The sequence below is a fragment of the Hydra viridissima genome, unplaced genomic scaffold (genome assembly GCF_058129835.1).
Source record: "Hydra viridissima isolate aposymbiotic clone 2 unplaced genomic scaffold, HvirCarnegie_v1 scaffold_4, whole genome shotgun sequence".
Taxonomy (NCBI): Eukaryota; Metazoa; Cnidaria; class Hydrozoa; order Anthoathecata; family Hydridae; genus Hydra; species Hydra viridissima.
Genome location: NW_028324303.1, coordinates 14491492 through 14545979, shown reverse-complemented (window position 1 = coordinate 14545979; position 54488 = coordinate 14491492). Strand labels below are relative to the sequence as shown.

Here is a 54488-nt window from a genome sequence, read left to right as displayed (position 1 = left end):
ATTTTATATCAAAAATACACTATTACATGATTACAAAAGTTAAAGTTTTAAACCACCTTCCCTCCCCCTTCCCCCCTCTCCATCCCTTTTTATTGGTTCTTTAAATTCAAAATTGGATTATCCACTTTCTTTTTAAATCAGTTTAAAAATCTGTTTTAAACAGTTAACAATTCATTTTGTATTTCGCATCCAACATTCAAAAACACTTGACGCAGTAAAAATCATGACGATTGTTGCACAACAGTGTTGCACAACAACTTTTGTGCTTGCAATAATATAAATTTATGATTGAAGGAGTACAAAAACTTGTAATTAGGAATACGGATTTCAAAAAATGAAAATTTCTAAAAGGAGTTTGTGACAACAGCTAAAGTTACTCAAAAACTTGACCTAGGTGGCCAAAAATTTTTATTGCCTGCATTGTTCAATTTCACATCTAAACGAAGCCACACACTTGAAGTTTTTTTGAACTCTGAGCACTAAAGCTGAATAAAAAGCATCTATAATAATAATAATAATAATAATAATAATAATAATAATAATAATAATAATAATAATAATAATAATAATAATAATAATAATAATAATAATAATAATAATAATAATAATAATAATAATAATAATAATAATAATAATAATAATAATAATAATAATAATAATAATAATAATAATAATAATAGTAATAGTAATAATAATAATAATAATAATAATAATAATAATAATAGTAATAGTAATAATAATAATAATAATAATAATAATAATAATAGTAACAATAATAATAATAATAATAATAATAATAATAATAATAATAATAATAATAATAATAATAATAATAACAATAATAATAATAAGAGTAACAATAATAATAATAATAATAATAATAATAATAATAATAATAATAATAATAATAATAATAATAATAATAATAGTAATAATAATAATAATAATAATAATAATAATAATAATAATAATAATAGTAATAATAATAATAATAATAATAATAATAATAAGAGTAACAATAATGATAATAATAATAATAATAATAATAATAATAATAATAATAATAATAATAATAATAATAATAATAATAATAGTAATAATAATAATAATAATAATAATAATAATAATAATAGTAATAATAATAATAATAATAATAATAATAATAATAATAATAATAATAATAATAGTAATAATAATAATAATAATAATAATAATAATAATAATAGTAATAATAATAATAATAATAATAATAATAATAATAGTAATAATGATAATGATAATATAAATGATAATAATAATAATAATAATAATAATAATAATAATAATAATAACAATAATAATAATAATAATAATAATAATAATAATAATAATAATAATAATAATAATAATAATAATAATAATAATAATAATAATAATAATAATAATGTACACTGTGACAATCGATAAAATCAATAGTGGAGCACGACAACAGAAGATGTTGTGCTATAATAGCTATAAATGTTTTAAACATAGCATTATTTACTTTTCAGTATATATAAATATTATTTAGTATTTAATAAATAATTTTTGCAATAATCTAATTTATCATGTTTATTTTTGAATTGGTCAATTGTTATTGATTCGACAATATGTGGTGGTAAACCATTCTAAGCATTTACGACTCTACACGAGAAGAAGTTATATCTAGCATTACTCTTACAGTATGCCTCTGTTAACTTTTGGTTATGACTACAAAAGTTGTAAGGTTTTAATTGAACTTTATATATTGAGTCGTTTATCCAATTTATTTCCTCATAACCGTTCTGTATTTTATATTGAAAAATAAGATCTCCTCTTAAACGACGCTCTTCTAGAGTTGTTAATTGCAATAACTGTAGCCTTTTTTCATATGACATTTTTTTAAAAACTGGTACGAGTTTTGTTACCCATCTCTGTACTTTTTCTAACTTTATGATAAGGACACCATACTTGGATTTCAAACTCAAGATGGGGTCTTACAAAAGTCGTGTATAATTTTTTTGCCATATTCGAGTCAAAATATTTAAAAGTTCGTTTAATAAGAGCAAGCATTTGATTTGATTTTCCGACAGCTTTATTAAAATCTCCTGAAATAATTAAAATCTCCTGAAATAATTAAAATCTCCTGAAATAATTAAAATCTCCTGAAATAGTTAAAATCTCCTGAAATAGTTAAAATCTCCTGAAATAATTAAAATCTCCTGAAATAATTAAAATCTCCTGAAATAATTAAAATCTCCTGAAATAGTTAAAATCTCCTGAAATAGTTAAAATCTCCTGAAATAATTAAAATCTCCTGAAATAATTAAAATCTCCTGAAATAATTAAAATCTCCTGAAATAGTTAAAATCTCCTGAAATAGTTAAAATCTCCTGAAATAATTAAAATCTCCTGAAATAGTTAAAATCTCCTGAAATAATTAAAATCTCCTGAAATAGTTAAAATCTCCTGAAATAGTTAAAATTTCCTGAAATAAGAAAACCAGAGTACCTATTATGATCAATTTTATTTTTAGCTGCTTCTATTATTTTACAGATATAGTTATTTATTTCTTAAGATGCATCAGGTGGCTGATAAATACAACCAAGTAAAATTTGTTCATTTTTTATACTTAAAATACACCAAGTATGTTCAATGTTGTTGTTTTTAGTAAAACTATCATTGGGTGAGTAAACTACAAAACTTTCTTTTACATAGATAGCAACACCACCTTCACGTGTTTTAACTGAACGACTTTTTGATCTATTATTATGGATTATTTGATAACCATTTACATGTGTAACTGAGTTTTCATTAAACCAAGTTTCTGTGATCATATAGATATCAGGTTTAAAGGATGTAATATCTGATAGAAACAAGTCAAGTTTATTGTTTAATGATGTAGCATTTGTGTATCTACAACTTAGACAATTTTTATTTATATTTTTAATTTTTATTTCGGAATTAATTACATCACGAGTCTGAGATTTTTTAACATATTTAGTCAATGTGTTAGTTGCAATGTTTTTTTTTATTGAATTTATTATTAGACAAAATTGGTTTGAATGAAATAATATTTAAACTCATTGATTGCTAATTTTGTGTACGTTTTAATTTCACTATTTTGTAATCTCTAATACCATAATATATCGACGATGCATTAGTAATTGAAGCATTTAGTTCTTTAGTTTGATTTATTAGTTGATACATAAAGTACCTTTCTGCTTCAGTCATATCAATGTTAAAATAAATACCATTAATTTTGTCCTTGTTATTGTATGCATTTTTCAACATTAAATTTCTACAGGCTTTACTTTCTAATTCAAGAATTATTGGTGCTGATTTACCTTCTATTTTAGATCTTAAACGTGTCAATTTTTTTCTCTTTATATCTTCTGTGTTAATTTTAGACATAATTGTGTTTATTTCGTTTTGGTCAAACTTTTTTTTCTCTATAACATCATCATTATTACATTGGGTTATTCCATAATTTAGTATGTTATTTTCTTTTTTCATTCGTTCTGCTGTTTCATTTGCAATCGTATTGATGATGTTAATTTGCTCTTTAGTCTTCTAAATGTTCTTTCCAGCTGCGATGTTCCATGCTTTTTCGCTTTCAACAACAACATTATCTAAAGTTTGTACATTTTTGTTCTGTCTTTCTAAAAGTTTTAAATGTTCAATTCGATATATTAGGTTTTTAATGATTTCGTCTTTTTCATCTAGCTTATTTTCTAGAACCTTTACTTTTTCAGTGAAACCTTTTACTGCTGCCATCGCCATGCTCTATTTTCTTTTAATATATTTTTTCTATTTTATCATCATCATCATCATTTTTATTTTCTTGGGCTCTGTTTTCTTGATACAATAACAAAAGATTTAAAGACAAATAAAAAGAACCAAAAGATGCTCATCATTAACTTCAATACCTCCATTCCCACAATAAATTGAAAAAACAAAAGTTCAAAGTGTTTTACAATTATTGGTCTGAGTCATTTCTGTACAGCTGGGAAAAGGCATCAAAACTTGCTAGCATTGGTTTCAAATGATCTAGTTGGAGCTGAACAGATTTTTTATTGCCTGTAAGCATGGATGATCTCATGATTCCTCAGCTAAGCAACTGGTAGCATACTATTTCCAGTAACTCCTGGTAGCATGTCTTTTCGTTAAGTGAAAAACGGCCTTTAGACTGTTTATGTAATGATCAATCAGTATGAATATAAGATTATATTAGTAAGATTTTTCCAAAAGGCATTTATCTAAATATTATTTTAAAAAATATAAAAATTGGAATTAAGTCAATCACATGATAAAAATGTAACGTTTTTCTCTTAAAAGCCTGATATTTTTATATAAAAATATCAGGCTTTTAAGAGAAAAACGTAAATATGCATTTACATTTCAATATTAGGTGTATTACAGGAAATTCAAGATAATGAGTTAATTACAGGAAATTCAAGAAATTTATATGAATGTAAAACAGAAAAACATGTTGACGATGATTAGATAATTATTAGAAATATAATTTATGTCGAGAATACAACAAAGTTCATTAAATTTATGAAGAAAGAAGTATAAATAATCTTAACGAATTTATGAGAATATCATTAGATGATAATCAAAGATTTTTGTTAATATTTTTTATCCAAAATCTCATTCTTCATCTAAAGCATGAAGATTTTGGTGTGAAATAATTTTACATTCTTGCCATCGTAGAAATGGTCTCGGAGGATAACAGCGATCTCCAAATGTTATTTGCACCTCATAAACTCAAAGAAGTGAATTTTAGTCTGGCATTTCATCTAAAGCGTGCAAACAGTGTTTTTAAAATTTCAAGTCCCTCTAAAAATTACGCCTGTCTGTATTGTAAAAGAGAATGCTCCTTCAAAGCAGGGAAACTAAGAATGTTTGGCTTATGTTATGATTAACAATTGTGAAAAAAAAAAAAAGGCTTAAAAATTCAGGAATAAAAAAATATAACAAATCCTTGTTAAATTACTGAACAATTTGTTCAAGAAAAGTTTCTTGATTAGACCAAAAAACTTTTCTTGAACAAATTGTTCCTCCTTTTGGGCTCCTCACTTTGATACGAGTTGTGGATAAACTTTGTAATTTGCTTTTATGTTTTTATCTAGCTCTTCAAAACTAGTTGAAAACACTTTATATACTAATGAGAAGGTATCATGGTGTAGGTTTAGAGTGAAACAATCTTAACAGATTTATGACACTGTGAAGATGTTTTGTAGAGGGATGTTACCTTAAGAGCAACAGCCGATATTTTACCAATAATTTTTGGTGTAAGTTTTCATTAGTGAAATCAGCAGTGTTCAGTTTGGAACTGGGTGCAGTTATTTCTGTTAAACTGAAGACTTCAAAAGTTCATTTTCTAGTCTTCAACTTCATACAAAAGATATTTTTGGCTATGGTATGACAGTTTCATAAAAAATATCATATTTTAGTATGTCACATTCTTCCCTTTGCAAAGCACAATAATGTTATGGTAACTATGCAGGGCAACGTGGTGAAGCAGTTCATCACAAATTTAAAAAAACTTTGCAGAATTATATAAGCTAAAATCTGCTGTGGTGAACTTTGATTTAAACAAACAACAGGGTTAATATGATTTGTGTTATAAATGTATTTATATAATGTTTTTTTATAAATGAAATAAACAAATTTAAATAATTTATTTTGACTATCATGGGGGCTGACTATTAAAATTTTGGAATAAGAAAAATTTGTGCGATTTAATTATTTTTTTGACAATAAATTGTGTTTATTAATATATATAAATTAAATGTAAAAAAATTTTGAGTAAGAATAGTTTTAATCCTGCTGTCAAACTAGAAAGTTTTGACAAGTAGACCACGGTATCTGTTACCACGGTATCTGTGTTCGTTCAAGTTTTTCCTGTCTTTTCTGAATAGTTTACTTTATATCCCATTCTTTAAAAGACCGAAGATACAGTGGTGGAAAAAATAATAAATACACTATCTAAACATTTAGAAAAATGCTTTTTATTCACAGCAATTAATGTTAACTGATATTAATTTTTATGTTTTTATAAACTTTATTGTTAAAAATCATATTTTTAGAAAAATTATGAAGTTTTTTTCAATTTTTCTAATGTTACTAACAATTTTGTTTAAAGTAGGCGGAAATTTGCTAGAAAAAATGATAAATACAGTAATGATTAATCTTTTTGTTTTCTTTAATTTTCAACTGTTATTACTTTTCAAATATGTGTTTGACTCCGGTTATTATTAATACCTCGTGGGAAGAGGATTTGGAGGGGGTAATAGCCTCTTTCCCCATATCTATTTAAGAATAGGGTCACTTCCCTCACCCTTCCCCTTCAAATCTCCAACCCTGGCAGTTTTAGTCACTCCCCTTCAAACTGATATGACTTCCTACACTACTGAATAATATTTTACTTTATATTTTGAAACATAGCATGTTTAATAAGTTTTTTATGTATGTTCAGTTAATTATTTACAGTTTACTTATATATTATATTAATATCATTTCAGTTAATTAATTACAATTAGAGTAAAAAATATTGCTTAAGTTGAAGGTATTGCCTCTTACTTTTAATCTGTAAGTAATTTCAATATTTAAAAATATGATATGGTAGTATTAGTATGTAATACTAGTAATTAATTCATACAACAGCTTTAACTTATATTATGGGTAGAAAGTCACATAGCACCTCAGCTGAGCTCTTAGTAATTCAACGGCTTAAAAGCTTTGGAAAGTCTTATAGAGAGATTTCAAAAATAACTAAGCGTTCTGTTGGAATGGTTCAAAACGCTCTTAAACCAAAAATACATGTGGAAACTAGAGGTCGCAAAAGAAAAACAAATTACAGAGAAGATAAATTAATTATTCGTGAAGCTAAAAAAGATCCATTTATCTCCAGCAACACCATTAAAAAAACTTAGAGTTAAATGTAACAGCACGAACAATTAGAGGACGTTTAGTTGAAGCTAATTTGTTTTCAAGATCACCTAGAAGTGTGCCTTTATTGAAAAAACGACATATAAAAGCCAGAAAAGAGTTTTGTCATAAATATTCTGCATGGACAAATAAGAAATGGGGCACAGTTTTGTGGATAGATGAATCTAAATTTAATATCTTTGGATCAGATGGTAAGCAGTTTGTCCGCAGGCCACCAAATAAAGAGTTTGACCCAGATTACACTAAAAAAACACTTAAATTTGGTGGTGGAAGCATTATGGTGTGGGGATGTTTCTCGTCATCTGGTATTGGCCCTATCTATTTAATAACAGACACTATGACAGTTGATATTTATACTAATATACTTGAAGAAATAATGCTTCCTTATGCTGAGTTAAATACTTGTTTTATAAACATTGAATTTTCTTGATTTTTTCAAACATACGATCAAATGAACCATTTCTGTATTTATTATTTTTTCTAGCAAATTTCCGCCTACTTTAAACAAAATTTTTAGTAACATTAGAAAAATTGAAAAAAACTTCATAATTTTTTTAAAAAAATATGATTTTTAACAATGAAGTTTATAAAAACATAAAAATTAATATCAGTTAACATTAATTGCTGTGAATAAAAAGTATTTTTCTAAATGTTTAGATAGTGTATTTATTATTTTTTCCACCACTGTATATAACTTAACCGTCTTATTTGATACAATTGCGTAAAAAAAATTTATAACGATCATAAATTTAATAAACCATTAAACTTTAAATATTTTTTTCATGAGTTCCATCTTTTGCGTACCCCCAAGATTTAGGATGGCTAAACTAGTGAAGAGAAGTAAGATTGTTTTGTCTATCCTTGTAGAAGGTCAACCAGTATTCTGTATCAAATAGCAGAACTAATCGTTACATTAGCACCTCAAATCCACAAGGTGTTTAAGAGTCCATTAGGTTCAAGTTCAGGACGATAAATCTTGCTTCTAGGATGACATTTGGAGTTGTTGCCTTCAATGACCTGAAAATATCTCCAGCTTTTCTTGATTCAGGGGTCAAAGGCAATATGCATATGTGTGATTTAATTCTTGGAAGACTAAATCCGGCCATGGACAACCTTTAATTTGACCCAAACTACCACCAGAAAGACCCAGGAGTGGCTTTAAAAAAATATGCCTGATTTTTGGGAGAAATGTTTGTGGCCAACAAGCTTCCCAGATTTAAACGCTCTAAACTACAGGATATGGTTTTATATCGAGTCAAAGGCCAATGGATTTCCCGTTAACAGATTGCAGTTCTGAAGGCCTCTGCCATCAAGAAGTGTTATGTTATGCCCAAGGAGTAAAAAATGTAAGAAGTAAAAAAGTCCTGAAAAAATGTAAGAAGTTCAAGCTCAAAATCGAGGCTGTGATCAACGCCAACTGTTCACACGTTGACTAATTTATTTGAAATTTATGGGAAAATGACATCAAAATAATTTTTTTGCAAAAAGTATATTCTTGTTTACTTGTTTTTACGTCCTATCATTTTCAAAAATTAGTGCAGATTTTAAGTGCGCATACTGTAAAAGAAAAAGTTTCAGCGTTACTTATACAATATATTTGTAAAGGTAAATATCTTAAAAAATAATTTTTTCTTTTCTGAAAGCACATGGTTTTATGCATCTATGTATATACAGTGTTGGACAAAACATTTGCAACCAACATCGAACAATGCTAAAAAGTGTTCCTAATTTTACATGTCTTAAAAACGAACTATACTACCACAGCAAACAGTTCAGGAGTATGGAGTCATAGCATGCCATGACATGAGCAATCAGCTGACAGGTGACAGCACACAGGCAGAATTTCGTTGACAAGTGCCATTTTGCAGCGGACAAAACAAGTGCAACTTTTTTGGTTTGTTTCATTTTCTTAAGTCTGGTCCGTGTCAACGTCACGGAAGTTTTTTAATAATTAAAGGAAGTATCCAGAAGTTTCCAGAAGCATGCAGAAGCTTCCAGAAGTTTCCAGAAGTTTCCAGAAGAAGCATCTGGAAGCATCCAGTAGCATCCAGAAATATTTATTATCTTTAGGACTTCAAGTGCAAAAATGGCTCCCAACAGTCTTGGATTGGAACTAAGAAAGAAAATTATTGGCGATTACGTAAGTGGAATGTCATCAGTCGAGATACAAAAGCAATTAGAGCTGCCTGTATCGGATCGAACAATCAGACGACGTGTTGTTGAAGCCGGATTGTTTTCTCAACGCCCAGCAAAGAAACCGCTGATTTCACTAAAAAACCAGAAGAAAAGACTCCTGTTTGCCACATCTCATATTGACTGGAATGTGCAGAAATGGCGAACTGTCCTGTTTAGTGATGAATCGAAGTTCAGCATCATTGGGAGCGATGGCATTTGCCGTGTAAGTCGACCGGCCGGAAAACGCCTCGATTTACGTTACTGCCATAAGACCGTGAAGCATGGTGGAGGTAATGTAATGGTCTGGGGGTGTTTTTCTGCTAACGGTCTAGGTCCAATACATCGAAACGATGGAATAATGGACCGAATAAAACTTGAAGAACTTTGTCTCTAAACAGTTACATAGTTATTTATCTCAATTGAAAAAATGCAGCACTTTTATATAAAGAAACTAAATTAGCATTATTTGGTTGCAAATGTTTTGTCCAATACTGTATATATTTAAAAAAAAAAAAAAAAAGAAAGTCTTCAACGAGCTTTACGTGCCATTTTACTGTGGCTTGTCGATCAGAGGAGCCTCTTTAAGTTAGGAGTTATTCAAATGTTCGCAATACCGTTTCGGATATTTCAAATCTTTGAAATATCCGAAACCGCATTGCGAACATTTGAATAGCTGCATTGCGAGCAAGGTTATCAAGCAGGAAGACGAAATTTGTTCCGGTCGCAGACTGCAATTTTCAGTTCAGAGTTGCATTCAAATGTTGTTTGCACTTGAATGCACTGCAGGATTATGTCCATTCGCAATGAAGAGAAAAATTTCCCAGATACAAGTCATTGCAAATAGGTATTGCTTATAGAGAAGCCTGGCTGAACGCGTGGAGCTGGGTTTGAAATTGTAACAGTTTTGGCAACATGTAATGCATCCGGAAGAGTTTTGACAAACGCATTATTTACGAAGTGAATTTTGATATAACCGAAAGAAAAAACAGACATAATGAACATATATAATTAAATATATTTACTAGAACCTTGCCACATCACTTAAAAATATTTACAAATGTTCAATTTGAATGTTCAATTTGAATGTCGCAACATCATTTTTGGGCTACCTAAATCTATCGATATATGAGAGCATACTCTCTCTGTTTTTTATATAAAAAACTGAAACAGCGTAGAAAACAAACGTAATGCAGAACCAAAAAAAGAAAAAAACAAAAAAACAAAAAAAACAAAAAAACAAAAAAGAAAAGTAATGATAATAATAAGATTATTTAAAGAAAAATAAGATTGAAAGAACTTTGCCATCAATTTATTTAGGACTTCATCAATATTTATAGTTCAGCATTTTTGTTTTCAACGTCACAAACATTTTTCTAAATTTAGCGAACCACAAACGATAGCTCTGTTTGTAAGCCATTTGTCATTATTAACTTTGATAGGACTATGCATCATCATCACCTTCATGTTTTCTCTTAGTTCCACGTGTTCCATGTTCTTCTTCAGCAGCTTCCTCATCTATTTCTTCATCATCATCGTCATCGTCTTCTCCTTCTCCAGGAGCAAAATCTCCATCTTCATCTTCATCCTGAAATTTTAGTAAATAAACTTTCACATGCTATCAAGAACTTAATCATGAGAAAAAGATTATTAAAAGCAACTTACGCTGAAGTCATCTTTGTTGAGATAATCAAGACCAGGTTCATTATCTTCATCTTCATCATCTAATTCATCCTCTTCTTCCTCATCAACATCTCCTAAATTTTTAAAGAAAAAAAAAAAGGTTAAAAATTAATTTAAACATAATACAATACAACATTTTTGGTAAATATTCAAAATATAAAAGAAAAGAAATTAAAAATATTTAGACCTTGCAATGGATTTTGTTCATCTTCTTCATCACTCTCTCCCTCTTCCTCATCATCAACATCTGCACCACCTTCAAGGTTTGGTTCATCCTCATCTTCAACATCATCTTCTACATCTTCATCTGCTTCTTCCTTCTCTTTCCCCCTTGTACCTTCATTTTGTAAATCATCAGGGTCATCTAAGTTAAAGTAAATTATACTATAATTTAAACGCATGTGCAAACACAAATACAATTAAATCTAAAATAGAATATACAGAATGAATTAAAATTATCTCAAAACTAACCTTCGTCATCTTCTTCATCAACTTCTAAAAAATGTAAATTATAAAGTAATACTCAGAGTTTCATTTTATTTGAGATTCCATTTAGTTTTTATACAGTTTATTATTTATCTTATATCAAGAGGATCAGAACTATAAGATTACTCTTCCAGTAACAATATTTACCTTCATCATCTCCTTCTTCCTCAGTGTCTTCTAGTTCTTCTTGATCTCTGAATAAAAAAAAATTAAATGTTATAGTTTAATTTTATAAAACGATTTGTAAAGAATAAAACCTGCTATTGAATTCTTAAAATTATTTTGTTTAATTTACAATAGAATGTTTTCTCGCTTAAAGCATTCATAATTGTAATACTCAATTGTAAAAAGAGATTTGGGTATCTTTCTGCTACAAAAATCTAGACGATTAAATGAAAAAGATTTGTTAAAAGCATACATAACAAACTTTGATAAAACATTTAACTGTTCAAGTTTCTCAGATTTAAAATTTGTTTAACAAGGTCTACTTATGATCCTGTAAAAAACAAAATCTAATTTAAATGCAGAATAACTGAACAAGATATTGCTACAAACCGATCTGTTCCATCCAAGAATTTTAGTTGAGGTATAAGCTCAAATACTTTGTTTCTGTAATCTTTTTCAGTAGTCACATCACAATTAAACAAATCTAAACTTTTTAAAGATGACAGCTTTGCCTAGTAGAAATATAATAACATTTTTAGATATTAAAAAACGAAAGAAATCTTGAAAGCTGTAAATAAAATCCTATTAAGGCAACAAAACAATTCATTTACAGATGAATAAATAATTAAAAAGTAAACAAAAATTCAACTCTTTTATAAATTAAAAAGGATAACAAACACTTACCAATGGGGCTAGACTGGCAATATCTTTTATTTTATTTCCACTGAGACTTAGATGTGTGAGTTGAGGTGTTTTTAGTAGATACTCAAGGCCTGAAGTTATCCTATTGTCACTTAATTCGAGCTAGAAATTTAGTAACAAAGCATAGACATTAAAATTCAAAAAAAACTCAAAAAAATATATATACATATCTATTCTATAGACTATCCATTACCTTTCTAAGTTTTGGAAGTGATGGCAATCCTTTTAAAGAGGTTAGACCAACATTAATCATAGAAAGTTTTTCTAATTGACAAAATTCATCTGTCAATCCTATAATTGATGTTGAACGACAATTGTCAAGAACAAGATCCACCACCTAAAAAAATGAAACCTTTGCTTTTATAAAAAAAAGCTATGTTTTTCATTTTTTAAAAATTATTTTAAATATTAAAAAACAGATATTTACAGCAACTACCCATAATTTTTAAACAAATCAAAATGTTCCCAAAAAAAATACAACTGCTAAACTAATAGACACAAGTGCACTTTTGCAATTCTCTTTTGAATTGCAAAAATATAAAAGATCTATGTATAAAATAAAGAAAACTGGAATCCAACTGAACAGACTTTTATTGCTTTAAATTCAAAATTTTATTTTCTATCCAAATTTTATACCATATCATTATGTTTTTTAAATGCACTTAATAAGTTAGAAAATATTTATTAACAAGGTTAGAAAACTTTTTCCAAAGTAATTTTAAAATGATATCTCAGTTATACTTCATAGGTTTAATATACTTTGTTACCCAAACCAATGTCTTTTCTTCACTAAAAAATGTGTTTTCCACAGAAAATTCTAGTCCATATCCTGATTCTGCAGATTCTATAACCTTTCCTCAGAAACTGATGATAACAGCAACATAAGTGATGACTATTATGTTAAAACTCTTGAAGTCAGCTTGATTGAAACATTGATAATATATATTTAAACAAAGTAAACAGAAACAAGAAAAACCTACATCCCTATTTAATACTATAACAAGGTCCACTTCCTGTATGATATGGGAATATTTTTGAAAAATGTATCAGTTACACTTTATAGGAAGTTCTATTTCTAAAAATCCCTATATATTGCTTTACAGCCATTTATCCAGATTATATTTCTATAGCTAATAGTTGCCAATATTAGCTGTATATTTTATAAATTACCTCGCTTTTGTTTACTCCACGTCTTTCTAATTCAATTCTGTTTTCCATTTTGCAACGGTGTATGTCTCCTTTAAGACCACGCAATTGGATTAACAAGTTATATACTCAATAGCGACTTCAGCCTGCAACATGGAGAAAATACAACTTTGGTTCACTTTGGGAATAAACCAAATTGGCTTTAAAACAATAAGAAAACTAGAGAAGCCTGAAGAGAAAGAAAGAATGCTTTAATTAGATAAAAACTTAGTAAATAAAATGTGTTTATATTTTTAGACACTTTTACACAGAATATTCTATAATAAAAATAATGGATAAAAGCCAGAAATCAATTATAAAAGTGACAAAAATACGAAACATCGTTTTATTGCCAACTAAAAACAGACCATTGGCGGGCACGAGTGAGTAGAGAAAGCGAGGTTTCAATTTGAATATTTCGAATAAATTATCTAACACCACGTGATTATATACATAAAAATACACGTGATAACTTTAATTATGCAAACGTACTGCTTGAATGGAAATATTTTTTTTAAATGGCACAGTTGCAGAAAATTATAAAAAATAAAACAAAGATTTCCGAAATCAAAAGGTCTACATTCGGAAATTTTCAATACCCGTTCTTGTACAAATTATTCTTGCCACGATGGTATGAATTCTTAAACAAAAACTAGATGCTACATCGACTCAGTCTGTTTTTCTTTATTTAAAAACACTCTTATTAACGCTGCTCTTGATTAGCTACAACAATTTTTGTAGCCTTCAGACATTTTTCTAAATATTTGTTTACAAGAGATTGCCAATATCCGTTCTCTTCATCCTCAAATTCAACTAATGTAAGTTTTACTGTGCACTTAAAGAAAAAAGTTTAGTAAAACCATGATGCTTTCAGCTACGACATTCCTTCATCTCGTAACTCAAGATGGCGTCTATCAAAAAATGCTTTATGAAAGCACTCAGCCTCGTTCTCAGTTTCTACGGTCAGTTTCCTCAAAAGAACAAAAACAAATGATTTTTTTGGGGTAGTGGATCGTTATAAGCAGAAATTTGTAAATAGCTGGGACCATTAGTGGGCTATCCAACATAATTTTCATTTTGAGAAAAGTCGCTCTGAAGTTGATTGTGTCACAAATAATGGATGTTAGTTCACAACCTAAAGAGCATCACAATTTTCTTGTATTTATAGGATTGCGATATTTAGTCGCTTATTCATTAATCTTTTTAATTTTCATTTTGGATTCGGCCAAAATGGTTTAATAGCATTAGCAAATTAACTTTTTATGGCTAATGCTCTTTTTTCAGTCGATAGAGTACATCAGAATTATAAAACTAAACGATCTTAAGATCTGCTAAATAACACAATTCAAGAATAACGGGGAGTGGCATTTAGAAGATTTATGAATTACTTACCTTAACCTTATAGCCACGTGCTCAGTTCATAAAAGAAAGGGTCATTACACGAATAACCGTTTTTATACCTTTAATAAGTGGGTTCTAGATATTTCCATAAATTGGAAGAATGGGGGAAATTTTGTGAGCGAAAAATGAGTACAACCACATACAGGTCAAAATAATTTTGCTTTTTTCAAAAACAGAAAAACAAAACTGGTTTTCTTTTTGAAAAAAGTTAAAAATGTATAAACATAAAAAACTAAAATATATAAAAATATGACGGAGAAGAATAAACTACAATACTTAGATATGTAATTTATTCTCCTCAACCATATTTCAATAGTAAATAATTCAAAACACGTGATTATTGTCAGTTGCTATTTCAAAATTTCAAACAATTAATGTTCGTTTGGATGTTAAGTTTTCGCACTTTAATCGACATTCACAACCTGAAACTAGTCATTTGATCAATACAAACAATGGCTGACTTAGTAGAAAATCCTTTGCTGACTAACATACCAAGAAAATAAATAAATAATTAAAAGTAATCTGAGACAAAAAAAAAAAAAAAAACTCATCAAACATCAGTTTGGAATGTCATTGCGATAGATTGAAGTGTTTTCAAATGGCCACCGAGCAGAAGAGACTGCATCTAGTGACCAAAAATCAAATGCGCTGCCAGAAAAAATGCATAGGATTTATTTCACTTATTTTAGTGTCAGTGTCAGTTACCAATTAGTTAAAACGCCAACGGGTCGAAAAAGGTCAACTGAATGACAACAACTACTGATGCTGTGTTTCCATAAAAATAACCGAAATAATAATGTGGACCTCAGTATCTTTAAAACTTTACTATCGTTCTTCGGTATCACCAAAAGATGCGTCCGAAAGATCAAGAGTGCTCTAAACACCACACGTTGGTTGTCCGATAAATTTTCATAAATACTAATACTTAATGTTAATTTGCAATTATAAAACTTAAAACGCTTCATAAATTGATACTAAAGTTAATGCTTAAATGATTGTATTTTCCGTGTATTTTTCCGTGTATTGTATTTTTCCATGTATTGTATTTTCCGTGTGTTTTTCGTATTGAATTGTTGATTATTACTTTAGCAGGGGTGATGTTGTATATTTATCATTATTTTTAGCACATGTTAACAATAAAAATCTAAACTTTTATTTCAAGTTTATCTCCTATAGATAGAGGAAACCATATTGAGGAAATCATAACAACAGACTCGCAGAAGATAAATTTAACTTCATAAAAAAAAGCACTTCTCGTCTTTTCGTGTTCTTTTGACGTATTGCTGTGAGACTCCAGAAGAAAAAACGCGAAAACTTTGTTAAGATGAGGACTGAAAATCAACAAAAAGCTCTTCATTTATCAAATGAAGCAAATATGAGCTAAGTATAACCGAAAAATACTTAACAGTGATTTCAGCATCTTATTTGGATGTCCACGCACCGATATTTTGCTCTAAATACGATGTGTTCTTCTAAATTGTTTTTGTAGTCAAAAATTTTTCTTTTAGGCAAACATCGTTAAAAATGGCTCTAACAAAAGAAACGACACTGGAAGAACAAGCATCATTAAGCTAATTCAAGGTAATAAGAGGGATCGCAAATTGCTAAAATTGTTTCCGAACTCAACAATTGATTCATCAAACACTTTAATACAAAAATAGCTCTGCAAAGTTCAACATATGCAGGATAAGAAACTCCGCATCTCAAGGAGTAAAAATAAACGCACAGAAAAAATGGATCAGTGTGAATCAAATTTTGTTTTCCAGTATAACTCCAAGTATAACACACAAAATGATTCGCAACGCTTGTCAGAGAACATCAAAGAAGATCTGAAATGGCCAACTCAATCTCTAGATCATAACTCTATTGACTACCTGTGAAATCATTAGGATCGAAAAATACGAGATGAAAACCTAAATGACCTCTAACCCATCATTGGAATATTTCAACTTGAAGATACCGAGAATGCTTATTGTGCATCTTATTGCCGAATCGCGGATGTCAGTTTTACATTTTGCCAACAATTAGATTTTAAAGAAAACATTTAAGAATTGACGAGGAAAAAAGCAGAAAATGATGCGAAGTGGCCGAAGACTTTTTTTACTGACTGTACATTTATGCATTTCTTACTTTTTTGTAGATAAATTGGTTTAATGAATTGTTTTATTTTTTTATTTTTTTTTTGCAAATAAGACAATCAAACAAGCGGCGTTGAGATTAAAAAACATTTCCAACCAAATTAATTTTGAAAAAATCAGTCAGGAAGTGTGGTTTGTGTTAAACAGAATTTTTAAGATCAAATCTAAATTTTAAGAAAGTAAACATCCTCTGGGAAAATTGTTGACTATAATAAGAGCAAAATGCTAAAGTAACCTTTTTAAAATGTTTGCAGATCATTCTATTTCAACCTTCGTGTCACGCTACACAATTACAATTAAAGTGAAAACACGAGAAGAAAATATTTAGGATTTATAATTTAAACAAAAAATCGTAAAATAACAATCGACAGTTGCCAATATTTTCTTGAAACAATTCGCGAATTAAAATTATACACACCTACAGCGGAATGACAGTGGATTATCAGAATTCCTTTAAGATTAAAAGTGGAAGAAATTCCATTGAGTTATTAAAATTAAAAAAAAAAACAACTAAAAACTAAAAAAAACACACAAAAAAAACAAACAAAAAACAAAAAAAAAACAACTAAAAAAACAACAAAATTGCCCTAATTTTGATGTTGCGAAAGCCTGCGTTTTTTCTCCTTAAAAAATACAACAAAACAAATATATAAAAATGTTAATGCGTCATATAACCCGATTTAATGATGTTCTTCGAACAAATTTGAACTTGATATTTAGAAAAACAGCATATTCACGCCTATCTATAACCGTAAAAAAAAAAAAGTTTTTTCTAGATGACTGGATGCCGACTTCATCAGTCTCATTTGTAAAATTTAGTTTCTAGTTCACTCCTAATTTTTGGGTATAGGTTATTGGAAACGTTGAAAGACAAATTAAAGCATGATTTGCGAACAAAAAAGTGAAATACTCCGATAAATAACTCCCAATGCTATTGACGACATAAGTATAGAAAAAACTTGCGCAAAAAAAAAAAAAAAAGCAAAAAACAAAGTTTGTTGCAGTATTTTAGAGTTTTCTGAATGTTCAGAAATGGGGATCAGGAAAATCGCGTGTCTAATTGAAAATTATTCCCTTTATAACAATTAAACGCGTGCATATTAAATAAAATATCACAATTCAAGAGTATTCCACAATAAACAACATTCCCTTCTGATGATACGCGAAGATTTCTGGTGCTTACATTTTTTTTCCAATAACACAAGAAGTCAAGACAAGTTGGTCGTAACCGATACTTCTTGTTTATTTGTAATTTTAGAATGCTACGCTATAGTCGTCCGACAATTTTCATTACACAAGGTTATATTCTTTAAGATTTAATTGCAAGATGGTATCCCTAACTGCAGCGAATACAAATCGAATATTCTCAGTGTCCGTAGCGCACGTAAAATGCGAATAAATTATCTTATCTGTGTCTGGATTCAAATCGACAAACATTTTTAGTATAAATTCTTTTGCTGCCTTCGCATCCCCTTTTGCACCTTAAAATGAGTATTATCAGTATAATTTTGACAAAAACAATATTAATATCAATATGGTATTAACAAAAAATACTTTTAAATCTGTAAAAGTAGAAAAACTAAAAATACTGATTTAAAAAAAAAAAAAAAAAAAACTACCATCATATTCAGGGAAATATGTCTGAAGATCCGATTTCTGAATCTTTTCTTCCAATAAATCTGTTTTGTTTAAAAAGAGAATTATAGAAGATTGAATGAACCATGGATAGGTGATAATAGTTTTGAATAATGCTTTACTTTCATCCATTCGATTCTAAAACGACATTAGGGAACATACTGAAACGATATTTTAAAACATACTGAATGTCAATGTATGTAGATGAACTTAAAAAAATATATATCATTGACAACTTCCTTTTTTTACATTTTTGTAGTTCTTTTTTTCTTCTACATTTTTCTAGTTGAAATGTAATACAAGAAATTAATGCTTTCATGCATTTGTGTCAATTTTTTCAAGAAAGAAATATGTTCAAAGAATTTTCGGTGTTTTTACTAGAATTTATTAAGAAACTGGAAAAACATTCTCCGCAGAATTATAGTTATTTTTAGCAAAAACTATTAACTTATTTTTAATAGCGATTCTACAAACTTCCATAAAACAAAATTTCAAGTGAACAATTTTTGAGTGGTCAAAAAATTAGCAGCACTATATACATATGCATGTTCTTGTAAATTAAAAATGATGTATTTTGATTTTTATTGATACTGGCAATTTTTAAATAGCTCTGGTAAATAAAAATATTTCTCTGAAAGTATTGAATTTAATTTTATAATGAACATTAGAAATGATTGCACTGAGCAAAATGCCTATTGATGAGAAACTCCCATGTTTATGGTAGAAACTTAGGACTTATAAACTCCTTACATATTTCCAAAAAAAATCTCAAGAACTTTCCAAAAAAAAAAAAAAAGAACAATAACATTGTTGATTGTTCACCTAAAATGGTTCCCATGAAATTGAAGCTTCCAAAGAGGAAGAAAGAAAATTACAACTGCTAAACAAAATATTATACATTTAGCCTTACTAAAATCAAAAAATTACACCTGTCAATATCAAACATGCTTTGGATGTCTACTAATAATGTGACCGTAAGAAGACATTTGATAAAACCAAACCTGAAACCCTTAAGAGTTTCATATCTGAATAAAAAAAACAATGCAATATCTTTTAGTTTGATAAAAGCTAAATTGACCTTTTCAGTTCTAATGGTACTCATCAATATCAGAATATCACAACAAATAGCAAACAACATGCTGTATGCTTTACAGACTGTGAAGCATGGTGGAGAAAAAAATCAATATTTGGGGCAGTTTCTCAAACAATGAAGTCCAACCTATACTTTGGATTAAAGGTTTTGTAGATCATTACAGAAATATTCCTTAAAATACCTTATTCCCCAATGCTGAGTAAAAAATGCCTTTAAAAATAGTATTTATGCAAGACAATGACTCAAAGAACATGAGCAAATCTCTGAAATATGGTTTTCAATCAAATAAGATTAGATTACAGATTGGCCTGCCCAGTTAACAGATCTAAGTCCTACAAAAAGAGAGAAAAAAAAAAAAAAAAAAAAAGGGAAAACCTATGGACTCATATCAACAACTGAAATGTAGTTTGTGAAAATGGTATGGTACGCCATCTGAAGGGTGTGCACAACTTTCAAATGAAATGGCATACTATACAATTGACTCAATGCAGAATTTTTATTCAACAATTAAAATGAAGGTAATGTTTTAAATACGAACATGTCTATTTACTACAATCTCTATTTTTCATTAGTATTGTTTAGAAATTTTTAAAACTAGAGAAAAATTTACTGATTATTTTGTGAACAATCAACATTAATGAAATTTAAAATGTTACATCTCAGAAATATTTCATTAATGTGGAGATAGTTAAATAACTTTTTCTTTGATGCTTAATCAATTGATCTCAAATTATTAAAAATATATTTTCTGCATAATTAAAATATTGTACTTACTTCACTCTGTGACTCAAATAATACTTGGTCATATTCACTAAGAGCTACCAGAAACATGATTGATGTAACATTTTCAAAACAATGAATCCATTTTCGTCTTTCAGATCTCTGACCTCCAACATCTACCATTCTACATTAAAAACGAAATTGACTGCATATTCTGAATTATTTATAAAACAATTCATTACCTATTCTTAAACAAACGAAAACTTTGAAAACTTGCCTAAAAATTATAGTATCCAAATCAAAAGGATATTCAATAATGCCAGTTGTAGGAGCTCTTGCACGCAATACATCTTGCATTGTAGGCACAAAATTAGGAGCACATATACGCTTTAAATCACTAAGATAACTAAATATGAAATAATCTATTTTAAAATCTGTCAGCTGTGTCTATATATGAAAACATAAACTTAAAATCAATATATATATATATATATAAAGTTAAACTTACTACTTAGCAGAATCAGAAAGCTGAAATTCCCTCCTTCTGTCATATACTTCTTGAATTCCTTCATCTTGCCAAAGACTATCTATTGCATTTGCATACTGTGTGCTTAATGTGATTGTTGCTCGAGCTTTATCCTCAGATAAATCAACATCTAGAATCAACCTGGCATTTTCCTATACAAAGTAAAAAGTTTTCAAAATCTATTTATTTGAATAGCTATTTATGCAATCTAACCATTTAAAAAGTCATTTTTAACATCAAAAAATCTTTTTAAAAATGACACAGTGATTTACACTAGGCTTAATACTTAAGAAAAGGAATTCCATGAAATCAAAACCTGAAAACTATGTTTATATTATTCACATTTTCATTTTCAAATGACAATTTTTAAATTTAAAAATTACTGATTTAATTTCATGATGTAATAACAGTTTTTCGTCATTTTAATTTGATGAATTTCTTTTCTTCAGTGTTAAACCAATTCAACATTTTCACTGGAAAATCTATATAATTGCACAGAATTATCAAAACTAAGTTAAAAATTTTTTAACTTTAATTTTATTACTAGTTTTTCTTTTCTGTCTTTTTTTTTTTTTTTTTTTTTGCATATATAATTTAAGTTTTTATTTAATTAGATATAATATTAAAATTATCTTAAAATCTTTTAATAAAAAATAAAAAAAATTTTTAAAAAATAATTTATGAACAGAAATCTGTTTAGATAAACTTTATGTGTAATAAGATTTTTGAAATATCATTGGCTTATAAAACCCCTCAGTTGAGCACATTTACTCATTAGACAATAAAAAAAAAAAAAAAAAACCTCATTAGCAGGATTTTTGTAACTAATCTTTAGATTTCTCATTGCTCTTGTTAATGCTTGCATAGCTTGATATATATTTAAAAAAACAAGGTTGGTATATCCACGTCGATCATCTTCAGTATAACCTTGTCCATGAATAATTCTCATCTGTTTAATAAATGTGCTTTTCCCAGACTCTCCAGTTCCTTTTAAAGAAATAATTTTGATTAAAACTAAAGGTTTTTACAAAATATTTTAAAAATTTGTTAGCCACAACAATATTTACTTTATCCCTAAATATTACTAGGTAGATAGAGTACTAGTGTTTTATGAATGACATCATTTTCTCAAACTAAAAGCTATAATTTCATCAAGTTGTATTTCTTCCAGCACTTTTGTTTTGATTTAGATAAGAATAACCATGCAGAAAATAATTTTAGAGCCAAAAGTTTAAAAAGTGTGATTAGCAATCTTTTAGAACACTCTAATGAGCTAGACTCTACTTAAAAATGAGTGACACCTAAAAGAACAACTTTTTTTCCTTTTTAAATGCGTGTGTGTTTTTTTTTCTTGTTTTTCTTTTTTTAGAATTGTTAAGTTTATAAAAGTAAACTATATTATTATACTTATCCAATATTAATAAACTTTCAATATATTTGCAAATCTTTATTCAATCAAATTAGGGTTTTTAATGATTAATTAAAAGCCTTAATTTGATTGAAAGGAGTGAAAATCTTTTCAAACAACACCAGTGTATTTTTATTATTTAGGTTTATCGTTAAATGATAAAAATACATTGGTTTATAAACTGATAAATATTAACTCAAAGTAACATGCAAAAGATTTCTTTTAACATGTCACAAAAAATATTCAAACTCTTATTAGTAATGTAACAATCAAATCCATTACAGAATAATGCTAATTTCTAAAAACATAAGTTCTGATTAAAGAATGCATCACACTTAATCATGTGCAGTGATAATACCATCTTGTTTACATTGCATTTACAATGACTTTGAGATTTATCAAGAATTTTTGAGGATTTTTAGGAAATTTTTGCCTAAAACTTCTTCCAATTAAGAGATTAAGCAAATGAACAATTTAATGAATTAAATAAGATAAAAAGTTAATAGATAAATTAACAAATTACAGCTTTTAAAAAATTTCACAAAAAAACTCCATCATAAGTTAACTTGTACAATACATCCATATTTGACTTTCCTAATCCATTAAACCATTCTTGTCCAGCATTCTAATTAGCACTCTGAGTAATAATATAAAGAGTAGCTTTTACATACTGTTGGCTTACAAGTTTACAAAGTTTTTTAGGAGACAACTACTACATTTTAAAGCTTCAAAATCTTTGCTCCCCCAAAAAATTCTTATTTTTGACATTAGGGACATATTTTAATTGGTAAATTGTTAGAAGCTTTGTAATGTAATGTATAAAATTATATTGTTCATTTAACTGCATTCAAAATACTTACGAAATCAGACTTATAAGGTTTTACAAGTGAGCCAAAAATATTCTTACCGTATTTATCATAATAAATTTAATATACTTCAAATACATATTTTGACTTTCAAAGCATATAACCTGTTGCAGCCAAATAAATACTTTCACTTTCAAAGCATATAACCTGTTATAGTATCAAAATTCTTTGTCTTGCACAAGGGAATAGAACCTTAAGAAAATCTAACAAGTAAAAACCAGCAAATTCCCAATATACAATTTTTTCTAAACAATTTATGATGAAATGTTGGATTCCCTGTTTTTTTTATCACATGCATTTTAATTCAGAAATATTTGACTGTTAATATTATCTTAAAATGAAATACTAAAATTGCAGTAGGAAAAACATTTTTCAAATTGATTATTATTATTTTTTATATATATAATTAAGTTAGGATAACTTTATAAGGTGCAAAAATATAAATAAGAAATCCATAACTACTTAAAAAATTTATATACTAAAAAAAAATTTTTTTTTTAGTGCTTCTAGTGCAACATGTAAAACTTTACAAGCTTAATCTTTGAAGCAAGTGGCATATTTCATACTTTTGTAGGAAATCTTAAAATCCAACAAAAGGATTGGGCCACAATTTAGAATACAGAGAAGGATTAGAAAATCAATTTAACAATCAAAGAATAAACATTGTAACTTCACACTGCTTTGTTGTTTTAATTAGCAAATTAGTACCCTAAGAAATTAGTATAAACATAAAGTATAGTTTACAATTAACTTAGTGAATGATTATTATTGAATTGCATAAAGCTAACAGTGTAAATACTTTTCAAAAAGATTTTACATGTTGATCTTGTTTTGCTTTCATGACCTTAATACTCAAACTTAACAAACAAATGACTATTCTCATTTGTTCAGATATATACTTGTTTCATGTTTTTAGATGCAACATTATTAGTATAATTATAAGATAAGTATGAAGATCAGGTAAAAAATGTTTGAGACGAATGATGAGTGAACATTGCAGCAAAAAAAGTATAACTTTAAATTATTTAAATATGATAATTCCTGAGTGCAGTAGTATATTATCTCTTAATTAAAGAGAAAACTTAAAAAGTAAAATCACATTAAAAAATATTCCTAATATTTAATAAGTCTTAGGTAAAAAAAAACCAAGCAAATGATGTTATAGTTTTACTAAAACATTTCTTAAAATTTTTTTTTTTTATAATTTATTAATAAAACAATTAAAACATTGTTTTTTTTTAAATCTTTTTATATTTTTTCAGATGCCCTAATTTTAAGTACAAAAATATAAAGTTGTCAAAAAACATAATTGAAGTATTTTTGGCAAACTATGTGCTACTCAATTATAAAATAGATTTTAAGGATGATTCGAGATTCTTTTATCTTAAATTTTATTGTTGATGAAAAGAAGATAGAAAAGAAAATAGTGGATTTTCTCACAAAAAAAAGTAATCACTGTTTGTCTTTAGAAAAGATTCTTACTCAATTTTTGAACTTGTTATAAAGCAAAGAAAACATCATGAGTGAAAAGGATGCATTAATATCTTCAATAATTGAGAAAGTTATATATATATAAAACTAAACAATTGTTTAAATTCATGTTACATGACTTTTTATAAGTTTTACAAAACTTATGGACAAAAAATCTGCTCCTTATAAAAAGATTACTTTTGGCTGTCAAATTTTTCAATAATCAAATACTTATACAAATAAGTAAACAAATAAAAAGTTTTAAATGAGCATTTAGTATAAGGAATGAACACTGCTAAGATTCTACACTTTAACAGGAGCATCATAATTCTTGCAATACAGTTTTTAAACTTTAATCTTAAAGAGTAAAGGCTTTTAAGAACTTGTTGAAAAATGATATGTTATATTCTTGAAATGATGAGATTATGCCATTGAATTGTTATGAAAAGTAATTAATCACTTGTAATAAATATTATGTCATCACTCTGCTTGTCAATATTTACAGATTAAGGTCTTTTGTCATCATTAGAAAACATTCTGAACAAAGTATTCATCTGTTTTAAAATTGACTTAAAAAAACCTGAGCCTAAATGCTTTCTCTTAAATCTCAAAAATAGGATTTTAAATGTGTATTTATGACTCTGACCTTAAATTCTACTTTTTTTTTTTTTAACATACCTACATATAACTTTTATGAGACTTAAATTAAATATTGGTGAAAGCATTTAAGATAAAAAGCCTTTTTTTTTTTTTTTTGAAAATTAAAAAAATAGTTGTAATTTTTTTCAGAAAACAAGGGGAAATAGTGCCTTAACAGAATTTTGTTGACTACTATCTTTTTCATTAAATACAAAGTTTAACACTAGATTAAACCTATTGTAACAACAACAACAAAAATATTTAAATAAAGACTAAGGTATTACAAGCATTACCAGATAATTGTTAAAAGGAAAAAACAAATATTTAAAAATAAAAGCTCATTAATATCATTGTTAATCTTTACTAACTTAGTCCTAAAACCACAAAATTCGTTTATTATTCAATTTAACATTTAACCAAAGAACACAATACTTCTCAGTTTTAACTACTTTAACTGAATAATTTCGAACTATAGCTATAATAATGAACCAATATTCATATATTAAAAGGTCAAAACATCAAAAAGTTACTTATTTTGATTGAATTGATTATTTTAGAATGTTAATTCTAATTAGAAATTTTTGCACTTTTGATTTTAGGATATTTTAAAGCTGTTTATCTTATAGAATTTCAATAAAGCCAATTTTTTATCTCAATAAATATGAAACTATACTTCATTAATTTTATCTTCAATATTTTTCTTTTACTGACTAAAAACAAAACAACAACAAAAACAACAACAACAACATTATGGTAATTATGTATATTTTTTACTTTGAGACGGAAATATTTTAGAATAAAATCAGTTCTATAGTTACAACAATACTACAGTTAACTTGCTTTTGCTTCCTTATTATGCACTAAAGAAGACTGTTTGAATATTTAAACCTTTATAGAAGATTTAGAATTTTTTTAACACTAACCTAGTAATAGTAGTTTTAATTCCCTTCTAGAATCACGTTTGTGTTTCTTTAACTGTCTTTCAATCTCATCATTTATTCTCTTTTGCTCCTTGGCCTCTTCTGTCAGGCAGCAGTTTTCAAACATAGTGCTAAAATTCTAAAACTTCTTTTAAACCACAAATTTAATACAACGCTGCTAGTTTATAAAACTCTCAAAATCCAACAATGCTGCACCTTTTTTTGGTTGTTTAGCTATACGAAACTATCCAGATACAAAGGTCTTAGGAAAAATATTTTACTACATGAACATAGTATGTAATTGTCAAAACGTTGTCGAAAAGAAATAAAAAGGCGTAACCAATACAACAGCTTTTAATGTGATTTTTGGAAAGCCATTTCGGAAAATTTACTTGCTTTCGGTGCAATACAATCGTGCGACAGGAGTTCCCAGCAAAATAAATTAAATTCCATTATTGCTGAGTTTTCGGATTACATATGTTTCTTAACACATGATCTTGTTTATGAAACTATTCAGTAAATTACAATTTTTATCACGTGTTTATAAATTATATAAAGTACACCTTATATGCAAAGCATAACGTCATACGCTCATACTCAGTCTTCAAATCCTTAAATTGATATCGGTTAACGGTATACGATAATATACAATTCCCATTACGCTAAAAATTTACTGACCAGGCCAAAAACATAAGTAAAATAATTTGTAAACTGACCAAATTAATCAGCAAAATCTGTGAATCATTAAGAAGTTTTATCGTTTCCAATTCAAAGTTTTCCAAGTTAAAAATAAGAACTTGCGAATAGCGTTTAACTACTTTTTCATTAAAGAAAACAGAGTTTTCGTTGATTTCAACCCGTGGTGCGTAATGTGAAGTCAAAATAACGAAGCAGTTGATTTGTCCATTAAAAAGGGTTTCACAAGACTGAAATATTGCAAGAATTGGCCATCGCTTAGCAGATTGCCGAAAAAGTTTTATAGATTGTTATAAAAAAAAAAAAAAAAAAAAAAAAAAAAGCATTTAATAGTACATAAAACTTTTAAATTGGGTAGTCAGGAAATTGGGTAGTCAGGAAATGCAGTCAGTCACATAAAGTGTTTAAAATAAAGATATAAAATATAAAGCCTTAGCGTTTCCAGAAACTCCTGGCATGGTCTTACTACCTAAGAGCATAATACGTTTTGTAAACGATGCTTTAAAACTGTATTTTGTTAATCTTTACTTAAAAGTAAACTGTTTGACCACGAGTCGCAACCCATAATCTAATTTTTTAGGAGCATTACGTGATTTTTATTTTGTAATGTGAGTTTAATGCGTTTTGAAATTAGTCATATTAATAAATATTTTTTATTGCAAAATCGTATACTTTTTATGATTCTGCGGATAAAGTAGAGGTGATTAGCTTTAAAATACGAAATTTTCCGATAGAACTAAAAACATGTATAGTTTTCTTTTTTTAAAATAAACGCTTTCATTCATATCTAATGTTATAAAAACTGAACTTTGCTATTATGAAATCCAATTAATTTAAAAAGAATTTTATATTAAGAAAAATCGAATTATTTAATTCATTTATTTCCAATGTAAAAAGCATGTCTTCACCTGTTCAACTGCAGCCATGCAATATTTCTCCCGATTAAAAATTTTTATCTGCCAAATCAAATTGTCATGAAGCATATAAATTCAAAGACTTGCCCATCTATTTCAAAGTTGTTTCTATTATGACCAACTTATTTTAATTACACCCGTTTCAAATTATTTTGAAAAAGTTCATAGATCAGTGCAAAATCTTTATTATATTGCTACATAATAACCACGCATATCGTTTTTGTAGATGAAGATGTCGTAAAGACTAGAATAAAGGATTTAACAAAAACGTCTAAAAACAATAGAATGCAATAAACAAAATAGGATTACTAGTGCCTGAGTATCGAAAATTGCTTAGAACAGACATTTGTAATATAACTTTGGAGCACCACCCCTGTCAATTCACCCAGATATTATTTCTTACTTTAACAATTATTAGATGCTGGAAAATCATTTTTCCTCAAAAAAAAAAAAAAAATTGAAACTGTACTGCTGTTGGGAACAAGGTGAACACATTTTCGCTTTTTAATTATTCCACGACAGATTAAATTGAGCAACAAATATACTTTTTACATGCAATCAAATGTAGATTATTCATAATAATTATACTCAGGAGAGTACTTTTCATACACTTGATAAATTGTTCATTTTAAATTTCACAAAAAAAGTGTATGACGCAATCACTTTTGTTGTATATATTCTTTTGTGATTTCTAAGTTGTTCCACATCGTTCCGCACGTTACTTAGGTGCAAACGTCACGATTGTCTTTATTTACTTTGTTTTTATTTTATGCAGTTACGCCATGTCTAGCTAAGTTCACTTGATTAGAAGAGGGTGGCGCTCTTATTAGGCGCATAAAAAACGGTCTTTTTGAAAACTCTTTCAAAAGTAATGGACCGTCAGTATTGAACATAAAATATCAGTAATGTTTCTACTGTGAAGAATTCTGTAAGCATGCACGGTATTTCTGATTATCAACTAAATAAATACACACACGCACGTAAGCTTAACTATGTAAATATGGATATTTTAAAGTCAAAGTAACTAAATAAGTTAAAAAAAGTTGCAGTAGGCATTTGAAAATACAGAATAATAATAGAGAAGTTTATTTTCATCAGCTCCTACTAAATCTTTACCATACAGCAACTCTTTTATTAGATTTAACTATTTCATCAAATTCTGCCTTAGTTATATATATATATATATATATATATATATATATATATATATATATATATATATATATATATATATATATATATATATATATATATATCTTTGAAACACAAAAATTTACATTTAAGTTGTTCAGAAATCATCGCTTTTGTATAAGTTATTTTTAAATCTAAGCAACTGAATTTGGTCGGATATTGTAAAAATATGGTCAGATAATTAAAAAAAGAACAATTAAGAATAATTTCTTAATACTAACTTGGCAAGCTACTTGATCCAATAATATATTTTTTGATAAATTTGATTTATAAGTATATTAAATAAGTATGAATTTTGTGTAGAACAATATTTTCTATAAAGTATATAACAAAAACATTTATAAGATGCTATAAAACTTTTGTTGGTGGCAACTTTAACTCAACTCTGCCTTTTGGTATAAATTCTTAGCATGTTTTTATGTAATTTTTTATAGGCCGCGTTAACATATTTCAGCCTTTTGATCCTCGATTTTATTTTATTTATTTATTTTTTTGATCCACAATGGCATTTTTTCGCCTTTACAAGAAAAAAAAAAGCGTTAGATAACTTTTTCAAAAAATTGTTTCAAAATAAATTTTTTACATTTAAAAATTAATTAAGTTTTTGATTTTTTAAAAACTTTAAATAGTTTTAATAAGTTTTTCAAATCTTTTAAAATAAATATGTGTAAGCAAAGTGCAGTTAACTAAATAAAAAATATTTGATCTTAATAAAGATTTAGTATTTTTAGTTCGCTGACATCATTTTTTAAACAAATAATGAGATCAAATTTACCTTTGATACTTAACAAAATGCCCTTAACTCAAACGTGGTTTGACGCACAACCGTATATATATATATATATATATATATATATATATATATATATATATATATATATATATAATGATAATAGTACGAGTCGGTGGGTGGGGACTCAATACAAGACATTTTTGGAAAACGTTCGATTCTGAAACTTTGTTACGACGAATCAAAAGCCAGAATGAGAACAAAATGATGAAGTAGTTGGTCAATAAAAACATCATCAACTTTAGTTTTTTCATGGGAATTTATAGTGTCAGAATTTTCTAAAATTTTCAGAAAATTTAAATAACCTTCTTGAACTCTGTAAAACTGTCTTGCAGTATATGGACACTGAGGATACTTCATAGAGAAAGGTAAAAAGGTATCGGTGCTATAAACAAACAATTTTGCGTAATTATTGGTGAGAAATATTGTGAGCGGTTGCAAGGAAAATCAATTAGATGGCATCAAGAAGTTGCTTGCACTCAACAGATGTATTTTGCTACTTCAGTGAACAATTTATCATATGAAGAGTAAAAAATACTCTGTGAAACCATCTATCATTATGTGCGAAGCTTATATAACATGTCTGTCAGGGAATAATATAAGTCCTGAGCACCTCAATTTACGTGTGAAATTTACGTGTGGAAAAATTGGAAAGTGAAGTTTTAAAGGTTTTATCAATAAAATAATTTGCTCTCCTTCGATGGCAGTATTTTTTTTATTTTTTTTTGTAGTAGTATAATATATTTATGTTCTGTTAAAATATTGCACAATATTAGTTAATATATAAAATTTATAATACTTAATTCAGTTTTTACTGCTTATAGGCAGATACGGAGGATAAAAGAGGGCCATAAAATTTATATTCCCAAGAAATTGGTGTGTGTGCCGATTGACCACTCTAGCAATTGATACTTCTGCATGCTAGACCCTTTAAAAAGTCAAAGTAGAAAGAGTGCACGTTCTATCGTAAATTAAGCCATTCCCTCATCCACTATCCTGGTACACAGAAGACCGTATTATCTGTAGGGAAGAACGATGTCAAATGAGAAGAATGAAATGGACTCTCAGAGGAAACTTTTATCTTTAGTTTATTTATTTATTTTTTCATTTACATTTTTGTGGGTTTGAAATGACGTTGTATATCATATCTACATAGTGATTTGAATAAATTGATTAACTTTTATAGCTGAGTTTTTACTTTTCTTTGCTATTTTTTAAATCTATTAATTAAAGTCATTGTGTAGATGCTAGAGAAATATTTTGTTTTAGGCGCTAAATGTTAGGTGAGGGGGGGGGGATCATTTTAGAGAAAGGGGTTTTATTAACATAAAAGAACATTTGAGTTTTCAATCTAAGATTATCTATGTGTTCGCCGTCTAGCATTACTTGATTTACATTTATGATAAGACACTACCGAATGAACCGATTTTTGAAGGTTATACGGTGTACTAGAATATAAACAGTCATCTTAAAATATTTTCACACAAAAAAAACTCAATTACAATTTTTAATGCATAGTTATACTGTTTTTATTAACATTAAATTAACGTATTATGTTGCTCTGAACAAATAAAAATATCATTTTACAAATTGAAATAGAATACTAATCCATATTTTAGAGACTTTAAATCCCGCTGGAGTTAATTTATTGAACCATTTACGCGGCAGGATTTTGTCTTGATTAGATCGAAGTCTCAACATATTCATGAAAGTTCTTCAAAATTTGTACTTTTTAAAGTTCAAAATCGCAATATATATAAATTTCATTAATAGCGCAATAATATCTAGATAAATACATTTACAATATTAAATTTAAAAACAATTAATTTGTTCGTTTGACGATATTACTTTAACAAGGCTTTATTTATATTCATAGTGTGGCGGATAAACTGGGTCCTGCATCACCATTCCGGGTTGTTGAATGATTACACCAGTTGGTTGATGTTTCTAGAAAATTAATTACATAAATGGTTTTTGTTAAAATTCAACTTTATTAACAACATGTTAATTTCATGGAAACTTTATCATAATTATAGATATAATATTTTTTTTTTTTTTTTTTTTTTTTTTGAGTATGAACATATTTAGTAAAACTCTTTAACCTCTCACGTTTGCACAAAGCTAAAATTTCACTTTTTCATTATGTCACCATACAAAACTTTGTTCCTAAATTACTAAATTCTTTTTTACCATGTTGTTAGCACAAAATATCATGAATATTGTTAAACTATTTTTTAAATATAATACTTTTACATATGACTTCCGTTTAAATATGTTTATCGTTAACAATTCCACTGTCATGACACGACGATTTTTCAAGGACCAAAAGTGGCATAACGGATATACTTGTCCTGTCTAAATTTCTAACACTCCCCAAAACTATTGGGTCCTTAAACATACCCGCAAAACCCTTTTAGTCTTTGATTGGTAAATTTCTTTCTACAGTGGGTGTCACTAAGGCTTTTTCCCCTCCAAGGATTGTAACAATGTTTACCATGTTAACAATGTTTACCATGTTACAATCCTTGGAGGGGAAAAAGCTTTAAAGAGTTTCACAATGTTTAGCATCAAACATAATTGCGGTTAAATACCATTAAATTGGCTAAAGCTAAATACGGTTACTGTAAAGGATTAAGAAAATCAAAAAACTTACTTTAGTGCAACAGACAGCGATACATCCCAGAATCGAAGAAGCCAATGCTGTTAAAATTGCCAGGATCAAAAACACAATTATTGCATAAAGTAATGCTGAGATGGACGTGAGAGTCCCACAATTTTCAATTCCTGTAAAGATTCCAAGTTTACATTACTTATTTTATTAACTACTTTTATTAATTACAAGCTTACTTATTTTGTTAAAGATCCAAATTACATTACTTTTTTTTTTTTATTTATGCACGAAAAATCTAAAGAACTTAAATCCTATGCAGTATGTTTTTTTTAGAAAAGTTAAATTATTGAGTTTTGCATAAAGTAATTTGAAGTTTAAAATACCATAGATTGCTTTAATCTCTCCATTGACTGTACAATAACAAGTTGAATCAGAATCAGAATAATTGCAAGCTGAGGCTAATGATGCATAAGTCGCCCATAAAGCAACTATAACTAATACCAGAATGAATCCAATAGATTCTATGACAACCGCAATAATATTAAGAACCATAAAAGCAATCATCTAAAATTTTTAGAACAATATTTGACAATATATAGAAAAATGGAAATGAACTGAATTATAAATTTATAATATCTATACAGAGATATGTGACGTTATATATATACATCTGAATAATGAAAATAATAAAATATAGAAACTTACTGCACCACGGCTTCTTGTAAAACCTGTCACAATTCCAAGGATTCCCGGGATAAGAAACTAAAAAATGTAAATAAAAATGGCTTTGGAGCGTCAGTTTTTAAATTAAATAACTACATTATAAATAACAATATAATTTAAGTTCTTAACCTGGTGCTGTAAAGTTTTAAATGTACTAAACGCGCACAAAGGAAACCTTAACTTACAGAAATGCGCTCAATCGTATATTGTTTCTTTAATCATTAATTTTTCTCACATTTTTAGTATCTATTCAGAGTTTTGCACTTTTTATTTACTAGGGGTGAGCACAAAAAAAAATTCTCCTCCACCGCCACTAAACCCCGGTAGAATAATTAGCCTCCTATGAAAAATAAAATTGTAGCATGAGTTTTTATAACTTCTCTAATATGGAGTGCAATCTTATTAGTAAGCATTGGTATTAAGGTGACCGTTGGGAAGCGTTACATAACGAAAAATTGACCAACGTTTTTTCGTTTGTGACCGTTATGAAAGAAAGTTTAACATTATCCAGCGTTATTAACCGTTATTCAGCATTTTTAACCGTTATACACGATAATTAGCCATTACTATGAATCAAAATGCAATAAAATAGTTTTTTACCTTGCTCTCTAAAAGGCCTATAACTGATTATGGTCGAATTTTCTGTCATTGTGATACATCTTTTGATTAACATACAGCCTAGATTACTCTAAAAATATCCTCTTAGATTGGTAAACAACTATAATCAGCAAAAGGGAAAATAATCAGAAGTGTAGTTAAAACTTATCTTTTCGTTTTCTTCACCTAACCTTAATAATCAAAAAACCTTATAATCTTGCTGTAGTGTTAAGAAAGTTTAACATAAATTTAAGAATTTATAGTATCATTTTAGTTTTTATCAATTTCTGTTGTTAACTAATATGATTATTTTCCTTTTTTATGTTAAATTTACTTTATTTTTGACAAATTATGATGTATTACTTTTTGCTTGATCTGAGAAAAAAGTTAATAAACTTATTAAAAGAAATTTAACTAGACTCTATCACAGCTGGAGAAAATATGCTACTGCTTGACTTGATTGAAAAAACAGTACCTATAAAACATTTACTTTAAATAAATCAATGTAAATTCGTCAAATGGATTTAGTAGTTGCTCCTAAATTTAAAACAATGTATCCAGCACCATAAACATGATACAAATGTATGTAGATGGATTGGGCCCTTTTCTGAGGCAATTTTTCTTCCTTCTGGTTTGTGCTGATTCAACTCTTGGTCTGTTTCAATATATTCTGAAAGATTTCTCTTGATTTTTGACAATTAGCCTGACCAGATTCGAGATCAAGGTTTTGTCTTTTGTATGTCACAATTCCACCAATAACGGTCAATAACGGTAGTTATCAATTAAGAGCAAGCTGTAATTTTTGATAACGGTTTTAGGTCATTATTTAATTAAGATTTTACATCGGTTTTTCGTTATCAAACGATGGAGAACAAACGCAACGCCGATGCTTACTTATTGTGGAATATTACTGTTCTGCCACTGTTTTCTATTTAACATATACAAAAACTAATAAAACATAATCTCATCTTATTTTAACAGAAAAATACATTTTATTTAGAAAAATGCACTCAGCAATCTGTTTTGGAGGCATTACGCTTATTCTCTGCTTTGACATAGCAAAGTTGTGTCTCTTAAGTTGACCATAAACCTTTTTTGATGCATATAGTACAAATTTTACTGACCATTCCATTGATGAGTTGTTAAGGCAAATCAGTAAAAGCAAATTTTTGAGATACTTGTAAATCATTTTCTAATTCAAATGATAAAATTAGGAAAGAATTTGAAGGCTGAACTTCTATCTGGAGATGAAACTTAGTACATCTGCTTATAATTCACATATTCCTTCAACTTTCTTTTTTGTTTTTAAAGCACCTGGAACGGGGTGGCATTTTTCTTTTGCTGATAATACTTTGTTCCAGGATGGGACTTTAGCGGCATTCTGAATCTCAGATACATAGATTTGCATGATTTCGTGTATTTCATCTAAGCCAAAGCTTCTTCCGATAATTGAAAATATCTTATTATTTGCTCTTTCCACAAAAAAAAGTTAATTTCTTTTCAATTTACAAAAATCTTTTTTGTAAAGAAAAAGGATTTGATTTTTGCGTATTTCATAAAGTGAATCATTTTTACTTGGTAGTGGCTTAATAAACAGTAGCAAACAAATATAAAAGAAAAATAAAAAATGAAATAATAAATATTGGACAAAAATATTGTTTAGTAAATAATTCATTTATAAGAAAAAGGTGATTTTATTTTGAAGTGTTACTTTCAAAAAAAAAAAAAAATACATGTTACAGTTTTTTTTTTAGGGTAAAATTCTCGAAGTTCTTTTGTGGTCTACATGAAGAGGAATTATATATAAAAAAAAAAAAAAAGGGGGAACACCAGAAAACGGAAAAGAAATGTTGAGTATTTAAATATCCGCTCAATTTACTATCAGCCATGCTTCACGCTTCACGCTTATGAAGAAAAGGTTTTAAAAGTTTTTTCCAATCAATTTAGTTTTTTTCAGCAACAAATCTTAATAATAAGCGAAATCAAAATGAGCTGACTACATCTTTTTGTTTGATATTCTCAGCCCACTAGTTCTCGGTCAAAAAATAATAATAATAAATTCTGACATAAACTTCCGAGAAGCAAATTTGTGTTTTAGACATTTAACAACAAGTCTTTTAAACACTTACAATTATACCAGCCCAGTAAGGTGTTGATGATGCGCTAAATTTTGCTTTTGCAGCCAAAACAAACGAGCAAATTGTCACAATTAGTCCAAAAACAATTTCTAGAATTCCCAAGACTATTCCAGCAATACCATGGTCTTTTTTAACAGAATGAGACATCTTTTTAATAAAAAGCAAACCGAGGAATGTTTTGCTACAACCTTTTGATCGATCTAATTCTCTCTCCGATTCTTAAATTTTATCAACAATGTAAATCCGAGTGACGCGGCCAAAGCTATGAAAGGTAAAGTTTGTTTATCGTGAAAGAGTAATAGCAACCCATTCATGGATTCCTGAATTATTTTTAGTAATCAATTTATTCACGTTTTGTAAATGTTTCTTTCGGTTGCTAAGTGAGTAATTTATGAAAAAGATAATATAAGTTTACTAAATTATGAAAATGTCCAAGCAATGTTAAATTATTAACACCTCATTATGCCAAAATTAATTTTGACCTTCACTGTTTACTAAAAGTTTTTTTTTAAAAAAAAATGGTTGTTGTTTGTGATTATTGTAGTTTCTTAATTATCTTTTACTTTAACCGTTAAAAAACCTGCTAAAGATACATTGCTTCTCTTTAAATTTCTATTTTCGTAAGCGAGAAGAAACTTGATTCAAAATTTTATTTGAAAAATACTTTATTTATTAATACGTTGTAGACCACTCTCTAATTAATGTTTTTTTTTTATCATAGGTAGTGTAAGCATGGGAATGAATTCTTCGATTAATATCCTAGGATAATAAACTTAAGATTAGCATCCTAGTCGAGAATACCATGGATGCATCATTTATTAATTATGAAGAGAACTTGTGCATGTAAATGAAAGATGTAGTTTTTATTTAAAGTTTAAATGAGCCTCCAGTAAAGGTTTAAGCTTCCATTAAGATTAAATTTTATTCTGTGATTTCAGTAAACAAAACTAAACTGAATTAACAAATGTACCAGTGTATGTTAGACTATCTTTCTCTAGTAGGAAATCAAATACTTTTTTGATTTGATTTTACTTTTGACTTTTATTAAGCTGTCCTTACGATTTCATAAACCCTCATTAAGTTATTATTAATATGAGAAAGACGTTCATATTTAATACTCCTTAAGTACAGCGGGTCTCAATTGGGTGGGACGAAGCTCCTTTGTTAAATCAAACAAATATATGCGTGCTTGATTTTTACAACTGTAATATCATGAACAAGCGTTTAGTATCTTTTTTTAAAAGACGATTTTTTCATGCAATAGCAAAACAAACAAGCACCATTTACTACGACAAAAATAACTTTAAAAAAAGTTGATTGCAAAACTGTGTTTCTCTACTCAATAATCTTATCTCATTTGCGATGAAGGATTGAGACGAGTTAATCATTTTCAATTGCTGTGGATGGTTCCGCCAATTGTTGGAGCCGGTATTCGCATTCATTACTCGGACAGAGTACTCGAGTAACCGAGCTATTCCAATTTTATATCAAAAATTTTGAATTGAAAGTTTTATAATTAATATTAGAGTAAAAAGTAATAAACAAAAAAATTATAAAAATTTATAAATATATGAAAAATTTAAATATTTATTACAGCTTTAAATATATATAATACTTCATTATACATTTTTTAAATTCAAAAGCAATTTTTATTATTTAATTCTTAATTTAATATGAGTTTGCAAAACAAAAATTTTTATTAAACACTGCAGTGCTTGTTAAGGTTAACCAAATATGTTAATATTGACCGGCTTTTAAATGAGTCAGTCAAGGTTCTGGGTGAAGCTTTTGAGAAAGATCCTATTTTGTTGTTTACTACACAACGCACCAAATAAGTCAAGAGCAGCACAAGCAATTAAAACAGTTCACCTTAAAAAAACTCATTTAACTTGTCTTGCTTCTGGTTTACACAGAATAAGCGAGGCATATACGAAGTTTTTTTTTTTTTTATGTTTACCTTAGGTTGATGTGGAGACAATAAATGAGCTGCTCAAATATAAATGATATTTATATATATGCAACTATGATACATACAACTGATATATATAACTATGATATACATAATTATGACTTTGGTATATATAACTTATATAATAGCTATATTTATAACTATGATATAGAACAATATAAAAAATGAGTTTTTGCTTTTGTAATGTGTTATCAAAAACTATATCATTTATCAGATCATTAATTATTTATTTATTAGATTTAAAGAGCATTTTTTTTTTTTTTTTTCAAGTGAAGAAACTTGTTTTTTAAGAGCTTATTTTAAGACTTAGAACGGTCGCCATGCAAGTCGTAATTATTTTATCGAACTAAGAATGGAGAGCAACTCATGTTAAAATGTAAGAGGTGAAGCGTTTAAGGTGGAAATGTAAAAGATCAAGACTGTTTTCAATTGCTCGAATAAAAGATTTAAGGTCATTTGAGACTGCATAGTTGTAGAATCTATAACAAAGTAACCTTTAGGAAGATGGTATGATCAAGTTTGTAGCATATTGTTTAGAGAGCGTAAGTGATTTGCTTTAGAACTACTGCTATAAACCACTCGTACTAGTTATTCTTACTATAATTTCACGCATACACTTACACATACATACTTCACGCATTACTTCCCTATCTAGAAATATAGTGAGCTTGTCTATATCAGGAATTATATTTTGAAGCACTATTAACGATCTCTTCTTATTCTTATATATAAAAAAAAAAAAAAACATTTCATTATAATATAGACAAGCGTATAATTTTGACGACACTTACTTAATAAAAAAATAATCAGATAATTTGTACAAAGTGAGTACATAATTTTTATTGTTAAACTTTTAATTTTATTTTTTAAACAGAACCAGACGCTGTAAGTTCTCAGTATTCTCTACGATTACTGAGATGAACGACTACGAACGTACAGTAGCGTAGCTAAAAGTTTCGGGCTCATAGGCAAGATCCCCTGAGGGGCCCCCTTAAGATAAATTTATTTTATAAAAAAATAAATTTACCTTAAGGTAAATTTTTCATTTTCAAACCTTATCATTTTTAATATATAACTAGTGTGCACACTAGTAATTTACTAAAAATGAAATAATGCAATAGTGCTTGGTTACCTTCGGTAATAAGAAAAAAATATATATGTATATTAATATACATATGACTAAATAAACAACGTAGAAGTTCACAAATAGAAAAAACGATGACTTAATTAAACACAAATCTATACTCTTTAAAGATTCTCATTGAACTACAAAAGTTTATAAATATTTTAGCGCAAAATATTACAAACGTTACTTAGATAACAAAAATTCAAATTAGAAAAAAAAAAAATTGCCAGCTCTATTGCAAATTTCAACATCTCAATTTCGATTTATGAATTTTGAGTAATGTCGACGTTTAGGCCCTTTTTCGACGGGCCCTTAGGCTGTGCCTACGCTTGCTATAGGGTAGCTACGCGCCTGCGAATGTAGTAATAGTAAACTTAATGCCTAGCCTTTCGATGCAATTTGATGTTAACAAAATTTTATGTCCAAAACGGTCTTTAAAAGTATTACCCTAGTTATCAGGCCGCTGTTTGACATTCAAGAATTGAGCTAAGCTAGTTATGCTTTGTAATTAAGTCCAAATTTTTGATTAAATAAAAATTGTTCCAGATTCTAATATATTAGTTCCATTTTTGTAGCGTTGGGCATTAGATTAACTATTCAAATTTAACCAGTTTAATTTTTTTTTTTTTTTTTTTTTATCTAAATAAAGATCAGAGTCTGGTTTTTCCCAAGGAGCTTATTTTCTTGATACTTGCAAAAAAATTTTTTAGATGTCTTCCTTTTTTTTTGTAAGTGCAACAAGATCAAAAAGCGGAAATATATTTGAAAAGAGCACATATTAGCATTTAATAAAGATTATTTTAAACATCTATTGTAAGAAACATTTGCAATATGGATTCAAATTATTTTGTCTCTTTTTTAGTTGTGATCCATTAAGAGCTTTTTTCTAAGGAAATCAGATAATCAATGCTGGATTAAGGAGAGTGGGAAAAGTAATTCTATTGGGCCCCCTTACCTCCCACTACATTTAAAAATAACGATCGATTTAATTATAAAATTTTGCTTTCAAGCTTTATTTAAAGGGAAACTTTTCTAGGTTTTACAACAGCAAAGTCGAAATAATTTCGTGAAAAACTGACGCCTTGTAAAAGAGTTTTTTCAATTGTTTTTAAACTAAACTTATTGAAGCGATCATATAATGTCAAAGATTGAAGATCACTCTTATATTCATTGAAGCGATCATTTAACGTCAAGGATTGAAGATCACTCTTAAATTTGTCATTTTTGAAAATGCTCACTCTGCACTAAATTTAGTATAATTTTCTTAAGACTGCATTAGAAGTTCGTAGCAACGTGCTAACACGATTCAATCTAAGAAGAGAACAATGTAAATGGATATTGAGTTATGTAGCACAACATATAAGAACCATCCCTTTCGTTTTTATTAGTTTAAAAACCAATATGGCTCAAGTATTGTACATCTAACTGCCTCGGACCAGAAAATTCGACCATTCGTTATTTGCAAACTAATTTATTTTGTGGAAAAACTATAAATGGAAACTACTAGCGCATTAATTCTCAACAGACTGTTATTTGATACTTGGAATAAAGACGTCTGTAAAAAAGTGTTTTAGTCCCAATATTACAATGAAAATCCCAAGGCTTTTGGTCACCAGATAAAAAAAGCTAACTGAATAACAGACGAAACCAATTTAGTGGATAAAAATACCACATTCTAAATTGTGAATCATTTATTTCTACAATATTATAAAAACGAACCCGTGCAAAAACGAAACGACAAAATAAAAGAGAAAAATTTACACAAATCAACATATAAAATAAAACGTGACAAAAAATATATCAAACATAGAAAGTCAGCAGGATTTGTTAGTAAAATTATTAACAGTTGATATGCTGACATAAAGATAAACAATAATGCTTTGCTAACTTTAGTTTTCAATTACAAGGCTGGAATAAAATAAACTATATTTAAAAATTATCAAATTTAACAGTATCGGTATAATTACAAAAAAAAAAAAAAAAAAAAAAAAAACATACGCGACAGCTATAAACATTTAGCCTCGGTAACGTCCCGCCCCCCCTCCCTACCCCGTTTTAACGCTTGAAAATATCAGAGATGGTATCCCATGTATAACTTAACTAAGACATACCATTTTAAACGCGTCATAATAGAACGACAAAAGAATTAAGAAGCATACTCTTTTACGAAATTATACAACTTAAATGTTCAAAAATTATTATAGGGCGATTCTTATATATTTCTAATTAAGAATAGTCCGTGAGTAGTACAAATCATTTAGTTCAAAAAAGAAAGTTGCTTAGAATACTACTTAAATGAAAAAGTTGAATTTGAAACGTAAAAATGAAATTTTGTCAACACTCGCTTCTTATTGATTAGCCAAGTCACACATGGGATTTTTAAAATATTAAAAATAAACATCTTATCAAAAACAATGTCAAATAGACAAAAAAAATCTGCTTTTCTATCACTAAGTTGAATTTGAAGTGACCTAGTGAAAAAAACAAAAGTAACAAAGTTAAATTTCACTTACAAACCATAAGAACTATAACAAATACAAAGAACCCACAGATTTATAAAAAGGTGTAAAAGAATTCAGCAGAATTAAAAAATATTGGATCTAATTTTTTTTTATAATATCTTTTGTGTTAAATTTTTTTCATTAACTAAAATTGATGGAAATCTATTGACATAAATTGTAAATTGACAAATTATAAATTCTGAATTTCGCCCCTGAAGAGCAGGATTGTAGTGAGCAAGAAAATTACACAAAGCTATATTTTCAAAAAGTTTTTAAGATTGCAATTCGAATGTCATTTTCCTATGGAATTGTTAATCAAAATTATTTTATAATACAAGCATTTACATAGAAAAGAATTTTTATTATGAGTACATAACAAACTTTTTTGATAAAAATATTACAGCTACTTTTTCAATATCATTTTCTCAAAACCACCATCTTGCTCTCAAGAAATTATTTGTTTCTTAAACATATCATATGAATTTAACAAAAATGCAAAAAAGTTTGTTAACAGAAAACTAAAAACTATGATTTATTCAACTTTGCTTAGTGGCAAAAGAAAAACAAAACAAAAAAACAAATTAAAGAATTAAACAATAAAATGTTATCTTACTGCAAACAAAAATGTCAAGAACTATTTGTGAGTTCTTCCGTCCTATGGTCATGCATTGTAAATTTTATTTGGTTAGGTGATGTTTTATTTAAATTAGATGAATTTGGTGGACTGTTACTATTTGATAATGGTAGATGCTGTTCGTAGCCACCTTTAGATTGCATAGAGTTTTGAACTTGATGAACCTTAGAAAAATAATTTAAAAAAAATACAACTAACACGCTACAAATTTAAATTGGTAAGTTCATCAGCAACTTAAGTTTTATGACTCCCGATTCCAGATCAAAAGAACATGATAAATCAGCTCCATTAAAGTTGGCAAAAAAAACCTTTTTACTTATTGATATTTTCTTAATTCTTAAAAGAAACTTTAGAAAAATTATTGTTTATGCAACATAATAAATCTCCTGCAAAAATTGACAGCAATTTTTAACAGAAACCCTTTTACTATAAACTAGAGATGATGCTCAACCTAGTTACAGCAATCTACCTGTTGATTGCAATGTCATATAGACCCACCATTTTGTCCCTATTTCAATAATACCTAACAAATAGCAATCAAAAAAAATTGAAAGTAGATATCCACAACTCCCAAGTATTATCAAATAGATCAACAATAAAAAAAGTTGAGCACCACTGAACTAGAGCATGACAACAGACTGAAAGTAAAAGATTTTTAAAGTAATTTTAGAAATGGTATTATCTATAAGAATAAATTTTAATTCAAGAGATTTTTTGTTTACATAATTATTTCAATAATTTCAGCAGAACTTAACTAATATTGTCTAAAATAAAACAAATATAAAAAATTGGAAAACTTACATCAAAGCCAGCAGCAACTTCACCTGAACCTATGTGCCCAGTATGCTATAAAATAATATTTTATTAAAATTAAATAGCATTTTACTAAATTTAATGCAGAAAAAAATCAGATTTTTAAGCTATGCTTAGTTTTCCTACACTAACTTTACTAATGATTAAAAAAACCCTCCTAAAATGCAGTTATCAATGCAATTATTATTTCAATGTGGAGAGATGAGAGGTACAACAGCGACAAATATGATAATATGAAAATTGGTATTTTTAGCAATTCAACTGAATAAAATGATTATGCTATTATTATTATTTTTTTCAAATGCTACAATTTCAGAAACAGAAATTATTACAATCAAAAAATCTAGAAGATAAATCTTGAAAATGAATACTACATATTAATAAACATCCCATAAATAACATCCCGTAAACTGTTAGCTAATGAAGGATTCTGCTTACTGCTTGCAAAAAAATATCACAGGAATTAATTATTATACAATATAACTATCTTACATACAAAACTGTTTATTAACAACTTATTACACAATTATACCAAGTGGGACTCACCCATTAAAGATAATTTACTTTGAAGAAACTTACATACCCAAAAGTTCTCCAGGTAATCTAATTATCAATTATTGCAGGAAGTAAAAATGTCATTTTTAGGTGTATCATTCTTATTCTCAAATTATTTTAAATTAAGATTACATTGAAGTTATATGAACAAGAAGTTTTATAAAGGCAATTTAATCTTTTTTTCTTTCCATTTTTACAAAAGTGATCTGAATATCTGCAAATTTGATACTTTGTAATTATGAAGCTTGAAAAAAAAATAATTCAGAAATTCGAACTTTGTAATTACAAAGTTTCTCAAAGTTTGATTACAAAGTTTTTCAAAATTTAAGAATTACTTCAATGTGCTATGAATTACAGTGATGTAAAAGTACAGTGCCTATTTTGTATAAAATGGAACAACTTATGTGCAGAAGTTTGTGTATTGGTATGTTATAGTATTATTAAATCTTAACTAATAGTAGAGTAGATATCTAAACTTTAACTAATAGTGAAGTAAATCATCTAAAAACAACAAGTTGCAGTTTGAAGATGGAAGTTTGCAGCTCCTGATAAAAAAAAAGTTCTAATTTGTAGACTAAAAGTCTGAAATATTTTTTTTCATTGGTACTCACTTTTGACATAAAATGATTATCTTTAAAATAATCAATTTATGTAATATATAATTAAAGACCTCAGAACACATTTTTGTCGAAATGAAAATAAAAATTGTTTATACTTCTATTATATTCTTTGTACTAAATAAGTATGAACAACAAAAAAAAAGTGACTAAATAAAAGTTATTTTTTTTACCAATTTGTTTTCTATAATTATTAACTTTTACCAAATAAATTTTGTTTTCAAACTCTATTTTCTAAAAACGATTATTTGATAACTTAAGTACTTTTAGTACAAAGGTCTTTAATTCAATTTGATTGAAAAAATCTTATGCAGCATTTTATATGGCCAAATGCATTTAAAATCCAAATGAAATATCAGTTATTTTTTGTGTACTTTTAATGAATTTATATGATAAATAAATAAACAATAAAAATGCACATACAGATATGTATGTATATTTGTATGCATATTTGTATATATATATGTATGTATGTATGTATGTATGTATGTATGTATGTATGTATGTATGTATGTATGTATGTATGTATGTATGTATGTATGTATTTATGTATGTATGTATGCATGCATAATACCCTTTTCAAAGGAAATTAATCAATTACTAAGCTTTGCAAATATTAGTGGAAAAGTAAACATAAAAGCATTTCATTTCAACATTTCAAATTAACCTTATTGAAAAGAAACTTTAATGCATTATATAATACCTGAAAATTTGTTGGTAATCCTATCTGTGTTCTATCAATTTTCGGCCTTCTTCTCTATAATATTTAATCAAGACAAAAATTTATTTAAAATTTTTAAAAAATTTTATAAAATAAAAAAAACCAAGTAACAATCAAAAATACATCTAAATCTTTATATAAAAAAAGACCATATAACAATCATTTGTGTTTAGTTTTTTATTTGAAAACATTGTAGCAATTCTGCAAACATAAAAGTTTGAAGCATGTTATACAAAATTTTATAAAAAACCAATATAAATACTTTAAATGAAGAGAATTATTTAACTCTTTTTTTTATGCTAAAAAACATAACTGCAATACATGGGTTTATTTTTTTAAATTTGTTGTGTTTGTTTTTAAATTAAAAAATTAAACCCATGTAATGCAGTTATGTTTTAACAAAATATTTCTTTAAAAAGTTGATAATCAATAATAAAGATAAAAACTAACTAAAACACCACAATAAGTTGAATGATAATAGTGTTATAAGTGTAGTTTTTTCAGTAGATTTTTCAGCTTAGCTAATTTCAGTTACTACCCTCTAATATTATATTCATTTATTAATAATTAGTAATGGGATGACTCTCTTTAAAATAATTATTTTATAAAATTGAATTAATATCATTTATTAAAATACTTAGTAACATTATTAACATTATACACAAATTAAAAAAGTACCTACTAATAATTCAATAAACTGTAGATAGTATTAAATAACACTTGAGCACTTCCACCAAAACTTAAATCTTACTTACAGGAGGTGGCTGCTCATCCACACAACAAGGAAAACAAAGTAGAGCTAAACTCATTATCTATCTGCATGAAATACTTAAATTATAAATTTGAATTGTTCGCCCTCTTCATATCGCATATGGACAATTTTTCAGCCATCATGGAGTTGGGCCATTCTAGCATAAAAACAACGACCGTTACACTTCAAAAATCGTTCGTTAAAATATGAAAATAGCACCAGAGAAAATAATTATCTTGATCTTCAATCGCAAGCTAAAGTTGCTGTGCGTCAAAGATCAATTACGAAAACGCAACCTATTCAGTTCAAAGAATAAATATGAATGACTATATACTTCGCAGTAATTCAAGTTTGACTTTCAACTCTGCAGTTAAATCGCGATAAGTCAAATTTTTTTGAATTATTTGCTCTAATCTTGATCTGAGAGGGAAGCATATATCGGTAATCAAAAGGCTTGAACGTCCGAAATCTTTTTTTTTTTTTTTTCTCCGATTTCAAACTTTATAAAAATTTGTTGTTATAGAAAAAAAGTTAAAGGATATTCGAACTGACCACTTATTAAAATTTATTTTCACGTTAGAACCATTTTTTAAAGAGGCAATACTCACAACCTCCTACAAAAATATCCAGTTTTTGAATTTGAAGAGCGTTTTTTCAAAAGGGATAAAAGTCACATTTTTTTCAAATTATTTTCAAAATGTTTTCAAACTGCAAACTCCACATCTTTTGAAAGAAATTCAAAATGTTTCTCTCAAAACATGTGGAGTTTGAAACAAGTTTTCATTTTTATTTTTGTAAGCAGTAATTTAATGAGGTTTTTAAAACAAATTTATTTTACTATTTAAATTTTTTTCTCTTTTTTTTTAACACAAGAAGGCTCAAGGTGGACCAACTGATCCAAACACAATTTTGACCCTTTGCCGAATCCAAAACATCTATCTTGGAAAAATTAATGTTATGACTAATTGATATGTTATGACTAATATTACTAACTGAATATGTGAGAATAATATGTGAGAGGTTTTTTAAAAAAAGTCAAAGTTTGTCAAACTTTTTTTGGGAAAAATTATTTCGAATGATTCAATGTTCCTAAGTAAAGTTTATTTGAATAGACTTTTAAAAAAATGACGTAATATAAATCCTAGAGCACTCTTAATACTTTGATCACATTTTGATACATGAAAAGTGAAAACCCCCAACAGGGCTTTCATCTTTTTGTAAAAATTTAATATTCATACGCACGCCAGAGAAAAATTAAATTCCTGACAGTAACCGAGTTCCAGTCACATTTTGAATTTAGTATTTCTGTCTTGAGATCAGTATTATGCTTATGAACGTGACTTTTTGGCTCAACAAGTATCATTTTAGATGAAATTGATTGCGTTGACATCCACTTTGAAGATATGAAATATGTATAGCGTGTTTTAGCCGCCAACCCTTTCAGATTCTTATGAAATGTGAGATTGGTTGCAGTTTTCAGGAAAGCTTTACCTAATGGACTCAAGCAATCATTGTATCTCACTTGTGGTGACCTAGTATTAAGTTAGTCACCTTTTCATGTTTCTTATTCAACTTTAATCGCCAATCTGTCAAATAAGGAAGCCACAGTCTTGATCCTGAGTTTCAACGCTGATGCAGATAAACATAAAGTTGGACAATTTGGGAAGAGGGACATCATGTTGGTGCAGCAAAAAATTTCAAAAACACCTTGAGGGGCTCACAAATTCATTTCATAAATTTGTGAAACTCAGCCAGCTTGAAATGCTGTTAATTGCCTGGAGCACTTTCTAAGAAAAACCATGCAAATCACTTTTCTGTTTTGCTCATGATTTCTGGCAACGTTCGGCATTTGATGGTTTGATTTAAAATAAAAATAAGTGTTTAGCAAAAAATGACGACCTTAAAAGACAACCAAAGAAAATGGTCTCAAGGATAGTTAAAAAAGTAAAAAATTTAGTACATACATCTAATGAGGCATATGAGTCACAATTTAAAAAAGAGAAAAAAAAAAAAAAAAACTCAAAAAAGAGAAGGAAAAAGAAAACCGTAAAAACAAAAAAGCAAGAAAACTTAAAAAAAAGCTAGTAAAAGCTCAAGCTAATCAGAGAAAAAAAATCTTAAAATAAAAATGTGCAAAGAAAGTCTAAAACAGGTGATTTTTTAAAATAATATTCACCAGATGACAATTAAGAACTTAATCTATTTTTGATGTTTGGTTAACTTTAGGTGATTTCAGAATATTATGTGGCATAAACACAGTTGTGCCAGTTTTCAAGCTTTTTTGTGAGAACGCTGCTTTGTTTCATAAATAAAAAGAACTGAACTGAAACTGTTCGTTTTTTTCTGCTTCTTTATCAGACTGGCTTTCAGCTTCTTTGTTTCATGGTTTTTGACACAACAGCAAGGAAGTTTATTTTCTTTTCTGTAAGAAATTTAAAAATATCAAAAACTGTTTTACTTATTATTCATAATGTAGCTGCGGTTTGTAAAGTTTTAACTGATGACTAATTCAATTTTTTTCTCATGCTCTTATTTTAAATATTTTTTAATTGCCATCCCCTGCAATGAGGGGATTTTTTTTATACTGGCTGCAATTAGGTTAATATCAAATGCGCTTGGTTAAAATTTAGTCAAATTGGCTGTATTTTAGCCAAATTCGTAGCTTTTTGTTTTCTGTGTTTGCCAAGGAAATTTTCATTTATGAAAACGATTAAAATTATGTCTTCAACGCAAAAAGTATACTCTTTCTAACATTATATCATTGTCTTAAATATTTATTTCAACATTTTTAGAAAATAAATTGTAAAGATATGGAAAAAACTACAATCGATGTTGTTTGATATCGGAAATACGTTTAATACAAACTGGGAAAGCATAAGTGTTCATTAAAAGACTTTTTTTCTCGATCTTCAACCTCACCGGCTAAAAGTATGCTGAAGATAAGATCTCGTGTGATTTTGATAAAATAACGATCAATGATTTTAATCAAACAAATAAAACTTTGGTCAACCATCAACGAGAGGTTTAAGTCCCATCTTTTAGAAAATGTTATTTAACCTCACAAAAATGCTGAAATACCAAAATTAGACTGAAATATTAGCTAAAGATTTTGTTTTAAGTATGTCTAAGATAGAGTTAATTAAATTGCTGAATCAAAAGTTGTTTTAAATCAAAGTTCGACCCTCGCCCCACCTCTATTTACTATCTGAGTTAAGATATATATGTCCTTCGCATCTCTAGCACCTCAAAAAAAAAAAACCATGAACTATTTTACATCCACTTTCTTTTCCTTTTTGATTTTGTTTTCTAATGGTCTTATTACTGCTTCAGTTATTTTTGAAAAATATTGTCCTTTTTTTTTTAAAAAAAAAGAGCTATGAAAGTCAGGCTCTACAGAATACACGCTTCGCACTTTAATCTTCCTATTGCAAATAAGTAATAGTTTTCTAATCTCTGATTGGAAATGTTTTTTTTTTGTCTTTTTTTTTTTAGAATCATAGCCATTCATCTATAAGAAACTAATCTTCTAGTTTTTGCCCTGTTCCATACTCTGAAAAAAATCTGTGATATTCCAGAAAAAAAGTGGTTTCTTATTCGCATACAATAATTTAAACTTTAGCTGCTCTTTCTGTAATTAATACTTGATCGATGCTTTGATATTTTTGTTTGGTTGATGGATTTGGTTGGTTTTTTTGTATGTTAAACCATACTTTGATGAGATTTTAGATTTCTCTCTTTTATTAAAGAGAGGAAAATTTTTTACTCTAAGTTTGAGCAGAGAATTTTTAACAAACTCTTCAATCAGCTTTTTTTGTGTTTCATAAAAAGACCAGACATCTGTTCTTAGATTTGTTAACGCAACATTGAACTTTGTGTAAAAAATTTATGTAAGACTCGAAATCCATACTGTTTTGGTTTTTGTTTATATTTTGGTTTCCAGTTTCTCTCTAATTTTACAACATTTAGTTCAGGCAGAAGATTCTTTTCGCTTCCATACTGTAAAACACTTCATTTATACTGGCTAAAAAAGTCCACCATTGAAATGGTCATTTATTCATTTATCATTTGGTCATTTATCTCCAACATTTTGTCAGAAGCCTCCATTTTCGCCTGTGTCTTTTTAATTGATTTAACTTTACAAATTTCAGAAGAAAAACACTTTGTTTAATTCTTCATTGTACAGCTTCTGGAAAAAGCTTGAAAAAAAATTTTCATGTCAAGATGGTATAAGAAAGAACTATTTGTACTTTTAATTCATAGTATAATTCAAAAACTATTAACTAATCATTTGAAGAAATTCAAAGAAGAAAATATAAAATGCAATTTTGTAGCTTTGTTGAAACTCAATGTTCTTAGCTAACACCAGTAATGAAATCTGAACAACAAACAATTGTTAAGGACGTTCATGAATTTGAAATGAGAAAATACGCCGAACAGTTTCATTGTTACCATACAGCGTCCCAATTAATATCGTTCGATTTCATCAAGTAGTGAAGTTGCATTTCCCACTCCAAAAACTACCATATCGCTTCCTTTGTTGATGTATTTGCAAAGGTATTTCATCCTCATTTCGGCCATTCAATGGAATAGGCCCTGAAATCATCCCAAAACCATGATGTTTGACAATGAAACCGTCGTTTGACATCCGTTATTTGACAATGAAATCCGTTCAAGTTTTGATGAAAACACGTACAATAATATCATGGCAACCCGAAGACAATTGTCTAGACATCAGCAATTCTTTAAATTCATCCCACTTAGGATTGCATGTGAAGGTTATGAAAAAATCTGGACGGCCGTATGCACGAACAGAAGTCATAGCATCTTGTACATATTCATGTAAGTGCCGTGGACTTCCTGTGACTGTAGCTGACAGTATGACCATTTTTCCCAGTTTATTGGGATTGCCATCGGTAGCAATTGCGTTGCGTAAATGATTATGCTCTTCTGAGTATAGTTTGGCCACATTCAATCGAATGAAGAGAAGTCTTTTGGTCTCGATTTTTGCATACATATCGACAATGTGTTAATGGAACAATTGTCGACATTTCAAAATGTGATTGTCTTGCTTTTCATGAATAATAATTCATGGCACTTATTTTCCTATAAGTCTACTCATGTGTTTGTGGATTTTGATGTTAATAACCATCTTCTTGGCAGAATAAAATCGAATGTTGGAATGCATCGTATGAGCGATAACTTGCTCTCTTTTTTTTTTTCGTACGGGTTTGAGCGATGCGTACTCAATCGGCTTGTAATCTTTAATTCTCCTTCTTTTTTCTTTTAAGAAGAACGGGCTTGAACTCAGCAAGAAGCAGCTTGTACTCAAACAGCTTCAAATCTTGTTTCCGTTGCTGATCTGCTACTTAAGCTCGTAATGCCTTTTTCTTTTGTGCTTTAGATAAAGATCGACCGTTCAATTTTCGTTTGGAGGGCATAACTCTCGAAAATGCTCACAAATTCACTGCAAATGAATAAAGGGAAAAGTTTAATAGTTGAAAGATAAAAAAAAAAGATTTTTAATTTAAAAAAATTTTATTCCAGAAATTATTGCGGGAGCTTACTCAACAACTTGCCAAATTTTCATGGCAATTAGATGAATAGTGTAGCAATGCATAAAAAAGACAAACATTCGTTTTTTTATATATAGATTTGGCAATGTGCTTTGATGATTAAACAGAAGAAGTGAAGAAATAAGATGCAACCATCTAAAGTTTCAAAATTGATAAAAATTTTCGTTCTTAAAGGTGAAGTTTTAACTTTTATTCATCGCTTATTATTGGCTCTTACAAAATTTCGTCATACCTTTTTATATATCTTTGCAATGAAAAAATTTCGTCATACTTTTTTATATATCTTTGCATTGAAAAAATTTCGTCATACCTTTTTATATATCTTTGCATTGAAAAAATTTTAATAAGACTGTTCCATAGGTATGAATTTTGCCATTATAAGAACAAACAAAAACCAAACAAATCTAAAAGAAGTTTTTATCCTCATTAGGAGAAGAATGGCATCTTCCCATTGGCAAATCTCTCCCTCCTTTTTAAGTTCTTAGCGAAACTTCAGAGAAAAACAAAGTTTTGGTTGACCAAGACACTTCATCATCTAAATGAATTATGCAACTCCCATGATGATCCCAAAACAGAGCCAACCAAAGAACATTCAAACAATCCTATCAATTAGAACTGTTATAACATGGGGTTTATTCAGCAGGTAAAACTTTGATTTCATTGATTTCTCAATTTCTAAATATCATAATTCTAAAGGTAAACTTCACCAAGTATATAAAGATTAATTTAGATTTCATTAAGAGATGACACGAAAAAAATAATATTGGATTCAAGTTCTGCAACGAGTCATAGCAGTATCAGGCATCGTTGAGGTTTGTACGTTTTATATAAACGATTTATTTAGATGGAATATAAAAAAATACACTAGTCTTACGTCATAATAAAATTCTAAAATCCTTTTAAAAAATTTTTACTTATCATAGGATTACCGTGGATCTGATGAAAAACTAAAATCTTATGTAGGGGCCAAATGGTCAAAAATACAATGAGGCCAAGTGATAGCTAAAAAGACTCTGTTTATTACATGTGTAAATGGTTAATATATATAATTTCTTTAAAAGAAATTGTGGAGTTAAGAAATTTGTTGCTGAGATCGAAAATTATTTTGTTTATGGTCACTTTGGAGACAGTGTATATGATATATAAAAAAGTCCTTAACAACCAAAAAAGTTTTTATTTTGTACCAATATTAAATCACAAAAATATAATGACGACAATAAAAGAACGCGCGCTCTAAGCACTTGAAAGATCAACTTTAACTGATTCAACTTTTGAAGTTCCTTGGCCAGCTGAGAAAAGTTTTTATTTTGTACCAATATTAAATCGCAAAAATATAATGACGACGATAAAAGAACGCGCGCTCTAAGCACTTGAAAGATCAACTTTAAATGATTCAACTTTTGAAGTTCCTTGGCCAGCTGAGAAAATTAATAACAACCACGCAATTTTAATAAAACTCTTCTGAAATTGAAAGCCTTCTTTTATTCATTCTACTTTTCACAGACACAGTTGTGTTGGTGGAATTATATTCGGCACACTAAACACGCGCTAAACACCCATCACCAAAGATCTGTATTGAGTCTTGATACTAATCTTGCTCTTTCGTCTGCGGGAAGTTTTGTAAAGAATAGCGAACCGGTCATCGATTCAATGTCTTTAATTGACGCAACATGAAACTTTATATATTCTACATAGTCGATCTAAAGATATACTTATACACATAAATACAACATTATATATATATATCTCTTTATATACATACATACATATACATATATATACATATATATATATAAAGAGAGAGAGAGATTTTATATCTTATACATCAATAAACAAGTGTGGAAAGCTGCTTACACAGATTGTCGCATTGCTGTGGGGAAGAATAAACGAAAGAGTGTCTAAATCCCCATCACACAACCCATTATCCTTTGGTTTTCCACATTTACTTAGTATCTTATAGTAGTGCGTAGGAATGGCCACGCCGTTTATTTCATTATTCAAACGTCTAAATATAATTGGAAAGTAAACAACACGAAGAACTAAGCATCGGCGTTTGGTTCGTAGGTTTTTAACGAATACTAACGAATAAAGTACAAACATTTATATCCGCCATTTTGAAAGTAATTGAATTTAAAGTAACTTATACGTTTAGTCGAACAAAACTGATTTAAAAAAACAATAATAAAAAAAAAACAACCGATATCTTGGATTCCTTTTGTTACTTTGTTTCAACCCTTTAAAAAATTGCTTAGAATTGCTATTTGATTAAAACCATTAAACATACTTTTATAGCAAGTTGGTTATCATTCGTTAAAAACTGAAAAACTAAACATTGATGCTTATTGAAAACTTCAGATTTTAACAGAAGTTGTTATTTGAAGAAATAAGTTATTAGAACAAAGCCATTATGATTCGCAGTTCTTAATGTGGGGGCTTTGCATCTATAAGTTATAATTCGACGTAGACACGTACTTTTAATACATAAGTAGTTAACTTAATTTAAAAATAGTAATTTATTCGTTACCGCTTAAATTGATTATGGTCATCTTTAACGCCATTATCATCTGCATCAAATATTGATCCTGAAATAACATGCAAACTACCGTAATGCTTTGTCCAATTTCGAACCAAATCTTCCAATTTTTGCCAAGGTCCTAAACGAAAGTCTTAAAATTGAAACCTCTGAGTTATATTAGAAAATAAACCGCGCTTTACATGTAGGGGAAAGGTGCCTATGATGGCATAGCGCCTATGATGGCATACTGGTCATATTTCCAAAAATATTGGTTTTGGTGCACAGGTGATTAGACCAACATGTGTATATTAGTAATTCATTAGTTCTGGTGAAAATTCATCCCTCCGGCCTAACTAGTGTTTTTGTAATCAACAAATATAAATTTTCGCATGTGGTGTTGTAGTTTTAGTGCCCTCAAATATTTAGGATTAGGATTTTATTACAAATCATACAGAAATGAAATTTTCATGAATTTCATCTGCAGGCTTTGTACATTTATTAGAACACTTATTTTAATGTTATGTGCAGAATAAGGTAGATACAGCTTGTTTTAAAAAATACGGTGACTTTTTCCTATGATGGCATACTGAGGAGTTGCCTATGATGGCATAGGTATGCCATCATAGGCAACTCCTCAGTATGCCATCATAGGAAATAATAATACATTACACGGCGGTAATAATTACACGGCGGTAAATATTATTTCATTTTAGTTTCAAAGAGTTTGGATATGGTGCTATTACACTCAGCCCTGTGAAATTTGAAAGAAATATTTAGTTTTAGGAGCTTAAGGGTGGAATGCAAGAACCGAACTTGAGTCAAGTTCGACTTGAAATCTCAAGTTCGACTTTGTCAAGTCAGACTTGAAAAATTGACTTGAGCGAATGCGT

The 54488-nt window shown here is 28.1% G+C and overlaps 5 protein-coding genes and 1 long non-coding RNA gene across 14 annotated transcripts in view; 1 reads left to right on the top strand and 5 right to left on the bottom strand.

Annotated features, from left to right (window-relative positions):
• Positions 1–10124: 10124 nt before the first annotated feature.
• LOC145182660 (acidic leucine-rich nuclear phosphoprotein 32 family member A-like) lies at positions 10125–14339 on the bottom strand. 3 transcript variants are annotated; one of them, XM_090084492.1, is made up of 10 exons: positions 13947–14339; positions 13333–13454; positions 12356–12499; positions 12145–12264; positions 11851–11972; positions 11443–11489; positions 11281–11304; positions 10997–11173; positions 10792–10883; positions 10125–10714 (listed from the first exon to the last, which is right to left on the bottom strand). In XM_090084492.1, the coding sequence occupies exons 2-10, from the start codon at positions 13378–13380 to the stop codon at positions 10571–10573; spliced, it is 918 nt and encodes a 305-aa protein (XP_089940618.1). In that variant the 5' UTR covers positions 13381–13454; positions 13947–14339; the 3' UTR covers positions 10125–10570. The 3 variants fall into 3 exon arrangements, with proteins under 3 accessions (XP_089940618.1, XP_089940616.1, XP_089940617.1); XM_090084490.1 differs by having other exon boundaries at positions 13333–13537; positions 13947–14281; XM_090084491.1 differs by lacking the exon at positions 13947–14339 and adding an exon at positions 13716–13740 and having other exon boundaries at positions 13333–13537.
• Positions 14340–17203: 2864 nt separating this feature from the next.
• Positions 17204–27872, bottom strand: LOC145182661 (guanine nucleotide-binding protein G(q) subunit alpha-like). Of its 2 annotated transcripts, none has more exons than XM_090084952.1 (7): positions 27768–27872; positions 21663–21847; positions 20843–21012; positions 20612–20740; positions 20389–20518; positions 18506–18659; positions 17204–18367 (listed from the first exon to the last, which is right to left on the bottom strand). In XM_090084952.1, exons 2-7 carry the CDS (start codon positions 21807–21809, stop codon positions 18177–18179), a joined length of 921 nt encoding a protein of 306 aa, XP_089941078.1. In that variant the 5' UTR covers positions 21810–21847; positions 27768–27872; the 3' UTR covers positions 17204–18176. The 2 variants fall into 2 exon arrangements, with proteins under 2 accessions (XP_089941078.1, XP_089941077.1); XM_090084951.1 differs by lacking the exon at positions 27768–27872 and adding an exon at positions 26167–26674.
• A 1972-nt stretch (positions 27873–29844) lies between these two features.
• On the top strand, positions 29845–30937 carry LOC149890049 (uncharacterized). Of its 2 annotated transcripts, none has more exons than XR_016451959.1 (2): positions 29845–30422; positions 30579–30937. It is a non-coding gene; the product is annotated as an uncharacterized LOC149890049 (long non-coding RNA). The 2 variants fall into 2 exon arrangements; XR_016451958.1 differs by having other exon boundaries at positions 29845–30460.
• Positions 30938–31252: 315 nt separating this feature from the next.
• LOC149890048 (uncharacterized) lies at positions 31253–36154 on the bottom strand. The gene is made up of 5 exons (XM_090085786.1): positions 35815–36154; positions 33071–33127; positions 32749–32929; positions 32408–32538; positions 31253–31701 (listed from the first exon to the last, which is right to left on the bottom strand). The coding sequence occupies exons 1-5, from the start codon at positions 35968–35970 to the stop codon at positions 31615–31617; spliced, it is 612 nt and encodes a 203-aa protein (XP_089941912.1). The 5' UTR covers positions 35971–36154; the 3' UTR covers positions 31253–31614.
• Positions 36155–40591: 4437 nt separating this feature from the next.
• On the bottom strand, positions 40592–47633 carry LOC145183502 (CDC42 small effector protein 2-A-like). Its single transcript, XM_090085561.1, has 5 exons — positions 45515–47633; positions 44742–44795; positions 42855–42899; positions 42033–42217; positions 40592–41389 (listed from the first exon to the last, which is right to left on the bottom strand). Exons 1-4 carry the CDS (start codon positions 45566–45568, stop codon positions 42047–42049), a joined length of 324 nt encoding a protein of 107 aa, XP_089941687.1. The 5' UTR covers positions 45569–47633; the 3' UTR covers positions 40592–41389; positions 42033–42046.
• A 4604-nt stretch (positions 47634–52237) lies between these two features.
• The window catches only part of LOC145196400 (ectonucleotide pyrophosphatase/phosphodiesterase family member 1-like), a 28498-nt gene continuing 26247 nt past the window's right edge, over positions 52238–54488 (bottom strand). For all 5 annotated transcript variants that reach the window (XM_090083730.1, XM_090083729.1, XM_090083727.1 and 2 more), the window contains 3 exons: positions 53608–53737; positions 52938–53088; positions 52238–52783 (listed from right to left, as the gene is read on the bottom strand). In XM_090083730.1, the coding sequence (XP_089939856.1) occupies positions 52643–52783; positions 52938–53088; positions 53608–53737 (422 nt within the window). In that variant the 3' untranslated portion in view covers positions 52238–52642. The remainder of the gene's footprint in view (positions 52784–52937; positions 53089–53607; positions 53738–54488) is intronic.

Excerpts from the sequence above, each read along its gene's own strand:
- LOC145182660 (XM_090084492.1), bottom strand. The coding sequence starts at position 13,380 with ATGGAAAACAGAATTGAATTAGAAAGACGTGGAGTAAACAAAAGCGAG. Across the intron at positions 11,490-11,850 it reads TTCTTGGATGGAACAGATCG|AGATCAAGAAGAACTAGAAG; the intron begins GTTTGTAGCAAT and ends TTTTTTATTCAG. Across the intron at positions 10,715-10,791 it reads TCAACAAAGATGACTTCAGC|GATGAAGATGAAGATGGAGA; the intron begins GTAAGTTGCTTT and ends CTAAAATTTCAG.
- LOC149890048 (XM_090085786.1), bottom strand. The coding sequence starts at position 35,970 with ATGTCTCATTCTGTTAAAAAAGACCATGGTATTGCTGGAATAGTCTTG. Across the intron at positions 33,128-35,814 it reads CTTACTGGGCTGGTATAATT|TTTCTTATCCCGGGAATCCT; the intron begins GTAAGTGTTTAA and ends TACATTTTTTAG. Across the intron at positions 31,702-32,407 it reads TCGCTGTCTGTTGCACTAAA|AAACATCAACCAACTGGTGT; the intron begins GTAAGTTTTTTG and ends TTAATTTTCTAG.
- LOC145182661 (XM_090084951.1), bottom strand. The coding sequence starts at position 26,290 with ATGTTTGAAAACTGCTGCCTGACAGAAGAGGCCAAGGAGCAAAAGAGA. Across the intron at positions 21,848-26,166 it reads ATTAAAACTACTATTACTAG|GAACTGGAGAGTCTGGGAAA; the intron begins GTTAGTGTTAAA and ends TTTCTTTAAAAG. Across the intron at positions 20,519-20,611 it reads TTGGATACTATAATTTTTAG|AATGGTAGATGTTGGAGGTC; the intron begins GCAAGTTTTCAA and ends TTTTTAATGTAG.
- LOC145183502 (XM_090085561.1), bottom strand. The coding sequence starts at position 45,568 with ATGAGTTTAGCTCTACTTTGTTTTCCTTGTTGTGTGGATGAGCAGCCA. Across the intron at positions 44,796-45,514 it reads TGGATGAGCAGCCACCTCCT|AGAAGAAGGCCGAAAATTGA; the intron begins GTAAGTAAGATT and ends TAAATATTATAG. Across the intron at positions 42,900-44,741 it reads GATTACCAACAAATTTTCAG|CATACTGGGCACATAGGTTC; the intron begins GTATTATATAAT and ends ATTATTTTATAG.